The sequence below is a fragment of the Monodon monoceros genome, unplaced genomic scaffold (genome assembly GCF_005190385.1).
Source record: "Monodon monoceros isolate NGI ecotype Baffin Bay Population unplaced genomic scaffold, NGI_Narwhal_1 Super_Scaffold_14, whole genome shotgun sequence".
Lineage (NCBI taxonomy): Eukaryota > Metazoa > Chordata > Mammalia > Artiodactyla > Monodontidae > Monodon > Monodon monoceros.
Genome location: NW_021703770.1, coordinates 32,926,977 through 32,999,065, shown reverse-complemented (window position 1 = coordinate 32,999,065; position 72,089 = coordinate 32,926,977). Strand labels below are relative to the sequence as shown.

General features: G+C 40.9%; 1 protein-coding gene and 1 pseudogene across 1 annotated transcript; one reads left to right on the top strand and one right to left on the bottom strand.

Moving 5' to 3' along the window:
* Positions 1–3,845: 3,845 nt before the first annotated feature.
* LOC114895663 lies at positions 3,846–5,288 on the top strand (annotated as a pseudogene).
* A 20,772-nt stretch (positions 5,289–26,060) lies between these two features.
* Positions 26,061–58,939, bottom strand: YWHAZ (tyrosine 3-monooxygenase/tryptophan 5-monooxygenase activation protein zeta). Its single transcript, XM_029222663.1, has 6 exons — positions 58,486–58,939; positions 55,279–55,583; positions 33,238–33,361; positions 32,275–32,438; positions 32,099–32,194; positions 26,061–28,270 (listed from the first exon to the last, which is right to left on the bottom strand). The coding sequence occupies exons 2-6, from the start codon at positions 55,570–55,572 to the stop codon at positions 28,211–28,213; spliced, it is 738 nt and encodes a 245-aa protein (XP_029078496.1). The 5' UTR covers positions 55,573–55,583; positions 58,486–58,939; the 3' UTR covers positions 26,061–28,210.
* Between the last annotated feature and the right edge of the window lie 13,150 nt (positions 58,940–72,089).

Here is a 72,089-nt window from a genome sequence, read left to right as displayed (position 1 = left end):
TTAGAGAGATACACACTGAATTATATAGGGATAAAGAGTTATCACGTTTTACTTTCAAGTAGTTTAGTGTGGTGGAGGGTAGGTGGATGGAATGTTAACATTTGGGCAATCTGGGTGAAAAGTATATGGGATTTTTTTTGGTACTATTTTTATATCTTTTCTGTAAGTCTGTAATTATGTCAAAATAGAAAGAGTTTTAAAACAATGATTTTCTTGTTCCTCCTGCTTCTGTGGGTTGTGGGGCTGGTCAGTTCTTCTGGTCTTACTCAGGATCTCTTTGCCTCTACAGTCAGATGTCAGCTGGGGCAGGAATATCCAAGATGGCGCCCCTTGCATCTCTACTTCTCATCTCCGTGTTTGGTGAGGATGACCGGGAGGCTGGGCTCAGAGAAACACTGAGGCGGGTGGGGGGGGGCTCTCTCTCATATAGAGGGAGGGCTTCTCTATATGAGAGAAGGGCTTCTCCCTCTCCAGGCTTTTCCATGTGGTCTCTCCAGCAGGGTAGCTGGACTTCTTACGTGGTGCCTGGGGGATCCTACAAGTGCCAAAGAGGAAGTCGCCAGGCCTTCTTGAGTCTTAGGGCCAGAAGAGATATTTGTCACTTCTACTGTGGTCTGTGTTGATTCAAGGGAGCCACAGGGCCAGCCAGACTTCACAGAGCTGTAACTTTTGGGTGGCACACGGGTGCAGGTCTGGAGACCAGCTACCATAACCATAATGGAATTTGATTAGGGAAGTAGAACCACTGAGGGTACAAAATAAGAGGTTTGTTATATGAATAAGACCTTACACAATTGTGGAAGAAACTGAGAAAGAGGGGTTTAAAAGAAAGGGCTGGAAGATCAGCCTAAGCACTGGCATGGATAGACCAGTCAGTGCTTTCAGGGACCCTGGGGAGCCAGGAATGCCCAGCAGTTGGAGGGACCACACAAGGCTGGTGGATAAGCCCATGAGAGGTTGTTACCTCTGTGTCTGGGGTTGAGCCTGAAGTTGCTATTGGTCAGCAGGGCCAATGGTCAGAAAAAAGAGCTGGTCACAGATGTGGGAAGAATGAGGATAAGCTGGAACCCGCCAGCCCCTCTGGATCGTAATTTCACTACATTTAAAACAGCATGACTTTCAGAGACTATTGGTTAGCTTAGGCTAAATTCTTTTTTTTTCTTTAATTTTTTTTTAAAGTTTTTTTTTTTTTAATTAATTTATTTTTGTCTGTGTTGGGTTTTTGTTGCTGCGCGCTGGCTTGCTCTATTTGCGGTGAGCGGGGACTACTCTTCATTGTGGTGCGTGGGCTTCTCATTGCGGTGGCTTCTCTTGTTGCGGAGCACGGGCTCTAGGGGCACGGGCTTCAGTAGTTGTGGCACACGGGCTCAGGAGTTGCAGCACATGGGCCCTAGAGTGCATGGGTTTCAGTAGTTGTGGCACGTGGGCTCAGTAGTTGTGGCTCCTGGGCTCTAGAGCACAGGCTCAGTAGTCGTGGAGCACAGGCTTAGGTGCTCTGCGGCATGTGGGATCTTCCTGGACCATGGATCGAACCCATGTCCCCTGCATTGGCAGGCAGATTCTTAACCACTGAGCCACCAGGGAAGCCCAGGCTACATTCTTTTACAAAGAGAAAAAGCAATGCGAAGTCAGAGATTTATCCAAAACCATTTTCTAGCTTATATGAGCAATAATGACGATGACACCCAGCATTTTTATACTCACTGGTATTAACACTTACCAGGCACCGTTCTTTTTTTTTTTTTTTTTTTTACCAGGCACCGTCTTAAGAGCTACATGTGCTGGGCATCGTGCTAGCCTCTGGGGTTACCACGGTGAACAAAGCCTGACCCAGACCTCATCTGGTGGAGTGTCCAGACCAGTGGAGGTGGAAGCCATCATTTCAATGCGCTCACAAATGAGAGTATAATTGCAGGCTGGTGTAGGATGAGGCAGTCATTAGTGATTCTATTATTCCCTGCACCGTCCACATACTAAAGCAGGAAAGTATATATTTTCTGGATAATTTTTTGCTAAAAGGGTCAAATTCCTTCTTAATATCTCTGCTCCCTGACTGCCTCCATCTGGCCCCTCCCTCTGAGGTCTGGGGCAGCATTTAGCTTCCCGTGTCTGTCCTGCCTCTCCACCTCACTGATTGTCTAATTTTCCCTTCTCGTCCTAGTATTTCTTCGCTTGTTGGGCTTGTTTGGCTACCAGCCCTCCTCCTGCCTCTGTTACAAAAAGGTAATTACAGAGATTAAAGGGAAAAAAGTAGTTGGCTAAATATTAAGTAGCCTTTCCCAAGAACGCTGAAGGCATTTTAAAACTGTACACAGCTATCTCCCCATTAGGTCATGCAGGCCTGGAAAATAGTGAGTGGTTTAAAATTTCTTCAAGGGGAGCATGAGTAGAAAACCCACAGTTTAATCAAAAACAATCTCTGTAGGGCCCTAAGATCTTAATTGGTTGGAATGTGCTTTCGTCCCGACTGACATCCTTCCTGCTAGGTGACAGCCAGTGCAAAGTCCCTAAACACAAGGAAAGGGCTTTTTATGAGTGACTGTTAGTGTTACCTATTAGAGAAAGTGCTTTGTTTTGGGTTACTGTTTCGCTTTGGGGGTTGCAGTTGGAAGGGGTGAAAGTATAAGGAAGTGGAAAGAAACATTTAATAGACTTTGTGAGTTTTCTGAAGTCATTATGTCTACTCATTTACACTAACAAAATTTTTGTATTCTCAAATTTGATACTTAAGAGTCTCAACTCTTTAAGAATGAACATGTGCTATGGTCTGAATGTTTGTGTCCTCCCAAAATTCACATGTTGAAATCCTAACCTCCAAGGTGATGGTATTAGGGGGTGGAGCCTTGGGAGGTGATTAGGTCATGAGAATGGAGCTCTCACAAATGAGATTAGTGGCCTCAGAAAAAGAGAACCCAGAGAGCTCACTTGCCCCTTTTGACATTTAAGTTTACAGTGAGAAGACAACCGGCCGTCTAGGAGGAAACAGGCTCTCACCAGACACTAGCGCCTTGACCTTGTACTTCCCAGCATCCAGAACTATAAGAAATAAATTAATTTTCTTTATAAGCCACTCAGTCTGTGATATTTGTTATAGCAGCCTGAATGGACTAAGACACCATGGAAGCTCCAAAACCTGCAAATGTAACTCACCAGTTAAATTTGTGTCCCTGAGGTTACTGAGCAGGAATAATTGTTGAATGGGGCTAACTAGCCTTCTAGAAATCTCTTCTCAATGTGGCTGTGTGGTTCTCAGGGATGACTTGATCTCATTTAATCATCACCTCTACCTTCTGGAGTAGTGAAATGACATCACTGCTGCTCACCACTCTGTCAGGTCCTCCTGTCTTTCTGGCAGGGAGGATTATGCTTCCTTTCCCCCTTTAAACTAGACTTAGCCATTTAACTTGCTTTGGCCAATGAAATGTGAGTCACTTTTGCACTGAAGCATTTAAACTCTCTTCCCCTGCTACAGTGATCTTGGAAGCACATGTTGGTATAGAGGTGCCTTAAGACCAACGCACCCTGGAAAGAAGAACCAACTCATGGAGAACAGCTGCCCTGGAGAATCACTGGATCCACAGCTCTACTATGGAATTGCTGGACTTTTTGCATGAGTGAGAAATAAACTGTAGCGGTATTAAGCAGCTGAGATTTGGGGGTCTTTGTTACTGCAGCATAAAATAGCCTACACTTTCTGATACAAGTAAATATTATTACCCTAATTTAGAGATAAAGAAATGGTAGAGCCCGCCCGGCCTAGCCCCGCCGGCCCGCCCGTGCGCCCCACGCCGTTGGCGCCGGCATGTCGGGCCCCCGGACAGCCGGAGCCGCCGCAGGCGGGCGGGCCGGCGGGCCCCGAGAGCGCGGACGCGTTGCTGGGCGAGGCGGGGCTGAGTTTCACGACCACCGACCTGAGCCTTGTGGAGATGACCGAGATCGAGTACACGCAGCTGCTGCACATCTACTCGCACATGGAGGCGGCGGCGGCCGACGGCGAGCTCGAGGCAGCCTCAACTCGGCCCTCCTGGCGCGGAAGGCGGGGGTCTTCGCGGCGGCCGGGGGCGCGGCGGCGGGGGGCGCGTCGCCCGCGTACCCGGTGCTGTGCCCGCCTGCGCCGGCCGATGGCGGCTTCGCGGGCGCCAACCAGTGCCTGGGCCACATCGACTTCCAGGAGCTGCGCGTGATGCTGCTGAGCGAGGCGGGCGCGCGCCCCGCCGCCGAGAGGACGCCGGGCGCCGACGGCCCGGGCGCCGGCGCACGCCGGCCCAAGGCGCCCGACGGCGCCTGCGAGAACGTGGAGGGCGCGCCCGAGGCGCGGGCCAAGTCGGCCGTGCGCGTCCGCCTGGAGGACCGCTTCAACAGCATCCCAGCCGAGCCCCCGCCAGCCCCGCGCGGCGCGGATCCCCCCGAGCCCGGCATGGCGCTCAACAATTTGGTAACTCTTATTCCCCATGCATCCGAATTAATGAATGCTCCTCTTCATCAGCAACAAAACAAATGGTACAACATTAGTGAAAAAGAAAACTGCTGCTCCAACTACTGCTCTGCAATTTCCATACCCTCTGTTTACTGCAAATAGTTGCTCTACTAGTGGAAATTCTAATCTTTCACAAACACAGAGTTCTAGTAACTCATGTTCTGTACTTGAAGCTACCAAGCATCAGGATATTGGATTGCCGAGAGCATTTTTTTCTGTTATCAGCAAGAAATTGAATCCACTAAACAGACTTCGGGTAGTAGAAACAAAGCTTTGCCTGAGCAGGTTTGGATTAAAGTAGGAGAAGCGCTATGTAAACAGGCAATAAATAAGAGGAGTCGGAGTAGGATACGTCAGTTGGACACAAACATAGAACGAAGAGCCCTTGGAGAGCTCCAGAATGTGGGTGAAGGCTCCACAGCAGTGCAGGGTGCTTGGCAGTCGGTGGAGTCGTCCCAGGCCACCCTCGGGGAGCAGACCCAGAGCGGGCCCCAGCGGGGCAGGTCCCAGCACAGGGAGAGGCACAACCGCATGGAAAGAGATAGAAGGCGCAGAATCCGCATTTGTTGTGATGAGTTGAATCTTTTAGTCCCGTTCTGCAACGCCGAGACCGATAAGGCAACGACTCTGCAGTGGACCACAGCGTTCCTGAAATATATTCAGGAAAGACATGGAGATTCTCTTAAAAAGGAATTTGAGAGTGTATTTTGCGGTAAAACTGGCTGAAGGCTAAAGCTGACCAGACCAGACTCCTTGGTGACGTGTCCCACACAGGAGAGTACAGAGTAGCCCAGCTATGGAGATTAAGTGACTGGATGTGAACACTAATGCCTGGGAAGTAAACGGCTGTTCCTTCGTGGCCCATAAACATTTCCTAGGACCCTGGAACTCAGCTCTGATAGTCTAACTCTAAAGGGACATGATTCAGCTGATGGGACTCCAGTGGGGACTTTGAAAGCACATTTTGTAAAAATATTTATCTAAAACAAAATGCTTACCGATTAATGTCCTCTTAGACCATTTGGGGAGGGAGACATCTTGACAATTAGTAAGTAATTTTTCAATTATCTGTCTGATTCCATCATGTTTCCTTAACATGATAACTTGAAAAATTAACATCCTTTGTAATTTCTTTAGTCTTAGAAGGTACATTGCTTTTTACTTATTTTATTTACATTTTAAATATGCCCCCTTAGCAACTAGAACAAGTTAAATTGTTCTTAACTATAAGTAGTTTGGACATTTTATTTCATTTGTTTATCACTTCCCCTTGTAATGATTTCTAGCTTCATAGAACTGTATTGCAAAATGCAGTCCTATTTTAAACCTTTCTGCTAGAAATTTTCCAGAGATCTCCTTTAAAGGTACTTTTGTCCATAAATGAAATATTGTCACGGTAGATTGCTTCAATGCCCTCATTTTCATATTGAGAGTCATTACTTTCTGTGTAATAAACTGTAGTGTTTGGAACTGAGTTTTTCAAATGAGTGGCTTTATTTATTACAATAGATAATACCAATAGACTTTAGTGCAATACAGTCACTTTCAATAAATACTGTCAATGGGAGATAGTTAAATGTTTGTACACAAAGGAGGCAGGTAAATCAGACGAGACCTTTGTATGGAAGGGATACTGTACATTAAATTCTTTATTTTTTTTTGTAATACTGTGGCCAGTCATTAATCTGAAGATTTCATATATCATTTTATTGAAATGATATCTTAGCCTTTACACAAATGCCATGTAAACAAGTTGCTGAATAATAAAAAAAAAGAAATGGTAGAATTGACAAGCAGTGATAAAAATGTAAAATTCAAAGATCCTTAAGGATTTTCATGTCTCCCTCTCATAACTTATAATGGCTGCTCTTTTTTCTTTTTCTTCTATCTCTTTGAAACCTTCTCAACATCCCAACTCCTACCAAAATTCCATCTCCTTCTTCCTCTGGCCCCCATTTTACTAGGATATGATCTTTGCAGGTAGAGACTGTGTCTCACGATGTTGTACACAGAGCAGATGCTCAAAAAGATTAGTTTAATTGAATCACTTCCAATAATATCATGTGAGCATTATCTTTTGAGATACAAAACAACCCATTCTCTGATGATTTTCTTAAGTGGAAGCCAAACATTTTGAGAAAAATAAAATCTTTATTACACATTAAAAATTATTATTTATTAGCAAGCATTTATTGGATGCCACGTACTGTGCTATGCATTTTACGTAAACTGTCTCATTTGACCCTGGTGTGGTTGATAGTCTCCAGAGATGGTTGCCATCCAGTCCCCTCTTCCCTGTGTGCACAAGCAATTCCTCCCACCAAGAGATGGAGTTCGTTTCCCCTCCCCTGACACCTGGGATGGCCATGTGACTTGCTTTGACCAATAAACTAAGGTGGAAATGACACTGTGCTAGTTCTGGCTCTAACTTTTAAGAGAACTGGCAGCTTCCACTTTCACTCAGAAGAAACCAGGAACCACACTGCAAGGAAGCTTGGGCTAGAACACTGAACAATGAGAGACCATGTGGAGAGAGGCCACTGGGAGGAGCTCTGAGGCACCCCACATGTGAGTGAAGCCTTCTTACACCTTCCAGCTGAGTCAAATGGCAAGCCAAAGGCAGCTGTGAGAGTGATCCCAGCTGATGCCTTGAGAGCAGAAGAACCACCCAGCTGAGCCTCTCACGAATTCCCTACCCACAGAATTATAAGAAAGAAATTGCTGTTCTAAGTCACTGTTTTGGGGAGGTTGCTACACAACAGTGGTGAATGGTAACACATGATACCAACCTTAAAACATAAGTGCTATGGAGGCTGGGAAGGGTTAAGCCTCTTCCCCTGAGGTCACACAGTTAATAAGTGGCAGAGCCAGGATGAGAACCCAGTTTCATCGGACTCTAAAGCCCAAACTCGTAGCCATACCCTATATTGCCTCTAAAGTCAATTCATTCGTTTAGAAACTTAGAAATATATTACGTATAACTTGACATTTTCACTGACTCAACGCAATTAGTATACAAGGAAATTCAAACTTTCCACAAGTTATTATTTAGAGACCTCTTCTAGTGGTGACACATCAGAAACATCATGTTTGTCACCCTCTTCCTCACAGCCTTAAGAAAATGAAAGAATGCATCATGGCTGTCCTTTCCACCACTGATGGTGATGTGCTCCAAGGCATCTGGGGTGAATAAGTCTGTCGGATTAAAGTGTGCTGTGTGACACAAGGCATGCATGTTGATTATCAAGACAACTATGATTTTTCTCAAATTAATTTTAACTGCATGTTCACACAGAACATAGTTATTGAGTGTGGCATGTTGAATTTTCTGAAGATGGCCGGATCATTCCACATGCTCTTCTGCAATGAGAACTTGCCATCCTTCATCAACTGGTAGAGTCTATTTCTCCACTCCTTTGGCCTGGAAAGACTCCAGGCCTGTTTTGATCAATGTTATACAGTGGAAATGACCCAGTGCTAGTTCTTGTTGTAGCCCTTAATTGGCTTGGCATCTTCTACATCCTGCCTCTTGGAAGCCAGTTGCCATGTAAGAAATGCTGCTACCCCAAGACCACCATGCTGTAAGAAGGACCATGCATGCATAGGACCTGGAGGATGAGACACTACATGGGGAGAGAGAGACCAAGGAGTGTTGAACGGGCCAGACATGTGAGTGAAAAGCCCTTTCAGGAGTGGGTCCTCCAGCTGCCCAAGACGACATTGTGTGGGACAGAGATAAACCATTCAGTGAACCCACGCCGAATTCCTGACCTACAAGATCATGAGCAAAATAAAAATGATTGTTTTAAGCCATTAAATGTTGGGGCATTTTGTTTCCTAGCTATAGATCACCAGAACACTGAAGAATAAATATTTGAAAGTGAAAGTGACCAACGATTGTTTCTTTAATCACCCTGTATTTAGGATATAAGTCGTATGTTGCAGACTTCCACGACTATGAGTTCCAAAGAGATCAGATTAACGTCAATCTCCAAAATACAGTGGTCCTGAGCCCCCAGCTGCTTGACTGCAAGCCCATAGGCCTTGTCCCCGCCCTCACTCTGTTCAATTCTCCCAGTTACTTGTAGGAGCCCCTATGTGCCCTCAAACCAGACTGTCTGTTGCTGGCAGTCACCATGGACTGTCCAATGTTACTCCTCTTATGCTCCAAATCCCACTCATTTCTGTTCACTGCCTGAGATGCCACTGAAAGCTGTCTCACCATTGCCACTGCTGACTGGCCTTGTCACAGATGCTGCCCCAGGTGCAGTCTTGGCCACTGATCCCTGGTGTGAGACGAGCCCAGAGTCTCACGAGGTCTCTGGTGAAGCCAGTTCCTTCAGTGCTGGCCCTCGGCCCCTAACAAAGGCTGTGTCCTGCCCAATGAGCCAGGTGGGAAACAGCCAGCCCACGGATGATCCCTTTCTCCTGGCCCTGCACCTCTCCAGTGGCCGCTACACAGTCTACGCAACCCACTCACTCCTCTTCTCCACCACTCACACAACCAGAGGCTCCCGGGCAATCAGGGTGTACAAAGGAGCCATCAGAAGGAAGCCTGTGGTCCTTCTCCCCAGCTGCCCGGCCAAGATGCCCTGTTTGAACAATTCACAAGGATCTTAGGGGGAAAAAAGAGCAACAAACAAGCAAAAACCTATAAATGTTCCTACACACAAAGCCTTTTTAAGTATGATGAAGAATTGGAAGAATTCTTAACTACATCTTTCCTCTTAGACTCTTGCATCTCTGCATGTGTAGGATGACAGCATATGGGTGTGGAAAACTGTACAAAATCTGAAAGGTGTCCACACCAGATGATGGGGAACAGACTCAGAGAAAGAGTAGAAAAAGGAGATGAAAATAAAGGGCTGAGAAAGGAAGGGAGGAGTAACGGGGTAGGCATCCAGGCTGGAGCTTAATAATGAATGGTGTTCGCTGGCTCCCCAGGGAAGCCCTGGAGCCTCTACTGCTGATATAATTGAATTATTGATAGGAAATATATGAAGCTCTGGCCCAAACTGACAGTTGGAAGACAAGCTGACAGCAATTTAAATTGATTTTGCCCCCAATAAAGTGGAGGCATTTCTGATCTTCAGAGATGCTCAAGGCCCCTGTGGGCAGAGATGGTGAGGAGATCCAGGTTTTCAAAGGGTCTGTGACTCTCCCTGACCAGGTCTGGAAGCAGCAGGAGACCTTGGCCAGAATCATGGGCTTACCCAGTGATGTTATTTTTTTTTAATTTTTATTGGAGTAGAGTTGATTTACAATGTTGTATTAGTTTCAGGTGTACAGCAAAGTGAATCAGTTATACATATACATATATCCACTCTTTTTTAGATTCTTTTCCCACATAGGCCATTACAGAGTATTGAGTAGAGTTCCCTGTGCTATACAGTAGGTCCTTTTTAGTTATCTATTTTATATACAGTAGTGTGTATATGTCAATCCCAGTCTCCCAGTTTATCCCTCCCCCCTTCCCCCGTGATGTTCTTTATTTTAGTGTGAATCCCTGATGGCTCCTCCAGGACTCTGGGCATTTCTCAAGCAGTGTCCAGCTCCCACTCTAGTCTGCTCACTCCAGTTGGAGCCTGTACTGCTTTGCTAAGGGCTGATGTAACACAGTACAATCGACCCTCAGTATCCACGGGAGACTGGTTCCAAGACCAAAATCCCATAGTCAGCTTTCTGTACCTGCCATTCTGTATCCATGGCTCACCCAACTAGGGATGTCATACTGTATTTACTGCTGAAAAAAAGCCACCTATAAGTGGACCCACACCATTCAAACCTGTGTTGTTCGAGGGTCAACTATACCACAATCTGGGTGGCTTAAAAACGACAGAGATCTATCTATTGTCTCAGTTCTGGAGGTTAGTAGTCCGTGATCAAGGTGTCAGAAGGGTGGTTCCTTCTGAGGTTTCTGAAGAAGGCTCTGTTCCAGGTCTCTTTCCTTGCTGCTGGTGGTTTGCTAGCAATCCTTGGTGTTGCTTGGCTTACAGACACATCATCCCAACATCTGCCTTTATCTTCACATGGCGCTCTCCCTGTGAGTGGGTCTGTCCCCACATCCAAATTTCCCCTTTTTATAAGGACACCAGTCATATTGGGTTAGGACCCACTCTACTGACCTCATCTTGATTATCCATTTCATGACCCTGTTTCCAAATAATTAAGAAATAAGGGTCCAAAGGGTCCTATTACCACAGTTTGCAATATATAAGTGTATCAAATCAAATAAATAAATGTACACAATGTTATATGTTAATTATATCTCAATAAAGCTAGGAAAAAAAGAAGCAGAAAACAAAACAACTCTATTACCAAATAAGGCCACATTCACAGATATGGGAGCTTAGGACTTCAACATCTTTCTCTCCCATTGCGGAGCACAGGCTCCGGACGCTCAGGCTCAGCGGCCATGGCTCATGGGCCCAGCTGCTCCGCGGCATGTGGGATCTTCCCAGACCGGGGCACGCACCCGTGTCCCCTGCATCGGCAGGCGAACTCCCAACCACTGCGCCACCAGAGAAGCCCTTCAACACCTTTTTGAGGGAGACATTTCAACCTGTAACAGAGCGGTTTACACCAGACCTGGCTTTCTCTCCTTTGCACTGACTCCTGGCCCTCTTCATATAGAAGACTCTGCATTCTGCTTGTCTCCCGGGCCCGGCCCCAGGGGCATCCCGGCTCAGTCCTGGAGCTCCATGCCTCGTCTGCGCCCAGCTGGCTCCAGAGCGCTCTCAGGTAGGCACCGCTGACCCTGAAGGCCCAGGGCTTTTGGACAATAGTGCCCTGTGTCACCGCCATTAGTCTCATCAGCCTGTACAGGGTCCGGACCACTTCTGTTCACCTAGTGTGCGCAAGCACCAGCCCTGCTAAGATGTGTGCAAGCACCATCCTGACAGATGCTAAGCCCGCAGAGCATCTGTTAGGGTGATAATCAACATCAGGCAAGTGGATTTGCTACAATGTTCATGTATCTCAAAGGTTAAGGCAGAAAAAAACCCTGTGTTTTCTCAGTCTCTGGGGTCATCGCCAGAGCACAGAACTAGTTCTCAAAGGATCTGTGTAGGAGTCCCAGCTCCCACTTACCAACTGGAGTGGCTTTGAGCAGATCATTGAACTCTCTGGCATTTTCTCCTCTCACCTGGAACACACATGCCTTGAACTAGGTATTTCTAAGTTCTTTGGCTCTACAATTCAAAGAGGACAGGCAGAAATCAGGCAGGAAGTATGTGATATCTATTTTTCCTGGAAGCTACACAGGGCAAATAAAGTCTCTGTTGTTCACTGGTGAAAACTTAGGGCCCAGCACACTACCTGGGGTGTGTAAGGTGCTCAATTGATATTTGCTGAATAAATACAAGAATCCACGAATGAAGGAATATCACAGAAATGCAATGATTTTCAGAAATTCTGACCCTCTCACCCTGCCTGAGACAAGCTCTAGGAATAAGATTCCTTACAGTCACACTGGGTTCCTTAACTAGATCGGAGCAACTCTGGCATTAGAGGGGCTGAGTATGCCCCTAAAAGGGGGCAGGGACCCCAGGGAGGAGACCAGCGCTGAATGGCTTTTCTGAAACAAATTTTATCTGCAAGTTTCTCAGACACTCTTTTCTCAGCTCCCACTCTCTTAACTCGGTGTTGACTCAGTAGCCAAGCCACCTGAGACTCTAGCATTTAACTATTGTCCCTCCCCAGGAAAATTCCCAAGAAAAGGGAAAGCCCTTCAGTAAAACAAAAATGTTGGCTTCCGTGCACTTGTTTGTAGAGGGAAATCCCAGAAGGCAAAAAAATTCCCTCGGGATAAAAAAATGTACAATTTTTTTCCTCCCTCTGCTTCTTCCCCTCACTGTCCTTCTCTCCAACCTGGGCCTCTTCCCCCACCCAGGGCTCGGAAAAGGAGAAGAAGATAAAATAATTGCAGGAGAAACAGAGGTAAAGGAAAAGAAATGGACCAAACAAGGGATGTCCAAAGTTCTGGAGAGAATTTTGTCCTTTTTTTTACCAGAAAAAGGAAAAGATTATGTACATCCGGCATCTCAGCAAAAGAGAACTGGAGAACTCTAACCCTTCCTCCACCAAATCCTTGCACAACTACCCCAGACACTGTGTGCCTTTCAGAATTGCCTCATCTGGCCCGGGGCCCCATGACCTGCTGCAGATCTGGAGCACCGTCCAGGGGGCTGGCCCGAGGGGCTGGGCAAGGGGGCAGCCACTTCAGGAGCAGGTGTTGCGGGCCCAGGGCCAGGCGTGATGCTGAGTCCTGGAGATGCCAAGACGGGAAGGCAAAGGCTACAGGAGAGGCCCCGCAGGCACCACGGGGACCCACGGGAACGAGTTCTTGATTCTACATGGGGGCACCAGGGAGCCTTCACAGAGGAGCTGAGACTTGGGGGATAAGTAGGTGTTTGCCAAGGAGAAAAACAACGAGGGCGTTCCAGTCAAGGGAACAGCATGTGCAAAGGCACAGAGCTGTAATGGGAGCTGGAATATTCTGTCAACCAGAAGCAGTTAAGTAGGGCTGGATGGCACAGCTCGAGGTGAGAAGGAGAAGAAGGTGAGGTCAGGCTGAGAGGTGTGGCTGTTGCTTGATATGCTGAAGGAGGATACGGGAAAGGGACAGGGTGAGATTTGTGACCTAGACAGGGTAGGATTCAAGGTCAGGCGACCAGAAAGAGCAGTTGCTATGGACTGAATGTTTGTGTGCCCCTAAATTCCTAACCCTCAGTACAATGGTATCAGGAGGTGGGCCTTTGAGAGGTGCTTAGGGTACGAGGGTGGAACCCTCGTGAAAGGGACTGCATAAAAGACCCCAGAGGGCTCCCTGGACCCTCCCGCCACGTGAGGATGCAGGGAGGAGTCTACCGCCCAGAAGAGGGCCCTCACCAGGCCATGTCTGCACCTGCTGTCAGTCTTTCAGCCTCCAGAACCGTGAGAAATAAATTCCTGTTGTTTATAACTACCCGGCCTCTGGTATTTTCTTATAGTAGCCTGAATGGGTAAAGGCAGAAGCCAAGAGGGGAATGAGCTCTAGACGCAGCATGGCAAGGTGGCGGTCAGGGGCTTGGCGGTTGATACTACCTGGCCGTCGGACAGTTCCTTAACCTGTCAGGGTCTCTCCTGTGAAATAGCACAGCATCTACACTTGAAGGCATTGTGATTATGAGAAATAAAGCAGGTGCCTGGCCTATAGGAGGCCCTCAGTGCGGAGAAGCCATGACTCGAAGTACAGTGGAGGCCCACTTGGTCACACTGAGACTGTGCAAACTCAACTAGCTACGCTCAGCAACGCCCTCCAGCCCCCCAAAAAAGTGCAAGAGAAAGAAAGGATTTCATTTTACTTATTGTAGTGCTTTAAAGATGGCCACAAATTCTTTGACACTCCTCTCATAGATAGTTGAGGTCTGTGTCTTGTCCCCTCGAGTTCAGACAGGCCCCATACATGCATACAATGGAAACTTATTCGGCTATAAAAAGTGCAGTACTGATATCTGCTGCAATGTGGATGAACCTTGAAAACATCATGCTAAGTGAAAGAAGCTAGACAGAAAAAGCCACTTATGCTATGATTACATGAATATGAAATGTCCAGGTTAGGTAAATCCATAGAGACCAAAAGCAGATTGGTGGTTGCCAGGGGCTAGAGGGAGAAGGAAACGGGGAACAACTGCTTAATGGACATGCTATTGCCTTTTGGGGGGGGTGAAAAATGTTTAGAGCTCGACAGAGGTGGTATTTGCACAACACTGTACTAAATGCCACTGAATTGCTCACTATAAAATGATTAACATTGTGTTACATGAATTTCACATCAATACAAAAATAAAGGTAGTTGCCTTTGTGGAGCATAAAAAAAGTATTTCTCATAATTTGGGGACTTTTTTCCCCCGTTGTAGAGAGCTTCAAAGGACATTTTGCATTTGTCAAAAATCACACATACTGGCCTGCCATGGAGGACTGAGTGCAGAATAAGAGAATAAGCCTTTTTCTTGCGGGGGAGGGGGGCTATTTATTTATTTATTTATTTGGCTGTGCCGGGTCTTAGTTGCAGCGTGCGGGATCTTCATTGCCGCATGCGGGATCTTTCATTATGGCATGTGGGATCTAGTTCCCCGACCAGGGATCAACCCCGCACCCCCTGCATTGGGAGCGTGGAGTCTTAGCCACTGGACCACCAGGGAAGCCCCGAGGATAAGCCATTTTCTTTGACAAACTTGGCAGCATTTCCAAAATGATAAAATGGTTTTAATCACATTAGTAATTGGAATATACCCAGACTACTGGTTTAATATGTATATTCCTAGTAGTGTAATATTCTATATCTAGGAAAAAATCCACTAATGTGAGCACTTAGAATTTGTAGACTCCACTTAAAATTCTGTAGAGAATTGTTCTCTTATCAGGAGCGTATTGATTAAAGGGTAACAGTTGGAGGACTAGACATCCTACATGTTAATGCTGGGGGGGGTGGGAAGGAGTGGCTAACAGAAGCAGGGAAATATGACGCTTGCTTCTGGGGCTTGAGTGTTTCCTTTAGCATTCCTGGTGGTACCAAGAAATGGTGAGTCAGGTGGGAATCACTGGGAATGCTTTGGCAATACGATGGATGAGTTGAGGAGGAATTCTGGGGAATGGGGACAGCGTGGAGCTCAGAGGCCTGACTGTTATGGTTTTGTGTGGGGTTACAGCCCGGGAGATCAACCAGGGAGACAAGTGCTGCTTTGAGCGGCAGTGCCGCCCTAGTTCCTAGGGAGCCGATGTTCTTTAAAACCTTGCCCTAGATTCGCTGAGCAGTCAGTCCTTGGAGCAAGGTGAGGGTTTTCAGAGGTGGCCCTTAAAAAGCCTTCTTCAAGGATCGACTTAGCATTTGGGGGGGTCATCACAACCTATTTCATTAAGGTGGAGATAAATACAAGGATTCAGATTACGAGCACAGGAAATACCCTGATTCGGGGTCAGGAGACCCGACTTACGGTCTCAGTCATGTCACCAACTGCATGACGTCAGGCAGGTCACTGAACTTCTCTATTGCCTGCTTCTGTCAAGTGAGAGGCAGCTCCAGAAGCCCTCAGCAGTCGGTTCTAAGTCGGTATCATTCTAGAAGAATACAAATATATAGTTACACTGACCAGCTCATCTCTAAGCTAGAAGCCTGGGGATGAATATGTTTTATAAACTATAAAAGCCATGCGAAGGTAAGGAATTTTCTTCTGGAGGCTGAAAACACTAAGGTATATTTAATTCTCTCAATCAACAATCATACATAGGGCAACAGATACTTAGCGAGCTCTGTGCTGCCCCTGACCTGGAGGAGCCTAGAGTCAAGAGAGGAGACAGCCAAGGGCAGTGACTGTTGGGACGGGGGAGTCCTTGCACAAGGAGGCATTCAATCTGAGTCTCAAAGAATAACATTGTAGCCAAGGTGCATTTGTCTTCAAGGAATAGAAATCTCTTCAAATTAGGAACTGAGAGATCTCCTGGAACCTAAGCCAGGAAATGAGTTATGTAGCCCAGGGTCGTTAATCTGGAACAGGACACTGGAAAGTGTAGAGGAGACACAGAGGCTCCCTGCCCCTCCCTTCCTCTCTCTCTCTCTTTCATTCCCCCTCTCTCTCTCACTCCTCCCCTCCCTCCCTCCCTGCCTCCTTCTCATTTCTGATTCCCTCTGTGTGTCTCTTCCTTTTCCTCTGTAGATCAGCTTCTCTCCTGGCTCATCAGTTTATAAGTGATCCCCAAATTGCTGCCATAGGCTCCAAGCCCAGAATCCAAGTAAACTTCTACTACCTTTTTTTTTTTTTCGGTACGCGGGTCTCTCACTGTTGTGGCCTCTCCCGTTGCGGAGCACAGGCTCCGGACGCGCAGGTTCAGCGGCCATGGCTCACGGGCCCAGCCGCTCCGTGGCATGTGGGATCCTCCCGGACCGGGGCACGAACCCATGTCCCCTGCATCGGCAGGCGGACTCTCAACCACTGCGCCACCAGGGAAGCCCTAGTACCATTTTTTATTTGCTTTGTTTTTGTTTATTTATCACTAGCTGGCCACAGTGTATAGAAGCTGATCGATCCAGCTCAATTCTCCAATCCAGGACACCCAACTCACTAGCCAGCCAATGGTCAGCTGTTTGGGGCTCAGCTGACCATCTCTGGTCCAATCAACAGAGGGCGTACTATCGGGAACTCTCTTTTCCAAGGGCCAGGCAAGCTACAGAGGAGTAGCTGGCTTGTTTGTTGATGTTGTTGAATCTGGTGGAGAAGAGGTAGGAAGAGAGATGGAAAGGGCAAGGTAGTAGCATGTGTGAAGGACCGTAGGTCCATCTTGGCATAATGAGGCATCTTGAGAGGCTCCGTAAAGGACACCTCCATCCAGAGGTACTATTTGAATAACAACATCTTAACTGGAAAGGCCTGGGCACCAGCCCATCAGAACAGGCAGCGGCTGTCAACAGCCGGAATGGCATTAACGGCTGAATATCAGGCCTGCCTTTATGTATTATAAAAGCTTTTCATGCACCTGCATTTTCACTAAAGGGTGTGGCCCTCTCTTATCAGACTCCCCTGACCTCACTTTCTCTTTTATCAAATGGACAGTTCTCAGACCAGGGAGAAGAGTCGGCTCTGTGGGCTGGGTCCGGGCTGGGCTTCACTTCCAGGCCGCCTGTGGAGTGGATGGCACGGTTGTCCCTTCTGCCTGCTGCTTGGGTCTTAGGGGACTTGATCCGCCTGAGGGAGTTTAGGAGCTGCTTTTCCCTTTCTCAGCCTTTCTGAGGAGAAGGAGAAGGAGGAAGCTAAGTGTTTGAGCCCCATTGGAGGCTGCAGAGAATTCTGGAAGAGTGAGTACTAAAAACAGGGGAAGTTTCTGAAAAGGGTTTCTCAGCCAGCAGTACTTTAGCCCTGGTTGGGGCGAGTCACTGCCATTCTGTGTGTACTAATGACTCATCTGAGTGACTCTCTCCCTTGCCAGAGGGGCCACTGGTACTTATGGAGCACCTCCTATGTGCCAGACATTGAGCTAGATGTGATGTGTATCACCTCATTCAATCCTTGCAAGGATTCGATCCCAGACTGTCTCCACAGCCCACACTCAGATTCACTGCATGAACTTTTGCATCCCAAACATCCTTAGAGCCCACCTATTTCATATGAAGCTCTGGCTACTGTCAGGAAAAACAACCAACATTTGGAAATAAGGCAGATAAGGTGGACGGCACATCCTTTCCATATCATAGCAGGAAAAGACCACCCAAGAGTGTCTGGAATTACCCTGCCCAATGCAATAGCCACTAGCCATTGCGGCTACTGAGCTTCTGAGTGGTTGCCTCTGAATTGAGACATGCTGTAAGTGGAAAATCTACACTGGATTTCATAGACTCAGCATGGAAAAAAATTGTAACATAGCTTATTAATAATTTTCATGTTGATTACATGTTGAAGTGATAATATTTCAGATATATTGGGTTAAATAAAATTTATTACTAAAATTAATTTCACCTGCTTTTTTAATACGGCGAGTCAAAAATTTAAAATTACGTATGTGGTTTGTATTTTATTTCTATTGTAAGCACTGGTCCAGTGGAATGTACTTAGTACATCTCATTGTTTCCTATTGATTAAAAGTCCCAGACTTAGTGATGTTACTTGTTAATTTATAAATTTTGTCCAGCGGCTTCCCTGGTGGTACAGTGGTTGGTGGGGCAGTGATTAAGAACCCACCTACCAACGCAGGGGACACGGGTTCGAGCCCTGGTCTGGGAAGATCCCACATGCCGCGGAGCAACTAAGCCCGTGCGCCACAACTACTGAGCCTCCGCTCTAGAGCCCGCGAGCCACGACTACGAGCCTGTGTGCCACTACTACTGAAGCCTGCGCCTAGAGCCCGTGCTCCACAGCAAGAGAAGCCACCGCGATGAGAAGCCCGTGCACCGCACCAAAGAGTAGCCCCCGCTCGCCGCAACTAGAGAAAGCCCACGCGCAGCAACGAAGACCCAACGCAGCCAAATATAAATAAATGAATTATAAATTTTGTCCAGTAAAGAGGCAGATAATTTCTGTTGAGTGGAACAAATAACCCTTAAGGATTAACTGGTTTTATATCTAACCCAGCCATTGTTATTGTTATTAAATTGTTATTAAATTTCGTTGTTAAAACCTAACATCTTGGCTTCTCACATATTGGTTCCCTCATTAATTAATGAGTTTCAAAGAATCCTTGACACGTTCATGACACATTTGAGAGTTGTGATTTTTACTTTTGAGACAAGCACTGTCTAATAGAAATAGAATGCAAGCCACACATGTAATTTTAAATTTTCTAGTAGTCACATTAAAAAGTAAAATTAGGGCTTCCTGGTGGCGCAGTGGTTGAGAGTCCACCTGCCGATGCAGGAGACACGGGTTCGTGCCCCGGTCCGGGAAGATCCCACATGCCGCGGAGCGGCTGGGCCCGTGAGCCATGGCCGCTGAGCCTGCGCGTCCGGAGCCTGTGCTCCGCAATGGGAGAGGCCACAACAGTGAGAGGCCCGCGTACCGCAAAAACAAAAAGGAAAATTAATTTTTAAAATATATGTCTTTTAATTCTATATGCACCAAACATTATCATTTCTACCTATAATCAAGATAAAAACATCTTGATTGATAAAAACGTTATCAATGAGATATTTTACATTCTTTTTTCATACTAAGCCTCAGAAATCCGGCACAGCTCAGTCTGGACCAGACACATTTCAAGTTCTTCACAGTCACCTGTGGCGAGTGGCTCCTGCACTGGACAGTGCGGATTTTGACTTTATCCTTTGAAGTAAAGGATATGACCAACAAATAAAGGCAGCTTGAGACATCTGGGGTCCATGTGTGAGCTGGAAGGCAGTTGTCTCTATAAAGACAACCAGAGGCCTGGGCGGAGCAGGGCTGTACCTGAAAGTGTGTCCCAGTGCTCACATCACTTCAGTGGGACTCCTGAAAAAGGGCACAACCTGAAACTAATGAGAAAACATCAGGGAAAAATAAAGGAAACAATAAAAAAAGAAACATTCTATAAATTAATTGGTCTGTACTCTTCAAAATGCCATGAAGACAAAAACCGAGAAATTGTTCCAGATTAAAGGAAACTAAAGAGACATAACAACTAAATACATACAACTGAAGATCCTGGATTGGATCTGAGACCCAGACAAAAAGTTTCTTTCTTCTGCCACAAAGGTCATTTGTAGGATAACTGGTAGATTTGAATAAGGTCTGCAGATTAGATATTAGTATCACATCAGTGTAAAATTTCTGGTTTTGATAATTATATAGTTTCATGAGACTATCTTTTTTTTTTTTTTTTTGGCTGCGCTGCGCACCTTGCGGTATCTTAGTTCCTGGACCGGGGACCCGGCAGTGAAAGCGCTGAGTCCTAACCACTGGGCTGCTGGGGAATTCCTGAGACTATCTTTTTTTAAAGAAATAAACACTCAAGCATATAGAGGTAAAGAGGCATCATATCTCTCAAATTTACTCTCAAATGATTCAGAAAAAAATATTTAGGGAGAAAAATGTGGTAATATATTGACATTTGGAAAATCTAGGTGAAAGGTACATAAAAATTCTTTGTACTATTTTTGGAACTTTTTTGTAAGTCTAGAATTTTAAGATTATTTCACGTTTGCTACTCTAGTTAAGAATATGCAACCAAAAAAGGCCTTTAACTCCAAATTACCTGATGTTCCACAATGTTGAGTCTATTTCTTCGATGAGAGGCCACTCTCAAGTTTTGCTAAATGATACAATCAAGATTTTAAAAATAAGATACAATATATAATAAATGTTTTTTTCTTAATAAAAGACAAGACTTTATTCTCAGGAAAAAATAGTTGCTGTTTCGTGTCATTAGGCAGAAAAGATTTTATTTCCTGGGAAAAGTAAAATTCCTCATTGTTAGTGTTTTGCTTTAAAGTTCCTTCAAAGAAAGAAAAAAAAATGAAACAAAAAAATCAAGTAGGAAATAGGAACATGTTTTCTTAGTTTATTGAGCTGGGTTTTAGTTCTAAATTAGATTACTGGCCAGATTACTCAACTACCTGTTCAATTCATTTTTCTCAGTGTTTTTAATTTTTTTCATTTTTGTTTCTACTCTTTCTTTCACCTTCTTAATATATCAAACACATTTTATAACTTCTTTCAGATGGCTCTTTCACTCAAGCTCTTGGTGTGCTAATCCTTTGTCTTTTGCAGACTCACCCTTGTCATTTTTCACTGAGCTGAGATTGTTTTATAAGTGGGGATGAAGATCTAATTGCACTTCCTGTTAAAGCTCCTTTCCTTTGTGGTCCACTAGTGGAGGGACTTGTGGGCAGCTTCATTCTCCATGTCCTCACCTGGCCCACTCCTCCCTCAGCCACTGGCTGCACTCGCTCCACCGCGGTTGCCTTGGGTGGAGGGCGGAAAAGGTCTCACAGGATGGAACCTGAAGGAAAGCACTGCTCTCCTCTGACCATGACAGTTGTTACAGCCAACTTTCTTAGTCACTCGCTGATTCTTTGGAGACAAGTCACAGGTTAGATCTTGAGCACTCTCACCATCGGCTGCTGCTGCTCTGCCCCTCAGACTATGGTACAGGGATCCTATCCAGGAAGCCCTTTTAGGCCAAGTTCCTTGTCTTGATCCTGGCTTCCTGGAAACACGTCTACATTCTTCGCCTCCACAAACCCTGAGAGAGCGGACGATTTCTTAATGCAGTTACTTCTCACGGCTCTGCCATCAGCATTGCCAGCTAGACACTATCTTGACTTGAGAATTTCCAATGAGCCTAGCTTCACTCTGTGTCATATATTAGATTCCAGAATAGTTTGTGAAGTGCCCCCCTCCTCTCCTCCACTGAGCAGGCAGGTGGTGGTGGAGGGACATGCCCAGCACTCTAAAGCATTCTCCAAAGAAATTGTCTCATTTCCAATTTTTCTGGCTCTTCTACCTTGATCCTTCATAAAACCCTCCAAGTATGGACTAAAGTCACCAAAAATGACTTTCTGGACACCTCTCTTGCAAATCCTGGGAAAGAAAAGAAAATAAAGGACCAACAACCATATGTCTATTTGACCTAGTACTGTTGTTTATGGATCATATAAGTAGATTTTGTACTTTAAACTCAAGTCAGTAGACTTTCCCTATAGAAGCCAATTAAGAACTCTTGAATCCAAGAGAAGATGAGGAAAAAATATTGAAAAATTTAAGACTTGGCTATACATAGGGTACGATAGGAGATGCCTCAGTGATTCAGGACTGAATGCAGTATGTTTCCTCTAAAGGTTAAGAAGTGAGGAACCTTAGGCTGAATCTGCTGGTTTGGCTGGTATGACAAAATTCCTCAGGCCTCACAAGGACAGACTCAGAACATGCTACCAGAAGTTCTTGAAGACTTTCCTCTTTCGAAACCCTTCACTTTTCACTTGCTTCCGTGTTTCCTAATACAGCCTTCCCAGCTCAGTCATTCTTCTGCCCAGATCTCTGGTGCTTGCTTCCCGCTCCTGCGGAGTTAAATGGAAAGGACCGTAGGACAGTTTTAGGGTGTAATGTATGGGGCAGCAATTTTTAAGTCTCTATTGACAGTTTCACATGCTGTTTCATCAAACTTGCTATTTTTCATATTTTAAAACTGTGCCAATCTTTTTACCATTCAAGCAAGCCTCTGACTAATGAACTTATTGGCCTACTGTACTGTTTCATTTAGTTCCTTTCCTTTCTGTGACTTCTCATGCCCAGAACTGGATTAATGATAATCCTTGTTTCACCCGTTCTTGAATGGATCTTTCTAATGAGTATTTGTGAACCCACCGCCCTGCTCCCAAGCTGATAACTTACACTTACCTTGTCTTCCTGTCCTAGCCTGTCCCCCTGCTTCTTCTCCAGTTAACCTCTAAATTTTGTACTTGTCATTCATACCCTTGGCAAAGGAAAGTTTTGTCACATATATGTACGCCTAAGCATAAGATCTGCTCATTTTTGAACTTTATAAAGATATTGTACTGTTTTATGTAGTTTACTGGGGCTATTTTTCCCTCAATATTGTTATTAACATTCAACCATGTTCCCGACTGGACTACAGTTGACTTATTTTCACAAATGAAGACGATGTCATCAGGAAAATATCCATTTCCTTTCAATGAACATTTGGATCGTCTCCAATTTTTTCGAATTCAAATTGTGCAGCTCTGAATAATCTTTTTCAATTTCCTGAAAGCACACATCCAAGTATTTTAAATACTTAAAAAAGATATGCTCAACAGAAAATTGCTCAGTTGTAGGGATGTGGAATGTTCAACTTCACAATACCAAATTGTTTTCCAAAGGGATGTACTAATTTAAACTCCCATCAGCAATGTATGAGATCTCCATCCACAACTTCTCTAATGTCTGGTATGGCCAGACTTTCAAACTATACTAATCAAGATTGTGGTCTTGGTTTGCATTTTCCTGGTTAAGCCTCTTTTCATGTATTTATTGATCAGATATCTCTTCTATAAAAATGCACTTTCAAAATCTTTGTCTATTTTCTTGTAATTCTTTATATATTTATACCAATTTTTTGTCCACTAGGTTTTTTCTCAGGTGCTTCTTTCCACTTCCAGATATAAACATTTCTATGCAATTGAATTTATATTAACGTTCACATATTAAGATCCTGAATTTACATACCATTTTTCTAGTTAGGTTTTCTATGTCCATCTTGAGAGATCCTTCCTTACAAACTTCAAGGTCAGCAAGTTATTCACTTACATCTTATGAACATTCCAAAGTTTGCTTTTAACTCTTTCATTTTTAATTTGATTTTTGCCACGCCTCGTGGCTTGCGGGATCTTAGTTCCCCAACCAGGGATTGAATCCGTGCCCTCTGCAGTGAGTCCTAACCACTTGACTGACAGGGAATTCCCTGGATTTGATTTTTATGCACAGCTGGAGTTAAGGAAAACAGTAGAAACGGCATTCATTAAAAATACCAAAAAACCCCATAAAATCATGTGTTACCTTTCTTCTCTTGACACACTAGAAGTTCTAAAGTACCTACCTGTTTCCAAACTAAACCAGGATCATTAATGTGAAAAACCAGGCAAACTTTATCATTAATCTCTGCTTGGGAAACATGATCTGCTGAGCAGATCCACAAACTTTTGTTTTGCAGACTTAAGTTCTCAAGTTTAGAAACAGCTTTTATTTTTGGGGGGTGGGGGCCGCCATGGTTTTACACGCCCTTGTTTTCCCAAACGTTACACATTCCCTCTCCTCCTATAGATTTCAGCAATGTGAACACTATTACAGCTCATGAAGTAAATGCATATCCCTGGGCTTTAGAAATTAGAATCCCAGAGACTGGGTGCTGGGAATAAGCACTTTAACCCTGATTTGATCAAAAGCATTAAAAGTGAAAGCCACTTGCCTGTTCCTTAGAAAGCAGAGCCTATTTCTTCTTCCTACACTCTCTCAGAGTTCCTCACCTGTGAGTGTACGGAAGTCGTCTTTACATTCTCCTATCTTGATGCCTTTGTTCATACTCCATCGGATACCATCCATTCTGCAAGTCTGACTCAAACATAAATCTCCTCTGAAAAGTCCTTCTTAATCACTCCGAACAGTGACTGGCCCTAACCAACCTCTGATAATAATAAAAAAAAAATGTAAGCCCCTACTGAAATACTGATAGGTTTTAGAAGTTCTTGAATTGGAAATAAATTTACTTTCGACAAGTCTTCAATTAACATTAGTTAAGTTTGGTCTTTCAGAAATTTTATGGAATGGACTTATAAGAAAAAAAGTACTCATCACCAACGGAGTCCCTGGCATCACCTAGGATTGATAATAGCTGTGCCTAAATATATGCATTCAATATATTCTTGGTTTCTGCATCCAAAAGACACATATGCTTGCTTGACCAGCAGGATGGTTGGATATTCTTACAAACTGAGTAATTATGGTACACAGGTCAGAAGCATATGTCTTCCAAATAGTTGGTCTACCATCAAGTTTTGAAATACTTGGGGGTTGACAGTCATACATAAAGTAGGCTTCAAAGGACCCAGGTGAGTAGCATAACCAGACTTGGATGTACACAAGCAACATTTTTAAGGTTAGTTTTCAGACTTTTAAAGCAGATCTACCACTGTGTTGGGTTCTTGAATACCATTTTGTTATCCAAGAGTATCAGTTTCCTTAGAGGACTGTTGTAAAGTTTCTAAAAAAACAAAAATCCTACAAAGACCCAGCAGTATCTTACGTTTAGGTCTCCAGTCTATTAAAAGGAACTAGAATTAATCGAGATTGTGACTGCTATAGTTCACACTAAAAATAACAGAAAAGTACTTTACAGATGCAATTTTCAGAAAAGTATCCAAGTCCAGCCATTTTCCAAGGGCCCCGTCTAAGCCACCACCTTAAGACTGTAGATATTTCAATTCCACCACTGTAATTTCCTATATGGTGTATAACAAAGTATAATAAAGCAATTTATTTAATGATTCCTTCACCTTTTCCCACAGGAAGGTGTATATCTCTTAGCACCAGTTAAAGTTCCTCACACACTGCAGGCTGTCATGCAGTGACTACGATGTACTTGAATCCAAATACACTGCCATTCTCTCCTAATGGAGAGAGAAACCATTTAAATGATGCCACCACCGCTGAAAAGGGTCAAATTCTTAGATCTACATTCAGAGCCTACTAAAGATTTTTAAACATCTCACCATTGTTAGAGTTCCCAAATTATTCAATCAAGTTGAGACCTGACCTCAAATAATCTAAGATTGCAGATCACAAATTGGCTTTAACTAGTTTTAAAATATGTACTGGGCCATGGCAGGATTGGTGACTATTTTTAGGGAAGACAGGAAAAGAACTGAGCTCCTATAGTTACTAAGCCACTTGACATTACATTCTTTTAATTCTTTTGCTCCCCCACACCAATTTCTATCTTCATCACACAAAAAACTAACAGCTATTAACTGGAAAAGCCAAGACCATAGGCCAAAGTGGCAGCAAAATCCATCCTTTTAACTGATCACACTCCTGCCCACTCTCAAGGCACAACTCTGAAGTGGACATAATACATTTAACAACTCCAATACTACACACACACACCAAATACATTACATTGCTGGAGTCTCCAAATTCCTGAAACTGTTGACAGAAACAGACATGAAGCCTGAATTTGGGGCAATTTAAGAAATGTTATAAAAAATTTATTATTTAAATCTCAAGGCAAAAAAATCTCAGGTTGAAATCTTCATCTACTGGGCACTACTATGTAGAAACCTATTAACACCTAATATTAATGAAGTATTATCACAATTTATTTCAGAATCAAACTAGTAGATAAGACTGAGGCACATAAATAGGCAAATGAGACAAGCTTTAGATTTTATTTATAATTTACTTGAATAAAACCCATCTCCTCAGTCTTACTTCATTCTCCGTAGCTATAAAATGATTATTTCATGTCCTTGGCCTGGGGGTCAGGAAAAATCAATAGAAAAAGAAAAGAGCTGTGTGTGAAGATGCATTATGATGTTGTCCCAAATGCATAAGAGATCTTTTTCTCCTTGAAAGAAAGACCCCAAGGCCTCCATTGCACTTTTATTTGAATGTAACATTTGGGACAATTGTCCCAAAGGGCTGATATTTCCCAATTTAATCTGAGGTCATAATAAAACAAGCAACAAAACAGTATTCGGGATTTCAGTTCTCACCCTTATCATCAAGACTCACTGCCTCCCATCATCAGTATTTATTGAGCATTTACAGTGTACTAGGCACAATAGAACATACAGAAAACATTGTCCCTGCTCTCGAGGAGCTTACATTCTAAAAGAAAAAAAAAATACACCTCTTTTAAAATGGTATTTTTGTTTGGTGTTTTCTGCAAGGTACTGAGGAAATAGCTTGTAGGGTGAGCTTTGGGTATAACTTAGCCCCATCATTATTCAAAGAGAGGAAGAGGAAGGATTTTAAAGGCAAAGACAATGACAGACCATTCAGGATAGGTAGGGTTTACAGGGAGATAAACACAATCTCATCAACTAGGGAGAGATTTGCTGCAGTGTATAGGATGAGGGAAATAGTTTGTGGGATGCAAGCAAAGGAAGCAGGGTATCCTTAGGCATTGAGTGGAGCCAGAAAGATCATGCGGCCTTTTCCCCAAGAACATGGCCACCAAGTAGGAACGGTTGGTGACAAGACACAAGGCTTAAAAAAGGTAATCCTGTGCACCTGACAAATAGAAAGAATAAAAGATCAAAATTCAAGGCAGGCTATAAGAGTATCAAGAAATTCTTAAAAACAAAAGTGATTTGGAAGCACGAAACTTACAGTTAATGCTACCCAATGTCATGATGGGCCAAGAACATTGCGGCTTCCTAAGTTAGAAAATGCCATATACCAAAATTTTAAATGGAACACATTACTTTTTTTTCATTCAATCCCCCTGTCTCTGAAAAAAAAAAAAAAAAAAATTTTTTTTCAGGGGGATGGGGAAGTAGGGACATGGTTGGGAACAGTAGTAGTTATCTTAGTAGTATTTTGTTGTTATGATAAACTTTGTATTCAAACTTAGTAAAAGCCCATTAGCTGCCAAGAGGGAATAAGGAATAAATTTCCAAAAATGTACAATTTTCTTTAGAGAAGTTTCAGAACCAAAAGACTAATTTACATGAAAAGCTGTAGAGAAAGTAGTTGAAAAGTCCATTCATAAAACTTTTATTCCACTTACATGAACTTAATACACATGTTCTTAACAATTATGCTTGGATTGTTCATGAAAATCTCATAAGACATTAAACAAAGCTAGCCATCATCTCAAGTTATTTCCCTGTTAACTATTTTTACAGCACATGCATGTTAGGCAAGTATCAAAAAAAAACCCCAAAAAACAAAACAAAAACAAAACAAAACAAAACAAACCCACAAAAGCAAAAAAAAACCTAAAAAATGTTAAATACACGGGTTTTTTGTTTTACTGCTGCGCTTGATATACATGAAGTAATGAATATCAAGCAATTCATTTTTACTGCATCTTTACTTGTACATTTGTTCTTAGGTTGCCTAAAACATTTAAATACAAATAAAATGAGTGTAGCAAAAATAATGAAAGCAAACAGCAGTTAACTTTACAAATAATGGAATGTGAACCGTTTCTGCCCTTATCCAGAGTAAATTGAGTCACAACTAAAGGAACGCTTCTGTAGCTGTAGTCAATGGTGTGCACATTGAGACTTGAGTATTCCACAGATAACACATGGTTTAACATGTAATATCCATGGGATATCTATTTCTACTATAGCCTTATAAGTGCTCCAAACCTTAAAGTACCCACAGCTACACCTGTGACTGGAACCAATTATCCCTTTTATTCCCCACCAGGACAAACCAATACGAGGCAGTTTTCTTTGCTTAGACATGGAAGCAGTTTTAACACTGGCCCTTGTGAAGCCACAATGTACCAAAAGTACTATGCCAAACATTTATAACTTGTATAAAAATTCCACATTCCCATATTGGCCACCTCAAGATGAAAACAGATAACTCCCTAAATGTTAACTGGCTCTACTCCCCTAATATTAAACATAAAAACCACATGGGAAATATAGAAATTCAAATAGAAGTAACATAAACCTGTCATAAATCGTAAACAAAAAACTATTTGTGGGACAGCATGGATGACAAATGGTCTACTGTGTAAATTTTAGAATGAGGCAGACAAAAGTTGGAAGGCCTTTTAATTTTCCCCTCCTTCTCCTGCTTCAGCTTCGTCTCCTTGGGTATCCGATGTCCACAACTAGTTAAAAGGGAGGGGGGGGAGGGAGGGAGGGAGAGAGAGAAATTTTAGTATATTTGTTTTAAAAAAAACCTTAATATATATGCCAAAGTACCAGAATCTAAGCAGTTTTTGTTGGAAGGCTTTCTTTAAAACATTGCAGCATTTAAGATAGCTTCAAGATGTAAAACGCCTCCAGGGAATTATATTCAATATCCTGTGATAAACCACAATGGAAAATAGTATGAAAAAGAATGTATATGTGTATAACTGAATCCCTTTGCTCTACAGCAGAAATTAACACAACATTGGAAATCAACTATACTTCAATACAATAAATTTTAAAAAAAGATATAAAAGACATCAATATAATACATTTATTTCCTCCCTAATCATTCTGTAAGCATAGTAAGTACACAGCAGAGTTGTCTTCAAATAACAAAGTCAGATACAGGAAATTCTTGGTTATTCATAGGTGAAGAAAAAGTAGAAGAAATCATAGAAACGCTACAGTTCTAAATATCAATAGCTATCAGAATAGTAGATTGTCCCAAATAGCCCCAGTGAGAGACGGATGTATAAGTTTAGTGCAACTAAACCAGAATCATCAAATTCAGTCCCCATGCTCAAGGAGCTCAGGCTGACTACTTTCCCCTGGTAGACTTTAGACTGCCACTCTAAAGAGAATACCACACTCTATGAAATTCAAGAGTCAGGATCAAGTCAGAACCAAAATACAAATTTAACTAACATTTTTAGTTTACAAAAAAAAACACAAAAACTACCTTTGTGAATTTGTCTGATTCAAAATAAATAGATGAACACAAAACAGTATGGTCAGAACCAAATCTTCCAAGAGGTAAAAACTGAATTGTCCCATAGTAGTAGGCCTATGGTGTCTATTAATTTTTAGATTGTTACAGTTTTTCAGCAGTTTAAAAAGATGATTTCAAAATTATCTCAGCTGTTTCAAATATTTTTTTTAACAAGTCTTAGCACTCTATAATGATTTTTAGAGGAAATTATAAAAGGATTGTTTCAAGATACCTTAAATTTTATATTGCTTATACACTGCAGAATGAAGGGGGGGAAAGCTCAATATTTTTCTATCACCCATTAGTTTTATTTATTTATTAACCAAATATGTTACTAGCCTGGAAAGGAGACTTCTTTGAACATCATACAGTTATCTGAATGACCTCTAGAAGTCTGTAAGCTTCTATTAAACTGGTGGTCTTGTAAGACAAGATGGAATTATTTTTTTATCATCTCTTCCCAGTTCTTTCATGGATCCTGTTTTTTCCACATAAACATTAAAACTTTGATGAAGGATATTTATATTTCTCTTCCTAGGGTTATGTGTTGACAATACTGGTCAACCAGATCCAGACTCAGATACTAGATAGTTTTGACAAAATTTCTTTACTTGACAGATAAGTGATCCAATCAACCTATAATGATAACAGGCAATATGACAAGAGCTCAGAGAAGGCACATAGTAAATAGTGACAGAATCAGAATCAGAACCTTGGTTTTCTTCTTACTCAGCTGTTGTAATACGCTCTTCATGCTATACTGATACAAGATTCAGCTGGAAGTATATATTTCAGATCAGGCCTTCTCAAAAAGTGATAACACAACTCAGTAGTGACTAGGTCTCAAGTTCTACCTTTTAGAACTATCTCATCATTTCAAACCAGAAAAATTTGAAAAATTCTTAATATTAAAATTAGCTAACAAACTGAAGTGCTTTTTTCATTTGATATACATAAAAAGATTCATTCTTTAAGGAACTCTATACCTTATCCTCTTGACTAAAATAATCTCCAGAGTGTGTAGGTAGCCTCCAATTATACTTTCTAAAGTAATTTTCAGTGTTTAATAATAAACAAGTACATAATCACGTTCAAAAAACTGCTGAGAATATAACTGGTTCAGAAAATTGGCAATGGGCTAGATAAAATAAAGCTGAGAAAAGTTAAATGTATACAATGATGATGTACAGTCCCCAAAACAAATGCCCCAAAGCTAATAAAAACCCGTAGCACTAAACTATAATCTTCATTCCTAGCTCTTTATCTGGCACACAGAAGATACTTGATACTTTTTTCACCCAAGCCTCAAAACTTCAAATTTAATATTCATGTGAAGGAGAAGAATGTGAAAACCTATGGGACCAAAGAGACATATCAACCAACTGCAATATATAGACTATTTGGATCCCAATGTAAATAAAAAACTGTTGGAAGAAAAAAAAACAGACAATACAAAGAAACACAAAAAGACAACTGGAAATTGAATGCTAGAAATTTAATATTATTAAGGAATTAACTATATATTTTTTCAGTGTGGTACTGGCATTGTGGTTTTTTTTTTTAGTCTGCAGTATACCAAGGATGATCATAACCTGCCACAGTAAGTCATTTTTTTTTTTTTTTACTAAGAGACTAGGCAAAATAGATGTCCACTTGGACTCTGTAGAGTATCTGAAATTTTGTAACTAAAGTTATGAATGCCCTACCATAGCTACATAAATATAGAAGCAACTTTATGGTCACCGTTTTTAATGGAATTTAAATATGAAGAGAGGGCTTCCCTGGTGGTGCAGTGGTTAAGAATCCTCCTGCCAATGGAGGGGACACGGGTTCAATCCCTGGTCCGGGAACATCCCATATGCCTCGGAGCAACTAAGCCCGTGCACCACAACTACTGAGCCTGCGCTCTAGAGCCCGCGAGCCACAACTACTGAGCCCACGTGTTGCAACTACTGAAGCCCGAGTACCTAGAGCCCGTGCTCCGCAACAAGAGAAGCCACCGCAATGAGAAGCCTGCGCACCGCAGCTAAGAGTAGCCCCACTTTCTGCAACTAGAGAAAGCTCGCGCACAGCAACGAAGACCCAACGCAGCCATAAATAAATAAATAAATAAATAAGAGAACTTAAGGGACTTCCCTGGTGATGCAGTGGTTAAGACTCCGTGCTCCCAATGCAGGGCACCCAGGTTCGATCCCTAGTCAAGGAACTAGATCCCACATGCATGCCACAACTAAGAGTTTGAGCGCCACAACTAAGGAGCCCGCCTGCTGCAACTAAGACCCAGAACAACCAAATAAATAAATAAAAATTATTAAAAAAAAAAAGAACTTAAGTATGCTTTTGATACTAAAAGCAACTCTTCTGTGACTAAAATGGAAAGAAAAGAATCAACTATATTGAAATGAAAAATAAAACGGCTTATGTAATTGAAAGTTCAAAACCATGAATTACAAAGTCATTTTAAAAACCAGAATTTTAACAATGGGTATATGTAACTAATGAAAAGTTACATTTTTAGTCCTTAGTCTAATATTTCAGTTTCTGTAAGATGGTTTTCTTCAGAGTTTTAAAAGCAGATAGGATCTTACATTAAAAAAAAGACCAAAAAAAGAGAATATAAAAATAAACTGAGTCACACGAATTTTTTGTTTCCAGTGCATATAAAGTTATGTTTGCACCATACTGTAGTCTATTAAGTATGCAACAGCATTATGTCTTTAAAAAAACCAATGTACATACCTTGTTAAAAAATACTTTATTGCTAAAAAATGCTAATCATCAACTGAGCCTTCAGCAGTTGAAATTTTTGCTGGTGTAGGGTTCGAAACACTGCAAATTACCAAAATGTGAACTCAAGAGACATGAAATGAGCAAACGCTTTTGAGAAAAACAGCACCCATAGACTTGCTCAACACAGGGTTGTAACAAACCTTCAATGTGTAAAACTCGAAGTATCTGCGAAGCATAATAAAACAGAGGTATGACTATAATCTCTTCGCCATGTTAACTGCCCATGATGCTGGTATGTACTTACTGTCAAGTTGTCTCTCAGTAACTGCATTATTAGTGTGCTGTCTTTGTATGACTCTTCACTTAATGTATCAAGTTCAGCAATGGCTTCATCAAATGCCTGTGATAAAAAAAAATACATATCAATGCTCCAATAATAATGATTGCTAAATTTCCACATAACAGGTAAAAAATACATACCGTTTTTGCAAGAGAGCAGGCTTTCTCGGGGGAGTTCAGAATCTCATAATAGAACACAGAGAAGTTAAGGGCCAGACCCAATCTGATAGGATGTGTTGGCTGCATTTCCTTTTTGCTGATTTCAAAAGCTTCTTGGTATGCTTGCTGTGATTGATCCACAATCCCTGGATAATAAAATGCACCAAAATGTATTGATAAGTTTGCACTTCACCTTCACCCCTCAAACCAAACCTTTACTATCCAATTATAAACTCTGAAATATTAAGCTATAGCAACCTTAACTGATTAAGGCTCCTCAATTTAAAAGAAAAAAAAAAAGAAAAGAAAAAAAAAGAAAAGCTTCTTTTGGAAAATTACACTAGCCATTGATCAATGTCAAGACAAAATAACTCTAACCATCTCAGTATTACTTTTAATAATTAGTTTGTACTGCTCTACAGTTATACTATAACCACTATTAAAATTGTGAGGAAACATTCCTATACATAAAATTGGCTTGTTAGCAAGCATACATTTCAGAATACCAATTATTCAGCAGTAGATATATAGTTGACCCTTGAGCAACAAGGGGTTTAGGGATGCCAACTCTTCATGCAGTCGAAAATCTGAGTATAATTTTGTAGGCGGCCCTTCATGTCCAACCTTGGATCATGTAGTACTGTAGTATTTACAGAAAAAATCTCTGTGTAAATGGACCTGTGCAGCTTAAATCTGTGTTCCTCAAGGGTCAACTGTTTAGTTGAAGGAAGGACGGGGGGGAGGGAAGAAGGGAGGGGAGGGGAGGGAAGGAAGAAAAGAGAGAGAGAGAGAGAGAGAGAGAGAGAGAGCGCAAAGTCCATTATTACTCTTCATTTAGTGCTCTGAGCAATTAAAAAACAACAAAACAATTCTCTACACTCCAGAAGGGACTCCTTCCGTACTGTGTCATTTTCTAAGCGTCCAGCACAGGCTGAGGCAGCATACCTTTCTTGTCATCACCAGCAGCAACCTCAGCCAAATAGCGGTAGTAGTCTCCTTTCATTTTCAAATAGAAGACTTTGCTCTCTGCTTGTGAAGCATTGGGGATCAAGAACTTTTCCAAAAGAGACTTGGGAAGAAAAGAAACAGTCATAATAAGACTAAAATATTTACAAAACTGAAAGAATCTGCATTTTTAAGAGCATACTATAGCCTAAGTTATAAAACTTTAATACCCAGTCATTGCCAATAATGCAATTTTTGAATGCTGTAGGCTCGTAAATGTGTGGTTTAAGAGCAGAATGCTTTGGACAGCAATACTTAAATTTGAAATTAGTGTTCAGCTTATTATTTAAGGATGATAATTTGAATATTGGCATCTCCCCCATAGTGCTATCAATTTACATGCTGATAAAGACTGCATGTTTCAATGAATGTGAAAGCATATTATATCTGTTATTATGTTTTATTACTATATTATTTAACAAAATGGCAAACTTTTCATTTTCAAGGTAGTCATGACACTAGAATGCAAAGAACATAAGAGATTAACTTTTTGGTACTCTGGAGGAATATATGACTTAAGCAGAAACCGATAGTATAACAGACACTACCAGAGTCCATGACAGAGGAAACAGAACAAAAGAGCAAAACGTCATTTATAAGACTACAATTAAAGTAATACCTCACAACAGGTAAAAAGCTGTTCAAAGTTTTATTTTTCCTAACTAAATTAAGACACTGGTAGGAGTATGAGAATTAAAGATCTGAAGAGTAAACCTTTAGTTTCATTAAAGTGATTTTCAGCTAATAAGATACATATTTACCGATCACCCCAAACGGGTTAAACTTCATTCTACGTAATTCTGTTCAAAACTATAACAATCTAAGCTAAGTAAATCCTAACATGCTAATAATTATATTCTACAATGGATTTAAAGAAAAACTTGATTTCACTGTATTAGGGGGATAAGGCACAATAAACTAATAGTTTTTTTTTTTTTTTAAGGGGGAGAAAGATAATATTCCAGTAGTATAATTAGGCAAAAAATTTTTTTTTAAACCCTCCACTTCTTCCTACTAAATACACTCTAGGAATCAAGGTGAAAGTCAATTTTCAACTGGGCTTAGCCCCAAACAAGTCTCAATTTTTACAAGGAAAAAGGGTATCTAATTCTTGGTTTCTATTCTTCTGGTAGTAACCCAGTAGTTTATATAGCACCTACTTATATGCCACACAGGCTGAAAAACGCTTTTAAATAATAACTCTAACTTTGTATGTCTACCTCATTATGTTCCAAATGGTGAGTGTGAGAGTAAGCTTTAACCCGGCTTCTCCCCCTTTCTGCAACTTAAGCAACAGATACTCAGATGAAATGGGTAGTTCCAAGTTGGCAGTAGGAGCAGGTTGCAATGCATTACAGGAAAGGGTTGGAGATGAGAGAATTCAACCTGAAATAATGTCTCCTGTGATTATTAACTGATATTTGAAACGGTTGGCCTGAAATCAGAAGACCACTTTGGTTAGGATAACAAAATTCTTACTACACCACACCCAGACTTTCATATTCAAAGATCTCTCAGCTGCAAAAGTGTTTTGGAATTCATTCATTCACTGATTCATTTAAACTGTGAGGCAGCTTCTAGTGTGAAATCTCAACCAAACTAGAAATAAAGGAACCCTCTGGGCTTGGAAGACCACTGCTTCCTCCGAAGAAGGAATGCCTATAACCTAAGACTTGGCAAAATTCAAACTCCTGTCATTTTGTCCTTTAAACACCATCATCCTCTTTGAGGCATGAACACTCTGTGAACACTACAGCTGCTCTTTGGGGATCTGCGGATCTGCCTAAACAGCAAAAGATAGTTCCATTTAGTATAGTAAGTGTTTTTTTTTTAACTAAAGAAACAAATGACCAGGCTTTTTCAAGTTTTATATCTTAATACAAAATGCATTATTCATTCCACTATGGGAGACGGTATAGCATAATGGCTTTGGATTCAGAAGTCTAGGTTTAACCTGTGGCACTCCACACTTGGAGGGACAAATTCCACTTTTGACTGGCTAGGCTAAAAGTTAGACTATGAAGTCCAACTAAGGAAAAAGTGTATTGAGATTAACCAGAATTCACAAATCACTTCAAATTAAATAGCGGGAAAAATATATATAAATCTAAAGAAGGTTCCATGTACAATTCGATTGTGAACTGCTCTCTGGCTCATTTATATATATTTAAGATTGACAAAGAATATTTTCAAATGAAAGAAGTGACAACAAGTAAAAGCCTAACCATGAAATCAATTCTCTACCTAGGCATTTCTATTTCGTATTTTACTGCTTCAACATATTTTTTACATTCATTTATTCTTCAATACTTAAATGGACTGGGCTAGGCACTGAGAATAGTGAGCAAAACAGTCTCTAAGTCTGAGGATAAAATGTCTAGCAGGGAAGACAACCGAAACAGAACACTGCCTCGTCATGTCCTTCACTTTTCAATGACTTTTATCTAACCCACTGTATATATGTAAAGATGAGGGCCACAAACATGTGCAGTTAGCTAAGGGTGAATCACTTAAAATGTAAAATTTTAAGTATACGTCCGAAAACTTGCAGAAGTTATTTAGGCAAGGTGTCAATAAATGTCATAAGAAATTGTAACTCATCTTTTATGAGTAATAACTTCTGTATCTCTAAAAACTGTTGTTTTACATTTGGGTAACCCACACTGAGAATTTTTAAATTAGCAATTAAGCACCTCTTCCCTCAAGCTGAATTTAGCCATAACATCTGATTTAAACAATAACAATGGCAAAAACTACTTTAAAGCTATTAACCAGAAACTACAAGTAACAAGAAGGCAAGATACCAGTAGTCAGGCTGTTTATTGGCCTAATGATAGACTAAAAGGACGAAGGATCAACAGTGGCGAATGTTTCTGGTAAAATGCTGACTACAAGAAGTTGAAAAAGCAAACTCATCACATTGTACCCATTAAATGAATATGTGCAGTTCTTTGTATGTCAATTATACCTCAATAAAGCTGTTAAAAATAAAAGAAGTTGAGAAAGGGATGAGAAATTTTTAAAATAAAAGAGTTGAGAAAGGGATAAATGACAAACTTTTAAAATCTTCTGATGACATAAAGGTAAGAACCATTAAAATTTAAAAAACAAAAAGCAAGATAGACTGGATTAAAGATTAAATTTGGTTCAAAAAGCTAACTATGAAAGAACAGAATGTCCTCCACCAATTCCCCTACCATCCCTGTTCATGTATGCCACTCCTCCTGTCAAGAGGTGGAATTCATTTCCTTTCTCCTGAGTCCGAGTTAACTTTGTTCTCTTGCTTTAACCAACAGAATGTGGTGAAAATGACTCCTGTTCCAGTTCTAGGCCTAACCCTTAAGAGGACTAGCAACTTCCCCTTTTGCCCTCTTGGAGCCCTAAGCCAGCATTAAAAAAACAAAAAAACAAAAAAAAAAAACTATCTTTTTAAAAAATTTTTTAAGGTTTTTTTTTCTTTCTTTTTTTCTTAAATTAATTTATTTTATTTTATTTTTGCTGTGTTGGGTCTTCGTTTCTGTGCGAGGGCTTTCTCTAGTTGTGGCAAGTGAGGGCCACTCTTCATCGCGGTGTGCGGGCCTCTCTTGTTGTGGAGCACAGGCTCCAGACGCGCAGGCTCAGTAGTTGTGGCTCATGGGCCTAGTTGCTCCGCGGCATGTGGGATCCTCCCCGATCAGGGCTCAAACCCATGTCCCCTGCATTAGCAGGCAGATTCTCAACCACTGCGCCACCACGGAAGCAAAAGCAAAAAAAAAAAAAAAAAAAAAAAAATCTATCTTGCTGGAGAGAAAGGTCAAGTCAGCCCCAGTCATGAAACATGTTTAGTGAAGCCATTTGGATATTTAAGCCCCAGCTGAAAACAGTAATGAGTGACCACAGCCAACACCATGTGAAAAACTGTCCAAAAGAATCCAGACAAGCCACAGAGTTACAAAACAGAATAAATCACTGTTTTAGTTTTGATCGGTTTGTTAGGCAGCAATAGACAACTGAGAAAAATAATAAAAACATCATTTTCAATAATAAACATGCCATTCTTGATACTTAATCACTTTACATGGATTAATTTGATCCTTCCATAACCTTACCTATGAGGTACAAACTACAATTATTGCCATCTCATAGAAGACAACAAATGGCGCCAAGCTCAAAAACCACAGCTAAGTTGTGACGGTACAACTCCAACTAGGCAATCTGACCTGTTCTACAACATTATTCTACGTTTTCTCTGCCTCAGCAGGATGATATGCCTACCAAGAAGGAGAATATGATTCCAAGATATTAATTAGAAATCAAAATGAAGGATGATGATTCAGTTCTACGCTGTGCTGAGGAAACGGAACCTAGAGTATATTGTTCCTTTAAAAATAGGGACTTCCCTGGCAGTCCAGTGGTTAAGACTCCAGGCTTCTACTGCAGGGGGGGCATGGGTTCGATTCCCTGGCCAGGGAACTAAGATCCCACATGCTGCGTGGCTCACCCCCCCCCCCCCCGCCCCCGCCAAAAGTATCAAGTCAGGCTTTGACAAACTGGAGAGTATCCAGGAAAGCAAGCAAGAGTGTTGATGAAAACTGGAAACAGTCATGAAAACTGAAAGAATATGACATGAATGGCTCCAGAAGACAAGACTAGTTAAATTTGGGCAGAGGCAGATTTCTGCTCAGTATGAGAAAGCTTACGAAACAAATTTGGAATAGGCCATCTCGTCAGATAGCAAGTTCTACTCTTCTTACAGAGATTTTCAGGAGAAATGAGACAAATCACTATTTTTTAGAGGAGATTCACAAATAAGATGTGGTCTCATTCAACTCTAAGATATGGAAGATATAGAGTTCACTGAATTAAGTTAATTGTAACACTACAGAGGTGATTAAGTATGTTAATTTATCAAACTAACCAAAGAGAAATAAAAGTTCAATTTTCCGGATTTAAAAGCCAGAGGAGAAAGGCAAATGTAGGGAGAAGACCATGATGGAAATAAAAACGGGAAAAAAAGGAAGCAGCACTTATCAGAAAGCAGCAGTGACAAGAAAAACTGGAGAGGAGAAAATGAAGAGAGGAAAGAACTAATAGCTATTTTCAACATACAAAAACTTCAGAAAATACCCTGCGCTAAGTATACAACTTCCTATATTTCATTCATATTGTAGTAGTAAAGTGGAGGTGATGACAACTGTGGGACATTGTGAGAATCAAAATTTAAAAGGAGACATAGCATTAATATAAGGAAAGAAGCAAATGAGGTGTCACAATTTCTACTTATAAAATAATGGTTAGGCTGACTACTGATGAACCTTCCACTTGTAAAATTCTCCATATAACACTGACTTTCTAATCTAAATGTAATTTATAACAGAAAAGGATTTTCAGGTCAAACACAAACTTTAATAACATCTTACACTCAAGCACTTAACTGAGACTACAATGTTAATATTGAGCTGATCTCCATTTTAGCCAGTCAGAGAAAAAAATAACATGAAGGAGCATGTAGCCTGGAGTCAGTACCCACAGCCCGCATGTACATTCCATTGGTAAAAACAGTCACTTGCCTGCATGTAAGAGGGACACTGGGAAATTTGGTCTAGCTGTGTGCACAGGAATTAGAGGGGAGCCTCAGTTTTATTAAACAGATAGCAGTTTCTGTCACACAACTGATGGAAGCATTTTTTCTTAGTTACTGGTATTGATTATGAATTATTAATATGAAATTGAAAAGAACTAGTGAAAATGGAAAAATGGTATGAATTTTTTGTAGAAAAAATTAAAAAGCTAAATCTTTTTATAATCACTACCTATATGATTTTTTTAAAATTTTCACATCAGCATTATATGCTAAATATGAACGTTAAAATGTTATCACACAACAGGGAGGGAGTAGTTACTTGCCTGAAGAGCAGTTGTACTGTATATAGTGTGAATACGGATCTTGCCGAAATAGAATTTGTTTTAGAGATTCACAGTAGTTCCCCTCAAGCAGTTTAAAAAAATGTTTTTGATGACAGCTACTGTCTTTTAAAGATAACCATGGCCATTTAAAAATACCTAAAATTAATCTGCTGAATTAGAGTTAATGCATATTCTGACTTTATACAGTAGCCATCCCCATTTAACATTATGTGGGATTGAAAGCATGAAGCCCACATCTGAAATGTCTCTGTAAATGGTTTATAATCCAGAGCTAAATACATGCTATAGTTCTGGAGAGGGTGCTGAACCTTAATCTAATCAATGGATAAATTATGTGGAGCTTGAGATTTTAGAGTTAAAAGATTTTTTTTTTTCCTCTACAGCACCATGTACAATTAACCTCTTAGGTTATAAGAACACTTAAGATATGGGGTCAAGTAATGATTTTTCCCCCAAGCCAGTCAATTTACCCAGGCAGAATATATTAACAATAGTTTCTAGCACGTGCTTGATCCAAAGATGGTCTACATAACATCAATGCTTTGACTCTGGAGTGGATTAACATTAAGGAACCACACAAACTGACAGGTTATCTAGTTCTGACTGCCCTTCTTGAGCTAGGTTCAACCTGCCCCCACTAGGAATTTCAATAAACATTCAATTCTAACTGTGGTCAAATATTTCTAATAAAAAGTTTGTAAACTGAAAATCCATCTCTATTCTAGTGATATACCTCTCTCACTGTCCTTTAATATGATTACAGCTGGAAATTAAGAAGAGTAAAATATCAAATCTGTAGGAACAATCAAGACTATAAACTATCTAAAACACCAAAACTGCAGCCTGAGCTGGTGGCAAGGCCCTAATCTCTGGGCATCCAAGCATTTCTTGGAGCAACAGATTGGTGTAATAGAAACAGTATAAACTAAAATCAGAAAGACCTTAAATCCCACTCTCATCAATTTTGAGATCTCAGGCAAGTTAATCTCTCAGAGTCTTAGTTTTCTCATCTATTAAAGAATTAAATGAAATTTAATTTTATAAAATGATTTTTTTAAATAAAAAACATATTTACAAATGATTAAAATGAAAATCTACTTCAAAAGGCCACTACGAGGTCTAAATGAGAGTGTAGTTTATATAAACAGGAAAGCACCAATCACAGCTCCTAAAAGAGTAGGTACTCTACTCAGTTAGATGTAAATATAAGACATGGGGATCTTGACAACCAAAAATTCTGCTTTAGTGCACTTGTACTCTCAACTTTAGTACTTCAGTTCAGGTTCCATAATCAAAAATTTGTGTATCTAATAAGAGTGGTGAAATAATGCACAAAAAAACTTTCATCTAAAAACACAAGATTAAAGAGGGCGGGGACATGCTTTGCTCTGGGCTTTCCCACCTGGTTTTGTGGTGCCTCCTGAAGGTTCTGATGAAGGAATAAACTGAAGTAATTACAGCAAAACAAAAACAAAAACAAACCTACAGGATTAAATTATATCAAAGTACATAAGATAAAGGAAACATTTTCTGTTAGTACTTGTTCTTTTTACAGCAGACTTGTAAAAGGCACAAGCTTACACTGCTTACTACCTATGTTCAAATCCCAGTTCACTGCTTACTAGCTATGTCAACTTGACGAAGTTCTGAAATTTCTCTGGGCCTCAGGTTTCTCATCTGTAAAAGAGACAGAAAATAGGTGTGACCTCATGAATCTCCCCCCAGCAGGACTCCCAGGGGTCCACAGATCACTCTAAGAACTGCTGACTGACTTAAAGTAATCTGTACCATTCACCTTTCCATATACCCAGCTCTAACACTATGTTCTCCCTCAAGCCAATTCTCAAAAATATTCAGTTTAGTCTACATTTTCTGTACCTCCCAGGTCTGAAGAGCTTTCAACTGAAGGAAAAACAAAAGGAAATATCTCAATTTCTGTCAATATCAACAATGGACTAGCTAAATAAATTGTTACACTCATCAAACACTATACCGACGTTAAAAAGAATGCGGTACGTGCCAGTATGGAATGAAGCATAACATATACATCAAAGTGTGTGGGTTCAACTATGATCCTACCTGTGTATATTCTTCAAGGACGGAACTGTTTGCGTGGGCACTGCAAGTTCCCAGGAGGATACAAAAAAGATTAGACATTACCTCTGAGGAAGTGGGATGACATCAGAAGAGTTTTGTTTTTTGAACTTTATGTCCTATGCTCCGCAACATGTTATCCAGAGCAAGTGTAATTTAAAATAATTATGATTTTGCACCTTTGACTTTTTACATGCGTATTCTTAATCTACTTATAGGCTCCTTAAAGACAAACGTTTTGCACATATTAGGCACTCAAACATCAAATCCCCAGGCCGAATTTGTAGACTAATTTGAACTGCTTCATTTAAATATAGCAGAGGAAACTTAGAACAATCTTAAAGGAAAAAAGCCTAACATCAAGACTATCAAAAGTTCATCATCTTACCAAACTTCTAAATATATAGTTAAGATAAAATGTAGTAAAAATTGAGGTTGATATTGTAGGTTAGATAATGAATATTTTGCTCAAAAAGGAACAATGTTCTGCTTCTTTAAAGACCTAGAAATTGCTCAAAAATGACAGGTGTTTGGATGCTGTACTAAACACATATATTCAGAAACAGCAGCCAAAGGGCAGCCAAAGCATATCCTAATATGCTTTCAGGACCCTTGGATAAGCGCCAGGTACTATGTAATGCCTCTGGAGGGGGCAACTAAGGGAGACAACTACAAAGCTGCACCAGAGATAGGGTGGGAGGACAGTTCGAAGCAGCAAGGTAGAGTAAATTTTTTTGCAAGTCAGGACACCTAGATTTTGGTACTACAACTCTGCCACCAAGAGGAGTGATGGGAGTTTCAAACACAAAATCATGACACCTCCTCATTCGATTTTCTTGTGTTTCACAGTAGCATTCATTTCAAAACCTTCCTTCTAAATTTCACCCCAGGAAAGCTTCTCTAATGCACTGAACACGTCCCGCCCACCACCACTATTCCTCACTTGTCCTTTCCTTTTTTTCTTAAATGGGAATCAGACAATGTAGAGAGTAAGGGTCCTTAGACTAAACTTTAAAAAATTAACAAGAACTCATTGTAAACCATTTATATATTTATTTCAGCCCTAAAGAATGACCACCTGCCACTATGCAAATTAAATCACTGGGCTAGTGGCTGTGATTTAGCTTGTCAATTAGAATACATGAAGCCAATTAATGAAAATGTATTTCAAAGGAAAATCACAAGTTATAGAGCTGGGATTTTTCCCCCTTTCAAAAGAGTAATCCATTCATTATAAAATTGCATAACCCATTTAAAAAGGACTTTGGCAAACTATATTTAGTTCTAACCTTTGATAAAGTAATCATACTTATGGGGCATCTATCTTAAAAAAAAAAATTGATACTTTTGCACCACAGGGTGTTTTTAGAAGTCCTCCCTGCTGTTTAAATTAGAAAATATAATGTCCTACCTAAATATAATGGTTCGGTAACAGAACAACATGTGTCTCCTAATATGATGCACCAAGGAGGGCACAATATCATTTCCAGGAATTCTTCCCCAAAATGCACAATCTGAGTTTACTCATGAGGGATCACCAGACAAATCCAAATTGAGGGATATTCTACAAAACAACTGGCCAGTACTTTTGAAAAAAGTGGCAAAAGGCAAGGACTGAAAAACTGATCCAGATTAAAGAAGAGTAAGGAGACGTGACAATGAAATGCAAACTGTGATCCTGGATTGAATTCTGGACCAGAATTAGGCAATTATAGTGGTATAATTTGTAACTGCTATAGGTTATATAATAGTTTATTTTATCCATTATTTTATTAATTTATTGATTTTGATCATTATACTGTAGTTACACATGTTAACATTTGGGGAATCAGGTAAAGGATATATGGGAAAATTTGAACTTATTTCAAAATAAAAAGTTAAAAAAATAAATGGTTAGAAAGGCAGTTTAATTACCATATGTAGAAGAAGCTATTTTCACTTTTGGTTACTTAATATTACACTTATATAAAAGTAAGTTTTAAAGAAAAACCTTCTTAATAGTGACTATTTCTAGGGGACTTCCCTGGTGGGGCAGTGGTTAAGAATCCGCCTGCCAGTGCAGGGGACACAGGTTCAAGCCCTGGTCCGGGAAGATCCCCACATATGGCAGAGCAACTAAGCCCGTGTGCCGTAACTACTGAGCCTGCGCTCTAGAGCCCACTGAGCCACAACTACTGAGCCTGCACGCCTAGAGTCTGTCCTCCACAACAAGAGAAGCCACCGCAATAAGAAGCCCATGCACCGCAACGAAGAGTAGCCCCCACTTGCCGTAACTAGACAAAGCCTGTGCACAACAACGAAGATGCAGTGCAGCCAAAAATAAATAATTTTTTTAAAGTGATTAAAAAAAAAAGTGACTATTTCTGGAAGACAGCATTATCAGTGAGTTCTGCTCTCCACTCTTATACCCTTTATGTGCTCATCTATGTTTTTCAAATTTCCTTATTGGGCTGGTAAAACTTGTATTTAGGAGAAAAAAAAATCACAAAAATAAGTGATGCGTTTGCAAATTAAAATGAGGGGTGGAGAGGAGGTTCCCACTTTGTCTTGGAGAGTATTCCAACAATTGGTTATACTGTTAAATTTAATTTCCATTAATTAATATACATTAAAAAGTCACTAAGCAAACAGTAAATAGTCCCAGAATAATAAAGCAAAAGAATCAACCTCTAATGAGACATTTACGGACTGCAATTTGAAAACATAGGGCAAGTGTCTCCTTTGACTTGATTTCACCAGATGTGTGCATGGGGAAGACCAAGCCTCTACAACCCATTGCTCTGTTTTAGACTGTACTATCATGGCCCTCTTCCCTGAACACAAAGGAAAAGAGGCCAGGATATAGATAGTATGCTTTCATACCAATCAGGCACAAAAAATGCCAATGGCTAAAAGGGAAAAGATGCCAAGAACTTGAGGCACAAGGCCCTCAAGTGTGATTCTTGCTATTTTCATTTTAAGTACAGAACCCTAAAATATAGTCTAAAACTAAAGCCATCACTTTTAATGAAATTAAACAAAGTGGTAATTTTTCCAGTTACAAGATGGGATTTAACCTTCTCTAAAAAACACTTCTAACTTCTCTAATGTCCAACTCATTAAACAATTCAAATACATGAAATTCCAATGCAACAAAAATTGGGCACTCCTCGTAAATTAAATGCAACAGGATCTCTCCTAGATTAACAAACATGCATACAGGTCATGCAACTGGACAAAGTCTTATTTTGCTTCAGCTTCTTGATCTGTGAAAATGAAAAGGCTAGGGTAGATGCTCCTTCAAGTCCCAAATCCAATGATTCTATAAAATTCACCTCCCAATTTATTATTCAATTAAAAAACTCAAAAGCCCCACAAATGTCAGTTTAAATAATATCCTCAATATGAAGTTTAATTCAAATTCTATAGCACAACGTAGAAGTTCACAATTCTGGTCCTGCACAATTCCCTTGTGCACAGAGAATTTTCCCAGAACTTTCACTTTATCCTGTAGAGCCCCTGAGACTTTTATCATTCCTAAAGTCTCAAAATTCTAAAAGGCAAGCAGCTATTTTCATTGCAACGAAGGCCCATCAATTTAGAAATTATTCTCTTACTCCCTCTTGTGGCTGCATTGCTTTCCTTTCTTTCAATTGCAACTCCACCAGTTGCTTCCGAAAGTGCTCCACCGAAACCGCTAATGAATTAGATGGTGTCAAGAACTAATTTGGTACGTATTTGAAGACTTTCTGTGTAATGTTGGCACACAGTAAAATTTTAGGTGTTCTATAAATGATAAAGTCATATAGATATGAAGGGACAGAGCTTCTTAACTTCAAGGATGGAATCATAGAGGACTCTGACCAGTCACTTAACTGAATGCATTTTCCACTAATAAGAAATAGATGGCAAATCTGCACCATCTAACTTTTAAAATAGCAACAAGGAATTTGATAAAGCCAAGATATATTATTCTCTGGTGTTTAAGGAATGTTGAAACCAGCCTAAAATTTCATTTTAATTCCTGTTAAAAAGCCAGAGTACTTTGGCTCCCTGATTCTTACCAAAAATGAAAAAGACAACCACATAAGAACTCAATGCTGATAGAAAGCCTGGAGTGTTCTAAAATGCTTTTTTTTGAAAAGTAGTATTTTAGTCATATTCGAAATGTACCTCCTAAAGATTAAAAGATGGTGAAAAGTACCAAAAAGAAATTATTGAGCATTGAGTGATAACTGCTAAAACTGTCTGACACTAGGGGGCTTTCCCTCTCCCCTTCCCCAGAGCCTTTCTCAGAGCTAGCATTAATGTTGACCTACTTGGGTTGAAGCTTCTCACCAATCAAGGCCCCATTTCCCAATATTTCCATCACAAAGCACTTTTTGTTTTAAAAACCTCATTTTTTATAGTGTTTTTTTAAACTTGCACATGCACATTGTGTGTTGTGTATAATTCCTTAGTCGGACCAGATTATCAGCCACTTTTAAAAAAGAAGGTTGAAGACCAGCTCTTCTGAATCTGACCAACACACAGTACTTTACCCTCTAGGTTGCTGAGATTCTTTTTATGAGCAGAGGCTTTTTATATTTATTATGTTTTTCTTTATGCACAGGGCTTATAAAGTAGCAAGTAATCAATAAATATTAAATTTAAAGTTTAAGCAGTTTATTAAAATTCTCTTAAATTTAATCCAAAATTAATAAATCAAGCCACAATGAAGTGATATCAAAGAAGCACAAAAGAAGGTAAGCAGTATATTTGCTATCTACTATTACCACGGGGATGTATTAACTCTATATAAAATATCCTAGAGGTAGATGCTATTATTATTTCCATTTTGCAGATGTGGAAATAAGAGTCACAGAGATGTAGTACCTGCCCAGAGTCATAAAATGAATTTTAAAAATTCAAACACCAAAAGGCTGCATAGTCTGCGCTAGGTTGTATCACCCCTTTAAAGTAAAGCAGCACACATTATAGTTTATTTTTTAGAAATATTCATAAGATTATTCTTCAAGTCTTATCCCTATGATCCAATTAAATTTAAGTCTGATGATAATCCTCTCTTATCAGATGGAAACTATCAAATGGGAAACTGAAGGGAAAAGTCATTACTGTTAACCAAGTGTTATGATCCGTTTGATGTCATTTCCAAACATCTTCTAAACACCGTAGTAAAATACTCATCAAATTACTGACTTGAGAATTTGCTTGTTCTAAGAATACTACTGCCTACCTATACACTGTCCTCAACTGTCAATTTCCCAGAATCACATTTTAAAGGTAGCGTGTTTTGAGTAGGATTTTCATCACGTTTCCCTTGGTTGAATGTGGTCCAAGTATTCCTTTGAAATTCTGGGCAATGGTGTTTAATGTATGTTGTTTTAAGGGGCAAAAATAATTATGAGTTGAAAATTCATGAGTCTTGGATCAACAAGAGAAGTAGGTCTTTCTCAGAAAAGCATTTGTATTTAATCACTTAGATGAGAAACATTCAACTCACCACTGGGTTCCCTGGTAATACCGCTAATTTTAAAAAACTCGTAGATCCTGGAACTTGTTTGCGAGATGGAAGTTAGCCTCCACTAAAACATTTCTAACTTCTCTAATGATGTCCAACTCATTAAGCAATTCAAATAAATGAAATTCCAATACTACAAAAAATGCACCTTTTCTAGGTTTTAAAAGAATGAACATGCATACAAGTCAACCAATTGGACAAAGTCTTAGTTTGCCTTACTTAACTCTATAGGTTAACATTTGACCGACTGTCATTACATTCTTACTTTGCCATCCTACCTGTAGTTAATACCATCGTAACCGTATTTTTATTTGGGGGAGAAGGGAAGAAAACTCACAAATTCTGTCGAAAGAAAGAAAAAGCTTATATGCTGAAACCTTTTAGTTATCTATTCCAATACAAACAAACATGAATGTGCCATACAACAGGACCATACTGGTAGAAGTCAGATATATTCAACCATGCTTTGTTGCCCCCAAGATCCACACTATAGCAAACTAACGTCAACAGAAAAACATTAGTGAAATCTGCCAAGATATAAGACTATTTTATACTTCATCACTACTTATGTCACATTATACCTTACCAGAAAATGCAAAATTATATCAGTGACAAACGACAACTGCTACTGCATAGCAATTTTTATAAATACAAGTTTTTCATCATTATAGGGAAATGCTCACTAGAGAATAAAGGAGAATGGCCTGTTGCAAAGAAATGTACTTAGTACAATGGGAACTGATAAGAATGTGGTGGCTAAGCATGCCATTTCTCCCAAGCCAAATTCAAATTTGTGCCACCTAAATATTAAGCGTATCATTCCTTCAGCATACTTTACATATTAAATACCACAAATGTCAATGGTCCTGTTTTTAAGGGGAATAAAGAAATAGAGCCAATCTTCTTAAGTTCAAAAACAACATGGATATCAAAATTAAAATAAGTTACAGGGCTTCCCTGGTGGCACAGTGGTTGAGAGTCCGCCTGCCGATGCAGGGGACATGGGTTCGTGCCCCGGTCCGGGAAGATCCCACATGCTGCGGAGCAGCTGGGCCCGTGAGCCATGGCCGCTAAGCCTGTGTGTCCGGACCCGCAACGGGAGAGGCCACAAGAGTGAGAGGCTCGCGTACCTCAAAATAAATAAATAAATAAGTTACAAATCAGATTAATGAAACCCTCAGGAAACCCTCGGGCCATAAAGATGGGAATTAGCAATGGCTTGTGTCAGGGAAAGTAAGAAGACCAAACTAGAGCTGAAGGCGTTATACAGGGTATTCTGGCAAAGATGGAGCAAATGAACAGAAGGAAAGCATTGTTTTATAAAAAGGTAAGAAGAGTAAGAGCTGTCTGTATATAGCATAGAACCGGGAAAAGAACAGTAAAGATAGCAAGTCCGAGTGAATGACCACCACTAGCTATAAAAGGTTTACAATTTAGCTTCTGTCCATTAAAATTAGGTCAAGTTTACCCTTCCTCACACCATCACTTTCTTGCCAATATGCTTCTGAGTGGGAGAGTAAGGGGTAGAACTAACTAGTACAATGGCAATGGCAAATAATCCTGGGTACTACCCACGGGAGTGCATCATACAAATGAGTATCAACAATGTAAAGGGTTGAGAACCTATGATGTAGGCAACACAGCAATAACTTGCAATCAGAAAATGAAGTCAAAGTTGAGTCCAAGATGTCATTTTGATTAAGTCTAGAAAATGTGCTAAAAATTAAGAGGTTAGAAAGGACAGGTAGTTTCAAAAGGAAGATGAACTCTTGCTTGTAGCACGCTGAAATTGACAGCAATTCTAAATCCTCTAAAGAGCAATGTTTATTCTCAATGTAAAACCATAATAAAGAGCTATGGAAACCAGGATGAAATCACAAGAGGAATATCTCAGGAATTCTAGAAAAAAAATTCTAATGCTTATTAGAATTGCAATGGACTACATTAAGTTTTTAACTTAGCTGACATCAGAACACCCATAATTTTGACTTTTAAAAAATTTCTCATACACACAAATGTTCTTCAATATAAATGTGTCAAAGATCACCTATTTTGGAATAAAAAACTTGTGGTCAAATTAATCTAAATGGTCCAATAACATTTAATATTATAAATGAAGAACTATTTCACATACTGGGCTCCCTCTATGTAGTAGAACCAGTCATCAGATATGAAAATAGGTAATATATTCATGGGGGAAAAAAAAAACCCTATGTCTTTCACAGGTTAAAGCCCCAATTCCAAAAAAAAAACCCAAGGTTAATATATGAATGTGATAAACTATGATGGAGGGCACTGAGAATCTATTTCTGACATTAGTAAAAGGAGAAAGTTAGTCCAAAGAACAGAACTGGGTGATCAGAAATCCAAAAAAATGGTCAAATCAAAAGCTCTGATTTTCTTTATAAGAGCAGAATTACTTATGCATGTCTATCAACACACCCTGTTGTTGGCAAAATCTGGTGTCACTTCCTTTGCCTGTTTCATACGGCCATTAAGTCCCACATTCCTTAATTTATAACATAGTAGACCCTTCATGATCTAACCAGTACCCCCTCTCTCTCCTAATCTCTTGCAAAATTATTGGAAAAGGCTTTTAAATAAAGCAATGTTCCCACCTACTGTTCTGATAGAATGAACCATCACTTAATTTGCTGGATTAACCAAATCCTACTTACCTAATAGACTGGCTTTACATTAGGCCTTTCATTCCTAAGTAAACATCAATCATGCCCATGACTTTGGGCTAAATACTTCAGATAAGTTTTTCGGCTACTCTCTGGAACTCCCTTCAGCTTCTATCAGCAGTTATATCCTTATTAAGAGTCCCATATTTGTTTCCCGAACTATGCCATTACACTTGGCTATAATTACTTAAAATGGTATGTTACTTAAGTGTTATGAAATATAAGTATGAAAAGAAGTGTTCCTATGAAAACTAAGCTGAATGCGCCAAACGACTAGTTTTTAAAGGAGAGTCACACACTCACTCACTCACTCACACACACACACACACAGGCACACCACTTGGGTTATTCAAACTAAAAGATTAGAAAAACTGCATATTTCTAGGATTATGAACTGATTATTCTTCTAGCTTTCAAGTTCTCACTCTGCTATGCAAACTCAAACAGCATTTTGTAAAGGATGCATCTATTTTAGGGGTGTCTAGTAAATTATTTCCAAACTGTGGATCTATGCATATTCAAAGAAAAGGTCTTAGCTCCACATTAGCAATGGGCAAATGAACATACACATCTGTTTTAATTGAAAATAAATGTTTAGACCAAGTATGAACACATACTTGAACCACTTTCCAATTAAACAACTAACTCGGGTCTTCCTACTGTACCACTATTGAGGTGTTACCAGTAAGATTTCTTTACTGATAAAGTTGGGTTTTTAGAAGAAAAAATGAAAAGCAAAATTATTCTCCATACGCTATTACAACTCTAAGGTAGCTTTATTTTCCCTCCTTTCTAATTCAAAAGCCTCTGCTAGGGCTGAATACAGTTTCTTCCTCTTTCTTGGGCAGATTAGATGCATAAGTGTGCATGTTCCTCCTCTACTTTAAGATTTTACTCAGGTTTTTTTTTTTTTTTTTTTTGCGGTACGCGGGCCTCTCACTGTTGTGGCCTCTCCCGTTGCGGAGCACAGGCTCCGGACGCGCAGGCTCAGCGGCCATAGCTCACGGGCCCAGCCGCTCCGCGGCATGTGGGATCCTCCCGGACCGGGGCACGGACCCGTGTCCCCTGCATGGGCAGGCGGACTCCCAACCACTGCGCCACCAGGGAAGCCCATTACTCAGGTTTTTTGCTTTAAGTCCAATTTTGAATCCTTTCATCTTTTCCTCTTAGTTCACTTTTAACTATCTTCACAGCTCATCTAATCACTAAACATCTCCAGGTCATCTATATCTCCTCTTAGAACAGGCAGGAAAGACTTCATTCTTATCTAAGTATTGCTATGCCAAAAAAGGACAGGTAACCTGTTGCTCTTGATCAAGCTGTTATTCTTCCCCTTCCCACCAAATGGCAAACATCTACCTCTCCTTTCTTTGTTCCTTTATTTTCTTTCATTTACACTTCACACACCTCAGACTTCCCAAATATACAATACCTCACCAGGGTCAATGTTTAATGGTTATCATGAAAACTCTTTTAAAAAGACTACTGAATTTTATTCCCCAAAAGACTATCAAATGTACTCCTTCCTGGAAGGGACTGCTGCTATCTGCTATGTCACATAAGGTCTTTGTACTCTGAAACATACCAAAAGCAGTTATTGACAAAAACATGTAAATATATACAGTAGTGAAAATGAATATAACACTGAAGAAGTCTTCTGAGAAGCCCTTATTCCAATAAGTGAACTGCCTAGTAATTTTCAACTTAAAACTCTATATAGCAGTTTTTAAAGCCTAAGACACATATTAACACATTATTGACCGGGGGATTTCTGCAGAAACTAACACCTGTGGCCAAAATCTGTCTCTGGTCAAAAATGTGTTAACATATTCAGACTAGGAAGGACCCCAAAGCTGCCTGGTTTCCTAGTTTGCTCCTGCTTAATGGCAGTTCTATGAGCTAGAGATAAAACCCAGTGCCCAGCAACCACACCTTGAAAACCACATCTTAAAAATGTAGAGAAGCATAATAAAATGGAATGCAGTCAAGTTAACTGAATCACACAACTACTGTTGCCAGCTGTTACAAATGGCAGACTCATGATTTTACTGATTTGTGAAAGGAAGCCATTCTTTACCTTATACCAGTGGCTTTCAATTTTTAAATGAAACCTTTGAAAATTTGCTGGCCAGTACGGGCCCTCTGCCCTAGAAAAATACACAATTTTTAAGGCTTCTTGGATCTTTTAATTCCCATTCTTGGACTCCTGAGTTAAGAGACCTCTATATTATTAGAGGCAGGTTTGTACTATTGTCACTGCTTTAAACAGAAGCCCCAAACTGAGATAAATTGGGGCACTAAGAGTACCTGATTTTCTTTCTCCACAACAACCCTATGGGGTAGATATTATTCCCTTTTAATTGAGCTCAGTTTTCTCTGAGGGATGGAAGATTTCTTTAGGCCACTCGGCTATTCAATGGTAAAAAGTTGGTTTGACTCAAAACCTGGAGCTCTTTTTACAACACTACATTCTTCTTTGAGTTTGAATTAGGTTCAATCTAGTATGCATATCCTCATTTCATTTTCCATTTCATCATGTTCAAGATAAAGTACCCAATTTTTTGGCTTCTTGTGAGTTTAGACAGAAGAGGTATTGATCCCCTCCCCCACGAACACGAGAGCTTTTGGTCTAAGATCTGGTAGAAAAGGCAGACTACATTAGTTCACAATTTAACGACACAAGGAAGAAAACTGCAAATTTTTTGGCATAAAGAGAAGTCCATGTTGTGAAGAATAAAGCCAGTGACCATTTTCCACAGTAATGCTCTAAAACTTCTGTCGAAAGTAACATGTTCCCTGCTCTTTCTCTGCTTAAGTAAATGGTATAAATTAAGCAAACACTTGATAAAGTGCCCATAACCAGAATGGCGGTAACCTAATAATGGATTAAAGAGCTCTTCAGAAGAACTTTGAACCGTGGAGGTTAGTTCCCCCTAGTAGGAAGAAAGAGAATATTTTCTTAGCCAGTATGATACAGGTACTCAATAGAACAATGAAGTCTGGTTCATCACTGATGCCACCAGCCAATAATGTTAATTCTGAAAAGGAATTACCTGCTTGTTTTCCTCAAATTAAAAGTCAAAGTTCAGAAAAAAAACTAGAGTAATAAAAATTATAACTGGTTATATTTTTATAAGTAAGACGTTGCGATATAATTAAGCACACTTTCATTAATCATCAAGTAAATCAGTTCAAACAATTATTTTCTCTAGGAGAAATAACAGTTCTGCTATATTTTACTCTTCCATTTTACTAAAAAGGGGAAAAGGAATTTTATGCAAGATGTTTCCAGAGTCAACATGACCTGCCTGAAAAAAAGATGACAGGGAAAGAAAGAAGCCTGCCTGTAACGAATCACAGTATCTGTAAATATCGTATTTTCCCAAGTTGAAACAAAAAAGGCCTTGGAAAATTAGCAGTGCTGCTGACCTAGTTCTATTATCCTCTTTTCCAAAAGAAGCCTTTTCGCTCATTTACTTAACAAATACTTGAGTATCTACTATATGTTAAGAGGCATGAGCCATGCAAAGATCACTACTGGAGATTTACTTTAGAAAAGACTAAGGCTGGAAGCAAAAGCTTGTTTAGGATTCTGAGTCTTCTGTATAATAAAGGAATTAAACTTTCATTTATCTATACTTTCGAAGTGGAAATTTCGTTTAGACTCGGTAAGAAGCCAGTGCTATTCTGAAGGAGAAATGGGTAGTGACCAGTATGAAACCCCCTTAATAATCATAACAAGGAGAAGCTATTTAGAGATTAATCCAGTTATTCTCACCCACGGATCCTATTCTTTTTCCTTGATAAGGAAACCAAAGGGAAGTAAAGTTAAAACTGCTATAGTCTTTTCCTAGGAAAATCCTCACAATGACAGGACCTTTTAATACTTCTTGTGTGGAAAACATGCAAATACCTACCTGGAATCTCAAATAAGCTGTAAGTAGAGGGTAAATGTTACTGCGTCCCCCATTTATTCCTAAAATTGACTTTTGTCTTAAGGGAAATTATAACTTGTAGCAAACTCTTTGAAACCAAAATAAAAATTATTTGATCTATTAGGTGTAATAATTGGAGGAAAAACATCAGAGCGAACAAAACTCAGTAACGTACACAGGTACTAATCAGTAAACAGAGCAAGGTGGGAAAAGCCTGACATGTTTTTTATTATAGGAAAACATCATATTTTCAAATTTTAAATATCCTTATTACCTTAGCAAACCACAAGATGAGCATTTGTCATTTAGTATCAATAAAAGCCAGAACTCCCTTCTCATCTTAGAAATGAATGATAGCTATCAATGTAAAGATTTCAAGTAAGCAATCAAAAACAAACCACACACAAGACAGATACCACACAAGACTGGCACCCACGTTAAGATAAAAAATATTATTGTTCTTTAAAAAGATAGCCTAAAGAAAATCATCATTTAAGAAAAATACTCGGGGCTTCCCTGGTGGCGCAGTGGTTGAGAGTCCGCCTGCTGATGCAGGGGACGCGGGTTCGTGCCCCGGTCCGGGAAGATCCCACATGCCGCGGAGCGGCTGGGCCTGTGAGCCATGGCCACTGAGCCTGCGCATCCGGAGCCTGTGCTCCGCAACGGGAGAGGCCACAACAGTGAGAGGCCCGCGTACCACAAAAAAGGAAAAAAAAAAAAAAAAAACTGAAAAAAAGAAAAATACTCATAATTTAGGAACTGACGATATTCCATTAGTCTCAGACTAGTATAAAGGAATCATAATACCATTATAACTTTAACAAAAACTCCAAACCCCACAACGTGAGAAATAATCCTATATCGCTCGTTATAGTAGTTCTTCCATAAACAAGGTTCAAATAATTAAGTAGTGCAGTTGCATTTTCAGAGGAATTGGGATACTGCATCCCTCTATATACCAGAGAGCCCTGCCATACTGAGACCCAATGTGTAACCTGAAGTCCTGAAATACAAGAGAAATCATTTAGTAAAACCCACTTCAAATATTATTCCAAAAACTCATGGTTCATTAAAAGGGGAAAGTATTAGTGTATATAAGTTGTTATATGCTAAATGGTTGGATCTTCTACCAATTTATCCTCAGATTTAAACTTTTCTGCCACAGAAAATCATCATTTGTAAGAAAATTTTAAAATTAACCAAAATGTAATGTTCAATTCTTTTAAGCTATTTAGAGAAGCAATGCTTCAACAAGTAGATACTGAATACTTAAAATACTTCTTGAATGAACCTGGAAAAATCAAGCTTGAGTTTTTCATAATCTTTTATTGTGGTTGTCAGTGTTCAAAGTTGAGACCTCCAACACTTAAACGCAGGAAGAGGCAAAAGCAACTGTGAAGCCAGTTTTCCGCATGGCTGACTCATTACATTAACATTATAGTGGCTAATCCAGGGAAGGCTACTAAGTCTTCAGTGAGTCTCCTATTACATCGCACCTAAAACAGGGTATGTAAAATTCCTGCATCCATATACGTACTTTAAAGAAAATCAGCTCTAGAACTACTACAAATATTCTAACCATAACTGAAACGATATACAATTACTTTACCTTTTCAATTAGAACAAAAAACACTACTAATCTATTTGAACTGACTGATAATCATCTTTGCATTTACCTTATACAACTGTTTTAACATCTTTTAGTAAGGACACCCTGAAAGACATGGAAATCTAGAACACCCCATTTGCAAAAGGAAAGGAAAAACCAAAGAAAGAAAAAGTTGAGAGTAACCTAACTGATATGCATTACAGGAACTCTATATCATAGCGACGCTAAACTGAATGGTTTGATTCTCACCAGTACATCATTGCAGATATCTCTTAGCTCGGTCTCAATTTTCTCTCTGTATTCTCGAGCCATCTGCTGTTTTTTCTCAGCACCTTCCGTCTTTTGCTCAATACTTGAGACGACCCTCCAAGATGACCTACGGGCTCCTACAACATTTTTATAAGCAACTGAGAGAAGATTCCTCTCCTCATTGGATAATTCAGCTCCTTGCTCAGTTACAGACTTCATGCAGGCCGCCATGTCGTCATACCGCTCAGCCTGCTCGGCCAGTTTGGCCTTCTGCACCAGCTCATTTTTATCCATGACTGGATGTTCTGCCGGGGAAAAAAAAAGAAAAGTAGCATTTAGATATTTTTTTCCATTAAAACAAACAGACTGAAAATTATACCTTTTGTAAACAAGCTATGTTAACACCTTAAACCTAATTACCTATGGAAGATTCTTTACACGAGAAATTTAATGCAGCCTCACAAAAGAATGCTAAGAAAAAAAATACTGGCATGCTCAGCATGCAGAGGGTACATTTAAAGCCATTAACACTGGTTTAGCAAAACTAAAATTGCATTACCTCATCTTTGTTCAGGATCCTTATTTCACATAAGGTTAAAGCACATTCACCAAGAGGCAGCCTTAAAAACCAACCGTTATCTTACTTGGTCAAAATCTCAACTCCAGTTTCAAATATCACTAAATAATCCAAAATTAAGCAGCTTTTAGTGAAAACACCACCTATGAAGAACATTACACTATCACACTCCCAGAATCACGATACCTGTCAGTTGAATGTAATTCATGTGCTTTTACTTTGGTAATAGCTACTCTTGTCAGGAGTGTTTAAATTTTAGTTGGTATCCCCCCCACCCCAAGTCCACTGATCTTTGCAACAGCTGATCGTAGCATGCCAATTTTCTGGGAGAAATGACCAAACTGCTTGTTTTAATATATTGTGAATGTAAAACCACCACCAAGGATCAATACATAACTGACCCTAAGGCTTCATTTATCTGTACCTTGTTATATGCACACAGGCTTAAAAAATAACACCCATGAATCCTGGAACTTCGATTCTTACTATCTGCAAGCACTAAAATGTATCTATTAAGTGCTTCCCGGTGTCACCAGTGTTTCTGATGTCACTGTTCAGTTTAAATGCAGAATTACTGCATTGTTTCTAGTAGTCAAAATTTAATTGAATACATTATCACCCGAGCCGCCCTTATATCGTAACTTCCTAATTCTTTCTCATTTTAAAGCTCCTTCGACTTTTCAATTTCCCCCGTTTTACTATTCCTTAATATATCCTTTTGAAAGGTCCTAAAGCAGCACAGAAAGATACTAACCCATACAGTGGTCCCACAGGGTACAGGATTTATGATGAACAGAAGAGTCACTGTCATTCACTACGGGAAATGACTCCCTTTCTTTACCTTCCCAGGGAAATCCCACAATACTTTTTGTTTCAAAAAACCAAATCGTCACAGGTCCTCTGTGTTTGAACAAGCAATTAGCGAGCTTGAATGGGAACTAGACTGTTTCAATGCGAAAACTAAAATTTGTGATCGCATAACCTCCCCACCCCCCTCTTCTTGAAATTACTAATTTCTCCCCTCTTCTTGAAATTACTAATTTCTCCCCTCTTCTTGAAATTACTAATTTCTCCCCTAGGAACTCAAAAATGCTCTCGGACTAACGCTGCTTCTAACGAAAATTATCTAAGACCAGTACAAAGGTTTCTCCCCCCAACCCCTCGGGTACAAGCGGGAAATGGATTAGGTTTCTCAGAATAACCAGCGCTCCAAGGACTGGCCGCACCCATTTAACCCTTAGCCGGCCTAAGACGTCGAGGTGGGTGAAACGAAAACGGGCCGACTGCGACTTTAAAGTGCAAACCCTTCCGTCCGCGCCATCCGCAACCCCCCTCCTTGGCTCCGCCCAAGCTGGTGCCTCCGCTCGGTCCCCGAGTCTCCCTCTTTGTCATGGCGGATCTGTGTCAAGGAGTCCAACCTACTGCCGAGTGTTAATTCCCCCACCGGGGCCGGAGGGAGGAGCCGCACGCCCCCGCCCGAGCCGGGGAGGGGGAGCCGCCCGCGCCGAGGGCACCGACGCCAGCGCCGCCCGCAGAAGCGGAACCAGACGGGCCGGCCGCGGACACACCCCACTCTCCCACCGGCGTCCGTCCGCCACCGGCCACCGCGGGTGCTCACTTAGTCTACGGGGACCCGACAGCTGCGGCAGGTGGGGGAGGGGCGAGCCACACCCAGGCGAGCAGGGCCACCGCCGGCTGTTATGCTCTGGCTCACCCGCCCCGCAGAGCGGGGTCCCCGTCTACACACCCAGACCAGGACCCTTCAGTTCCAGCCCCCGCGGGAACGAGCGAGACGCGCGGCCCACCGTCTTCCCCATCCTCATCCCTACCTGGGCTTCCAGCCCCCCTCCACCCGGATATAGAAAGCCAGCCCATCCCCCACCCCGCCAGGAATATTCACGTCCCCCCGCCGCGGAACCCAGGAAATTCGGCTCTGGGTCGCGGGCGAGCCCCACCCCGGAGCCGGCTCGGCCGAAGTGCGGCCTCGCCCAGGTCTACCTGGCGGGCGCTTCCGGGCAGCCTCGGCTCGCAGCCCGGTGCCCGGGCCTCCCGCCGCGCCGCCACCCGGGTGGGGGAGGGCTGGGTGCCGCCACCGCAGCGCGGGGCGCGGAGGCTGCGCCGAGGAGCGGGCGGGAGAGGCAGGGGAGGGGGGAGGCGGCGGGGAGGGGGCGGCCTCACCTGCGCCACTGCAATGCCCGCAGCCGCCGAGTCATTATCTCGGGCGGAAGCGGGCAGCGGGGAGGCGCTGAAGAGGGAGCTTCGGGGGCGCGGGTGGGAACGGATCGCAGCCGGCGGTGCCTCGGCCGGCCGGGAGCCGGCGACCGGGCGGGTCCCGGGGATCTGGCGTGTGGGCGCCCTTCCCACCGAGGGGGCCGGGACCGGGGCCGGGCGCTCATCGCGGCCGATGCGGAAGCAAGTAGCCCGAAGCAGCCGCGAGCCGCCCGCCCGAATCCAGCGGAAGAGAAACCGCCGCCCGTCTCCGCCTGAGGAGACTCCGCCTCAGACCAGCGCCGCTCCCGCCGGGCGAGTGGGGCTGAAGGGATGCGGAGCGGGGACGGCCCCCGCGCTTTCGGAAGGCTGGCCTGGGACAGGAAGGAGCCGGGCGAGGCGGCGGCGGCCGGGTCCCTTACCTGTGTCCGGAGTGGGTGGCGACGGACGGACGGGGCTCAGCGGTCTCTGGGCGGCAGCTGCGAGGCTGAGACTCTGTCCCTGGATCTCGCTGCTCACAGGCTACAGCCGCTCCGCAGACACGGGGTTTCCTCCAATCACCAGCCCCGGCAGCAGGGGCGCCACACGCACGATGACGTCAAACGCTGCTATGGCAACCGTTGATTGGTGCCCACAGCTCAGGGGGCCCAGAGCAACAGCCGCTCCCCAGCGCGGGGCCGTCCTGCCCGCCCGCACTAGAGGGCGAGCGGAGGAGCGCGCGTCCTCTCCGCTCCCAACACTCCTCCCCAGCCCGCTCGGCTTCCAGCTTTTCTACTCCTGTCCTGAGTGCGCCTGAACAGGAAGCTCTTTTTTTTTTTTTCTCCTGGCCACCAATACCCCCACCCTTACTCGCCTTCCCTTCGGATCCCCCCGCTACCTCCGCCGGCTCACTCTTCTAAACCAGCCAGGAGGAAATTTCTCCCCACCCCCACCGTAGCTTTTCGTGCGATCCTTCTGCGCCTGCGCCAGTTACTCCCTCTAGAAGGGGCTCCCGTTCAGCAACATCCGGGACCTTTCACGTCCTCCCCCACCACCACCTCCCAGCCGCCTGGCCCGCCCCGCCCTCCGTGTTTCGCGGTGGTAGCTGCCCCCGGGGCCATCCGAGGGGCGGGATTACGAGAGCGGCTCCGCGGCGCTAGCATCCTGATCTGGACTTGGGGTAGTGGGAGGGCGCGGTCAGAGGGTCGGGGAGGGGCGTGGTGGCGCGCTAGCCCGCTAGCCCGCCGCTCCCCCACGCCGGGCGGGGCGACCGGGGCGCGCGGCCCCTCCCTTTCTCCCTTCCGCCGCCGCGGCTTTACCTGCTGGCTCGGGGAAAGCGGCCGGAGGCCTTTTAAGGCTCGGCAGAGAGTGAGGCGTCCGGTCCCAGAGGGTGGGCTGAGCGACGGGATGGTTTTCCAATCGGGATTTGGGGATCAGCACGCAGTGACAGCTGCGAGGGGACAATGGGTGGGCGCGAAGTGGGGCTGAGGTGGGGCGGGCGGGCGGAGCTGAGGCCTGGAAGGAGGCTCTCAGAAAGCCTACAACCTCCGAGGGGAAAAGACAGCTTCCTTAGATGGAGGGTTTGAGGTGGCCGGGGAGGCCTTAACAAGAAGGGAGGCAGAGAAAGAGGTTTGACCGTATTGCCTCGTTTCTCGTAGGTTACATTTTTGTGTCCAAATAAAGCTTTCACTTAAAGACCTCATGCTGCAGTGGTTTAAAACGTAATGATGATTACGTATTTTCTCCTGAAGCAAGGTTTTAGGGACTCGGGGGTGCCCGGGGCCCGGATTGACCCAGCTGGCGGTGGGCCGCAGGCAGGGCGAGGAGCAGGGACCGGGAGCCAGGAAGAGAGGAAAGAGAAGGGCGGAAATTGCAGGTGCCGCATTAACGTGCCAACCTAAAACGGTAGGGCCTCCACCCAGTCAATTTAAGGAAGTTCTAAGAGATGAATTCACAGTGTGAAATGTCCCTGATCCGTCTTCCTTTAAATGTATTAGAGCTTAGAAGAGATTAGTGCCTGGTTGACCTGCAAAACCAGTTGCAAAAGTCGTCTGGAGTTTATAGAACTCAGAGCTCTTCCTACTACCCATGTGTAAACTCCATCTTGGCCTCATTGACTTTTCCAACATCTCTTTACTGAGCACTTACTAGGGCCCTGCTTTAGGCACAGCTGACAAAGGAGCCTCACAGGAGTGGAGCCTCACAGGAGTTCAGCCTCAAGTTCCTCAGAGGATTGAACTTACCGGTAGCAGACACATAAAATGTTTCCTCCTTCGTCCAGCACCTGGTTCTTCCGAGCACCTTGTCTTGTTCTGTATGATGGATACAGTGTCTGTGCCACAAGACTGTTCTACAAATGACGTTTTGCCTGAAGTTCCAACTGGCATTTATATAGTAAAAGATAAACCAGGAAGAGAGTTTTCCAGTGACCGGTTCAATTTCAGTGTTTTTTATTTTCCCCATCGGAACAGAGTCATAGTAGGCTGAATGGATGAACAAATTGATCAGGGTTTTGTTTCTGGGATATTAAAGTCACCTTTCTTTGACTCCCAAGCAAATTCTTTTAGGGAATGACTCACTTAAAATGACTAATATTTCAAAAGATTTCTTAAAAAAAATTTTTTTGTCTCCAGTTTTGTGCTAGGCACCAGAAATTTGACAGAAGATACTAAGTTTAAAACATCTTTCTTAAAAGGAAATTGATGGGAGTTCCTGGTGCCCTAGTGGTTAGGATTCCAGGCTTTCACTGCTGTGACCTGGGTTCAATCCCTGGTCAGGGAGCTGAGATCCTGTAAACCACGTGCTCCCCACCCCCCAAAAAAAACTGATGTTTCTTTAATATCTGAAATACATGTCTAGATAGAATATATGCCGTTTGTTTTAGAGGAAGTTTAGGGATTTCTCTACATAAATAAGTTGTGGATTTACCTTAGGAAACAGCTAAGTTAGGTTTTTGCCTCCTGCTTTAAATAGCAAGGCTTTTTTGGTGAAACGACAGGAGCTATTAGGTTTTACATACTCAGATCAACACGCTCATGGAATAAAGTGTAGTGAGGTTGCAGGGGAGCAAGGATAGGGAATGTCATGAAAGCCCCAATTGATAAGTATTTTGAGGAACAGGAATAATATATGGCAAGGATCATTGAAAACGAAGAAATAGAACCTATGAACTTGAACTCTAGGACAATTACTAGAGACTTTGAGTAGTAGCCTAACTTGTTTTTATTTTCTTCACTGCTCAACTCTGTTGCCTCCGTCAAGTTGCTTAACCTTCTGTGCCTTGATATCCCCATCAATAAAATACTGGTAATAAAAACACTTAACTCATTAAATGGTGTTGAGGATTAAATGAAGACATATATAGGGGACTTGCCTGGTGGTCCACTGGCTAAGACTCTGTGCTCCCAGTGCTGGGGGCCGGGGTTTGATCCCTGGTCAGGGAACTAGATCCCACATGCTGCAACTAAAGATACCGCATGCCGCAACTAAGACCCGGTGCAGCCCAATGCATAAATAAATATTTTTAAAAATAAATAAATGAAGATCTATGTATACACATACATATATTTATATATACATATATAAATGTATAATAAAGGTATCTTATATAAGCAATTATATGAGTATCTTAAAATGTGAAAGATATACATATGTATAATATAATAATGTATAAGTGATCTATATCATAGATATATATTATACTTAATTATCCTTATTATAATATATACAATATTATGTATTTTATATACATAGTGTCTAGCAGCATTCCCTGCTAACTTAGCTATTATTATTCATTTGTAGATGGATATATCTGATGTATCTGCTCTTCAAAGGGTTGTGAATATAAAATGAAACCATATATTTAAAACGTCTTTGAAAAGTATGAGGTATAAAGGTGTTCACTCTGGAAATGCAACTTTGTTAGTCTGTTAGCGCAAAGGAGCCATAAGTGGTAGGACAATGATTATTGCTCCATTCCTGTACAAGAGACTGCAAAGATCTCCTCAGATCTATGTTATACATTAAAATGGGAAAGCGGTCAGGTGAATTAGTGTAAGTCCATCGTTTTAATTGGAAAAACATCTCACAGGATGGACTCTATTGATGATGTGGCAGTTACATGATCTTTTAAGCTTAATCACAATTCAGTCAGGTTATAATCTCACGTCAACATTATGCTTTAATTGTAGAAATGCAACATAGAGCAGTGGGCTTTGGAGTCAGAATGGGATACAAATTTTCATTTGTCATTCAGAGCTACATGACCTTAGGCTACTAAATTGGACATACTAATATCCAATTCCATCAGATTATTGCAAGAATAAGTAAGAGATAGAGTAAGGAGAGAGCTACACATAGTGCTCTATATCACAATTATCTATTGTTGGAATAACAGTCTAGAGTTTGTGGTAGAGGCAGACTAGTTATTCACCAAACCTATTTTTCTCTCTCAGAGCCTCAGCTGGACTCCATTGCCCAGTCTCCCTTGCAATTGGGTGTGGCCACGAGCCTGATCAGTAACTAATAGGATGTGACCAAAGTGATGTGCTTCACTTGTGGCCTTGGTCCATAAAAACCTCCCTGTTTGAACCTTTATTAGGTCCCTTAATGCACCTCTCTTTGCCACCTGAAATGGAGAGGATTTCAAGGCTTTAGAGGAGAGGGACTGTAAAATGAAAGGAGCCTGAGTCCCTGAAAGTCTATGAAAGTCGGCCTTGAACATTTTGGACTTTATTGAGGGATATCTTCTCTTTTTTAAGCCACTGAGATTTAGGATTTATCTGTTATAAGAGCTAGCACTGTAATGTCTGTAGGTGTCATTGGCAAATCCAAAGCATGGTAAAAATTTTTTTAAAAGAGAAAATGGGAAAGAAAAAAGGGGGTTGGGAGGGAAAAGAAGTGAGAGAGTAAGAGAAGGGAACCTGATCTTGTGATAAAAGGTATTTTATGTATTTGTGACTAATCTATTGACCTTTAGCATGACCTTAAGAAAGTAACATTTACTCAATTCTAAATCAATGTAAGGGACTTCCCTGGTGGCACAGTGGTTAAGAATCCACCTGCCAATGCAGGGGACATAGGTTCGAGCCCTGGTCTGGGAAGATCCCACATACTTTTCAAAGACATTTTAAATATATGGTTTCATTTTATATTCACAACACTTTGAAGAGCAGAGACATCAGATATATCCATCTACAAATGAATAATAACAGCTAAGTTAGCAGGGAATGCTGCTAGACACTATGTATATAAAATACATAATATTGTATATATTATAATAAGTATATTAAGTATAAGTATAATATATATCTATAATATATATAAGATATAGATCCCACTTGCACACCACAACGAAGAGTAGCTCCCACTTGCCGCAACTAGAAGAAAGCCCGCGCGCAGCAACGAAGACCCAACACAGCCAAAGATAATAAATAAATTAAAAGTAAATTAATCTGAGTCTCACTACTTTACTTTTTAATTTACTATTTACTTGATGCCATCCTCATTCTGTTGTCTACTACTTTAGCCTTATTTTTCCAAAAAAACCTTTCAGTCCATACCTTTTAACTGTATCCCCACATCCCAGACTCTAGCCCTGTGTTCTATGATACTTTGGTCACAGACTGGGTTTTTTGCATGCTGATTAAAAAAACAAAAATGTAAACCAATAAGAAAGCCAAGTCAACTGTGAACTCTCATTTCATCCCTTCATCAGGCACTTAACTAGGGCCCACTGGTCAGAGATGATGCTGCACTGGAGGGGTTAAAATGCATGGATCGTGCTCCCTCCCTGAAGGAGCACACAGTCTAGGGACAGAGCCAAACACCAAATGCAATTACAGTGAAACACAGTGAAGTAAGGGCTTGTAAAGGTAAGCAGATTGTGTTTTGAGAAATCAGAGCTGTGAGCACTGTCCATGAAGTGAGGAAGTTTCCCCGAAAAACTCATATTCATCCTATACATGACTGATTTGCTCATCAGCAGAGTCAATTTTGCTTTTTTGCCTCCAATGGCATTTTTAATTCCACAGTGAAATTTTTAGCTTCCTTACATTTTTTACCTTACCAGTGACTGATAGATACCATATCTCCCCACATCCTATTAAGTACACAAAGAGACATTTTCTAAAGTTTTCTTTTCCTATAGTAAATCATCTTCAGTTGTATACTCTTCTTTGGAGTCTTCAGATAGCACTCTGTTTCCTTGTGCTATAGAGTTTTTTTCGATCCTATGATGGGGTGGTGATTGTTTTCCTATTACATGTCAATAAGGGAAGTTCCTTCCAGTCTCAGAGTTGGCCAACTGGCAGATGAAATTTCCTCTGCTTCTCTTGACCGTAGTCTTGAAAACAGATCTAAAGTGGTAGGGAGAGTGCAGGAACACACTCACCTACCCAAATGCTGGAATCCTGCAGACATTTACGTTTATCACCTGTTGAGCAACCGCCACGACAGGATCTTCCCCTGACCCATTGTTCAGTTGTCTGCAAGGAGGAGAATTTATGTTGACAAGAATCAGAGGCTATCTGGGGTTCTTCTTTAATCAGCTGTGATAAATGGAAAAACTACAATCTTAAATGCTGAAGGCTGTCAGCATGCTTCCCCACGATGCTTTATCTGCAGCCCCTTATGCCAGGGGTCTATCCATCACATTCTGTAACCAGCCACCCCTGCCTCCCTGGTCCTCTGTAATTCTACTGTGCCTTCTCCTGGGATTTGGAGATTCTGACTGAATAACAGTGTGAAGGCTTAACTTCTTCGTACCCATTTTGCTCTTCTTTCTCAGAGGATAAAGTATTCATGACAAAGTTTCTTGGTTTAGTTTCTCCTCTGCACCGTAGTCAGTGGAAATGCCCCTTGCAAATGGCTGACTCTTATTTTTCAAAACCTTTTTCATGATATTTTAATGGCAAAATGGGAACCATTGTAGCAAAGATTGTAGCTTGGCACCATTTTAACATCTTAACATTTAAGTCTCCTGTTGCAGTCTCCAGTAGAATTTTTTTTTTTTTTTTTGCGGTACGCGGGCCTCTCACTGTTGTGGCCTCTCCCGTTGCGGAGCACAGACTCCGGATGCACAGGCTCAGCGGCCATGGCTCACGGGCCCAGCCGCTCCGTGGCATGTGGGATCTTCCCAGGCCGGGGCACGAACCCGTGTCCCCTGCATCGGCAGGCGGACTCTCAACCACTGAGCCGCCAGGGAAGCCATCCAGTAGAATTTATATTAGGTTCACAGCAAAATTGAGAGGAAGGTACAGACATTTTCATATAGCCCCAGCACCCCCTTATGCATAGCTTCCCCTATTTTTGACATCTCCCACCAGAGTGGGATATTTGTTAAAACTGATAAAATTGATTTGTTAAAATTGAGTGGTATTTTGTTAAAATACATTTACAAATCATTATCACCCAAAGTTTCAGGTTTACCTTTGGGTTCACTCTGGGTGTTGTCCATTCGATGGGTTTGGGCAAATGTATGATGATATATATCCATCATTAAAGTGTCATATGGGGTAGTTTCACTAAAAACTGTAGTTTCACCTAAAAATTCTCTGCTCCATCTATTCATCTCTCCCCGCAACCCGCAGTAACCACTGATCATTTTACTGTCTCCATAGTTTTCCCTTTCTCAGAATGTCATATAGTTGGAATTATACAGTAGCACCTTTTCACATTGGCTTCTTTCACTTAGTGATATACATTTAAGATTCCTCCATGTCTTTTCATGGCTTTCCTCCATGGATTTTCTTTTCTTTTTTTTTTGGCCATGCCCCACGGCATGTGGGATCTTAGTTCCCTGACCAGGGATTGAACCCTCGCCCACTGCAATGGAAGCATGGAGTCTTAACCACTGGCCCACCAGGGAAGTTCCCTGGATTTTCTTTTCTTTTCTTTTTCAGGGCTGAATAATATTTAATTGTCTGGATATACCACAAAACTCTGATACACCCATTCACCTACCAAAGGACATCTTTGTTGCTTCCAGGTTTGGATAATTATGAATAAAGCTGCTATAAACATTCATGTGCAGGTTTTTGTGCAGACATTAGTTTTCACCTCCTTTGAGTAAACACCAAGGAGTGCCATTGCTGGACTGTATGGTCAAAGTATGTTTAGTTTTGTAAGAAACCACTAAACTGTCTTCCAAGCGACTATACCATTTTGCATTCCTGCCAGCAATGAATGATAGTTCCTGTTGCTCTACATCCTTATCAGCATTTGATGCTGTCAGTGTTCTAGATTTTGGCCATTTTAGTAGGTCGGTAGTGTTATCTCATTGTTCTTTGAATTTGCATTTCCCCAATGACATATGATGTGGAGCATCTTTCCATATGCTTATTTGCCACCTGTATATCTTCTCTGATGAGGTGCCTGTTAAGTTCTTTGGTCAATTTTTTAATCCAGTTGTCTTCGCATTGTTGAGTTTTAAGAGTTCTTTGTATATTTTGGATAACAGTCCTTTATCAGTCATTTGCAAATATTTTCTCCCAGTCTGTGGCTTGTCTTCTCATCCTCTTGAACAATTATATTTTTTAATATATTATATTTTTATATTTTGTAAGCAAAGGTAAAAACTTTAATTTGGTGTTAAGCATTAAAATAACTTTTGGAACTTACCATTGAGATTAGTGGTGCAGAAATGAAGGTGCTGGCTTATGATATTTACCAGAAATGTCTTCTGAATTCAGGAGTCATTTCATATGAGAGGTACTCATATGTACAAAGCAAAATGAAAAAAGGTACAGGTACCACCATGTCTGATCATCTTTTGGAGATTGCCACCATTTGATAATGGTTTGAGCAAGATGAAAGCAGCTGGGAACTCACAGTTTCAAAAGTGCATCATTTACAATTCAAAAGCAATCATGGAGTGGAAAGGTCAGAAGAAAAATTTGTCCCCTTCTGGCCTATATTTCAGTCCTGAGTACCCAAGAATAAGCAAAGGGAACATGTGGAATTCATTAAGTGTTGAAAATACAATAAGAATGCATATATATCAGAAGACTTAAAATAAAAATTCCCCCCTTTAGGCATCTGGAAAAGGCATCAAGGGCGAGGTGAATTTCTGGCAGTTTTCCCAGGACCTGATATAAAATTTTTCTGGACCTAAGAGCAGAATTTCTATATTCTAGTTTCCCTGCTCTTTCCTCCGGGGCAATTGCTCTCAACTTGAAATTATGTTTAGGAGGAGTTCACACACTTTCTTAACCATGAAATCCTCAGGAATCCCTGAAATATTTCAATATTTCAGCGACTAGATAGGAAATTTAAACCAAACCCACTCTATAGGACATGAGATGGTTATTTTGGGCAGTCAAGATGTGTGTTTTTGACATGACTAACTTTCATACAGTTAACGCCTCATTTATTTGTTAAACATTGATTTTTCAGTCAGGTTAGTATAGTCAGCAGGCTTCAGGCTTGGTCAATTAAAAACTGAATAAGTAACAACTGCAGGAACATTTAAATTGGTAAGGGACCAGTAGAAGGAAAGGGCACATGTGTTGAACTGTTTCTCTAAACCACCATTGGCCAAAAGATCTATCTAAGCAATTTATAAGATGAGGTCACCTTCCTTTTGTGACTTTCCTATCACAGCTTTGCAGCTAGCAATAGCTTGTGCATGCAAGTGGCATAAATAAATCAAAGCATATCTGCTAGGCAGCGGCTACATATATGAGAAGGTAGGGATTAGGAACAGTACAAAGGTCAAGCTTCAGAAAGAACAATCAAACCTGAGCTGCCGACAAAGAAGACTTGATTGTTTTATTAGAGTAAGTTGAGAGTCAGAGGTCAGGGAGAAGCGAGGGTTGTACTTGACTGAGAATAGAGGGAAATATAAATGCAGGAAAAGCGCCGACATCTGCTGCAGAGAGACGGAGAATGGAGAGTGCATTCTAGGACAGGCCTTCCGTATGGTACCCTAATGTTCTCCTTTGCTGAAACATCTCAAGGGCCTTTTTGGAAGGGCAAGTAAATAATATCAGAACCAGGGGATTCTGGAATGTCAGTGAAACACTCAACATCATCATGGATTGTCTTCATTGTCTTTAGGAAAACAGAACAACGTCAACGGATCTGGGTTCTGGAAAGACCACATTTATTCTTTCATTCTGAACAGACGTTTATTGAATAGCTATTTAAATATCACATGTAACAGGTGCTGAGAGTGGAAAGATGGAAACTTCTGGACCACAATAGAGTCATATTTTGGTGGGAAAGACAAATATATTAGCCACCTCTTTGTAGGCAATTGATAAAGGCTGGTTGAATGGAGGAATAATGAATAAATAAATGGATTTTTAAAAGAGAATAGCGTTTTGGAGACTACTGATATTGCTACATATGAATAATAACATGAATAAATGAAATTCACTGATAAAAACATTCTCAGTATTTATTTAAACCCAGAAATACTAGGAAGTATTTCTTTATTAAGAAAAACTGAGTAAATTTACTTTATGTCCATTTCTCTGCAGAGGACCCCAGGAGAGATTTGGTTAGTGATGAAATGAGGTAGGGGAATCAAAGGAGAAGAGAAACAAGTCCTGGATAATCCAGTTACATATAAATACTGAACATAAAAAGGACCCTGTCATTTTAAAAATATTTACTTTATTCAGGGGAAAGACTCAAAACATAAACTTAAAAATGGCTATTAGAATTAAAATATCACCTTCAAGTCTATTTTTGAAAAATATACAAATAAACAAAGGATTGTATTATAACAAAAAAACCTAATATTCTTTAAAAGCCAAAATTTAATCCCTTGTTGTTTAGATCAATTTTATAGAACTTTTTTTTTTTTAACTTCAGACTATTCTACAAAGCTTCAGTAATCAAAACAATATGGTACTGGCACAAAAGCAGAAACATAGATCAATGGAACAGGATAGAAAGCCCAGATATAAACCCACACACCTATGGTCAATTAATCTATGACAAAGGAGGCAAGGATATGCAATGGAGAAAAGACAGTCTCTTCAATAAGTGGTGCTGGGAAAACTGGACAGCTACATGTAAAAGAATGAAATTAGAACACTCCCGAACACCATACACAAAAATAAACTCAAAATGGATTAGAGACCTAAATGTAAGACTGGGCACTATAAAACTCTTAGAGGAAAATGTAGGAAGAACACTCTTTGACATAAATCACAGCAAGATATTTTTTGATCCACCTCCTAGAGTAATGGAAATAAAAAAAAAAAAAAATGGGACCTAATGAAACTTAAAAGCTTTTGTACAGCAAAGGAAACCATAAACAAGACGAAAAGACAGCCCTCAGAATGGGAGAAAATATTTGCAAATGAATCATCAGACAAAGGATTAATCTCCAACATATATAAATAGCTCATGCAGCTCAATATTAAAAAAACAAACAACCCAATCCAAAAATGGGCAGAAGACCTAAATAGACATTTCTCCATAGAAGACATACAGATGGCCAAGAAGCACATGAAAACCTGCTCAACATCACTAATTATTAGAGAAATACAAATCAAAACTACAGTGAGGTATCACCTCACACCAGTTGGAATAGGCATCATCAGAAAATCTACAAACAACAAATGCTGGAGAGGGTGTGGAGAAAAGGGAACCCTCTTGCACTGTTGGTGGGAATGTAATTGATACAGCCACTCTGGAGAACAATATGGAGGTTCCTTATAAAACTAAAAATAGAACTACCATATGACCCAGCAATCCCACTACTGGGCATATATCCAGAGAAAACCATAATTCAAAAAGAGTCATGCACCTCAATGTTCATTGCAGCACTATTTACAATAGCCAGGTCATGGAAGCAACCTAAATGCCCATCGACAGATGAATGGATAAAGAAGATGTGGTACATATATACAATGGAATATTACTCAGCCATAAAAAGGAATGAAATTGAATCATTTGTAGAGATGTGGATGCATCTAGAGACTGAGTGAGGTAAGTCAGAAAGAGAAAAACAAATATCGTATATTAACGCATATATGTGGAACCTAGAAAAATGGTACAGATGAACCGGTTTGCAGGGCAGAAATTGAGACACAGATGTAGAGAACAAACGTATGGACACTATGGGGGGAAAGCGGTGGTGGGTGGGGGTGGGGGTGAGATGAATTGGGAGATTGGGTTTGACATGTATACACTGATGTGTATAAAATGGATGACTAATAAGAAAATAAATAAATAAACATTAAAAAAAAACAACAACAACCAGGTATTCTTAAAGAAACTACAGATCAATAGTAAGGGTTTTGGTTTTTTTGTTTCATTTTGTTTTGTTTTTTTGCTACTAATAATGAGGGATATTTTTCCCCTTGAGTGTGCTTTTATCTTAATGATTTAGCATCTAGCACAGTTTCTTGAAAAAAGAAAGTATGTTTATTGAATGGATGATGAGCCAATTAATGAGTGTTGGGTGTTTTTTTTAATTTAAATTTTTATTGAGATAATATTAGATTCACATACAGTTTTAAGAAATAATACAGAGAGATCCCTTGCACCCTTTATCCAGTTCCCCCAATGATAACATCTTATAAAACTATAGTATAATATATTGACTACCATATTGACACTGATACAATCTGCAGATCTTATTCAGGTTTTCCAGCTTTACTTGTACTCATTTGTGTGTGTGTGTGTTAATTCTATACCATTTATCACATACATGGTTTCCTCTGTCTGCCCCTAAAGTTAAGTTACAGAACAGTTCCATCACAGGAGGGATCCTGTTGCCCTTTTATAACTACATCCATTTCTCTCCTGTATCCCCACCTCCTTTTTCACCCCTGACAACCACTAATCTGTTCTCCATTACTAAAATTTTGCCATTTCAAAGTGTTACATAAATGGAATCATATAGTATGAAGTTGTTGGGAATTAGCTTTTTTTTCACTTAGCATAATCTTGAGATAATCCCCTTGAGATGCATCCAAGCTGTTACAAGTATCAATAGTTCATTCCTTTTCATTGCTGAGTAGTATTCCATGGTATGGGTGTACCAGAGTTTGTTTGACCGTTCATCTGTTGAAGGACATCTGGGCCATTTCCAGTGTTTGGTTACTTTTTTTTTAACATCTTTATTGGAGTATAATTGCTTTACAATGGTGTGTTAGTTTCTCCTTTATAACAAAGTAAATCAGTCATACATATATATATGTTCCCATATCTCTTCCCTCTTGCGTCTCCCTCCCTCCCACCCTCCTTAGAGTGTTGGGTATTTTATATTTTTATAGAAAAGTCATATTTTTTGTTCATACTTTTCAAGAAGAGAGAGGCTTGAGAACCATTGAAGAAACAAATGTAAATGTGGCCTGTGGAAGAGTCTGCAAGTTTTCTCCAATACATCTTCTTGCTTTCTTCTAGAAACAGTAGTAGAATTTCTGATATTCTGCTGGGCACAATGTTCCCTGGAAAAAAGACCACATTTCTTACCACCCACCCAACTAGGTGGGCCTTGTAATGGCCAAGACATGTAAGGAGATGTTTGATGTGAGACTTCTGGGAAGTATCCAGAAAGGGAAAGGATGCTCACTGCTTTGTCCCTTCCCCTTCCTGCTGGGCAGAGTGTGGACATAGTGAGCGCTAGGTAAGCCAACCTGGACTGAGGCAGAATACCAAGAAAAGTGGAGCAGACAAGCAGAAGGAGCGTGGGGCTCTCAGAACTTCTCGGAACTGCTGTACTACCCCTAACCTGCATTTTTGTTGTTTTTGTTAATGAGATTAAGGCCCTGCTAGTTCAGAGTGTCTATCATTTGTAGTCAAAAGATTGGGATTGACATATATACACTAATATGTATAAAATGGGTAACTAATAAGAACCTGCTGTACAAAAAAATAAATAAAATTAAATTAAAAAAAAAAAAAAGTAATCCTAGGGACTTCCCTGGTGGTGCAGTGGTTAAGAATCCGCCTGCCAATGCAGGGGTCACGGGTTTGAGCTCTGGTCTGGGAAGATCCCACATGCCGTGGAGCAACTAAGCCTATGAGTCACAACTACTGAGCTTGTGCTCTAGAGCCCACGAGCCACAACTACTGAGCCCACGAG

Bases quoted from the DNA above. Each gene is read 5' to 3' on its own strand.
- YWHAZ (XM_029222663.1), bottom strand. From the start codon at position 55,572: ATGGATAAAAATGAGCTGGTGCAGAAGGCCAAACTGGCCGAGCAGGCT. The intron at 33,362-55,278 runs GTGAGAATCAAA...TTTCTTCCCAAG, and splicing joins ATATCTGCAATGATGTACTG to TCTCTTTTGGAAAAGTTCTT. The intron at 32,439-33,237 runs GTATGCTGCCTC...TTTATTATCCAG, and splicing joins TGCTGGTGATGACAAGAAAG to GGATTGTGGATCAATCACAG.